Source organism: Neopelma chrysocephalum, unplaced genomic scaffold (genome assembly GCF_003984885.1).
Source record: "Neopelma chrysocephalum unplaced genomic scaffold, ASM398488v2 Primary Assembly neopelma1_23, whole genome shotgun sequence".
NCBI lineage: Eukaryota > Metazoa > Chordata > Aves > Passeriformes > Pipridae > Neopelma > Neopelma chrysocephalum.
Genome location: NW_020897691.1, coordinates 22,691,629 through 22,748,593, shown reverse-complemented (window position 1 = coordinate 22,748,593; position 56,965 = coordinate 22,691,629). Strand labels below are relative to the sequence as shown.

The window sequence follows — 56,965 nt, the reverse complement described above, 5'->3', positions numbered from 1 at the left end:
TTCTGCACTATTCACCAGCGGAAACGAAGTGCTGAGCGGTTATGGGGATAAAACACCTTAAAGGCAGGGAGGCCCTGCAGAGAGACTCCAACAAATCACAATTGGTGATTGGCAATCACCAACCATATGAAGTTCAACAGGAGTAAGTGCTGGATTCTGCACCTGGGATGGGGCAAGCCTAGATGGTTGTACAGACTGGGGAATGAGATGATGGAAAGCAGTGTAGTAGAAAAGGACCTGGGGGTCCTGGTCGATGGTGAGTTGAACATGAGTCAGCAGTGCCCTGGCAGCCAGGAGGGCCAACCGTGTCCTGGGGGGCATCAGGCAAAGCATTGCCAGCTGGTTGAGGGAGGGGATTGTCCCACTCTGCTCTGCCCTGGTGAGGCCTCACCTTGAATATTGTGTGCAGTTTTGGGCACCACAATACAAGAAAGACATTAAGCTCTTAGAGAGCATCCAAAGGAGGGCAGTGAAGATGGTGAAGGGCCTTGAGGAAAAACCGTATGAGGAGTGGTTGAGGTCACTCGATCTGTTCAGCCTGGAGGAGACCAAGGGGAGACCTCATTGCAGTCTACAACTTCCTCATGAGGGGAAGAGGAGGGGCAGGCACTGATCTTTTCTCTGTGGTGACCAGTGACAAAACCTGAGGGAATGGCCTGAAATTGTGTCAGGGGAGGTTTAGGCTGGATATTAGAAAAAGGTTCCTCACACGGAGAGTGGTTGGGTGCTGGAAGAGGCTCCCCAGGGAAGTGGTCACTGCACCAAGCCTGACAGAATTCAAGAAGTGTTTGGATGACACTCTCAGGCACATGGCGTAACTCTTGGGAATGATCCTGTGCAGGGCTAAGGGTTGGACTTGATGATCCTTGTGGGTCGCTTCCAACTCAGCATATTCTGAGATTCTGTGATTCTGTGAATACTCAGTTTGTGGCATGTAAACCTCAGTAAGCTATCTGGACTCCCATGATTACATAGCAGAAGTTTCTTGGGTGTTGTTTCTCCTTTTCTAGCCAGCACAGCAAGGAATCAAGGTGACGTGAAGTGTAATTTGTGAAGCTTGCACAAAGTGAGCAGGAGCAGAATCCCTGCAGCAGGAAAGAGGCCTGACTCAAGGCAGGGGAGATTCTTTGTTTTCTCGTCAATGTAATGCTGATATGTCAGTCTCTGTTAGTGAAATCAGAGGGGTATCATCACCAAGACGCTGAGGATGATTGGAGCAACCTCAACTCCTGAAGTAAGCATCCCTCTTAGGACTGATGACTGTGCAGAGCAATGTCCTCTTTTTACTTCCTGGCTTGGATCACCGGTGTATGCTGCATTCCAGGCAGGATAATTGAATTATTATTCAATATTATATACTGAATTATATTGCTTTCAGAGAACCAGCACCTCATTAAAAGCATTCCCAAAGGTCACTGATTGCAGTATGAGCTCTGACTGGCTGTGTTAGATAAAGATTGAACAGAATTGTCAAGGACAGTTCCCTTTCCTGTCCTACTCCAGGAAATTCAGATACGTAATTGGAAATCTCACAGCCTGGAAAATTAAGGACAGAGGGTTGTTGTCACAGAGAAAACAATCTTGTTTTGGTTTTTTCACTTGAAAAACATAATGTTATGAAAGGTATTTTAATAAGTGATATTTTTTCCCCTCAGTAAAATTCCAGTTTTTCATTAGGAATATTTATACTGTTCACATGCACTGTGAGGGCTTAAGAGAAATCAGCTGAAGCTTCTCTGCTATTCAGTTTGCCCTCCCCTGTTTGTCTTATTTCTCCAACTTATCCCATAACGTGACTGGCTATTGTTGTACCTTGAGAGGTCATGTTTCTTGCCACAGATCACCAGGTGTTGGGTTCACCAATGCTCAGCTCTTTTGTTTGGTCATATTGATGCCCTCACTCTGAAATGTTACTTTTCCTACTTCATCTGGAAGTAGCAGAATATTTTTTGTTGTAATGGTTGGTCATCATAAAATCAACAGCATAATGTTTCTTTAGATGGTTAATGGTAATATGAGTTGGTGCTTTCAGCTGTCTTTAATAGATTAGCAGGCATGAAAATTACGGAAAAAACCTTTTCCCAGCCAAAGCCATTTTGGCCAGCTTTTCTTCAATGCATCACAGATACTGTGTTTTCATACATTAAAGGATCTCACAGCTGCAGTAGATCTTGCTTGTTTGTGGCTCTGGTTCTTTTTTGAGGTCATAGCACAGCCTGTAGAGCAAGGAGGCGTATGCCTTGAACATGTAAAATAATAGATCTTCCTGTGCCTCCCAGTTGTACTTCCTAGTTGTGGGGATGTGCTGCTCAGCTCTTCTCATTGCTTATGCTTTATCCTAGCCTCTTTCATTTCAAAACTTAAGCACTCAAAGTACATTACACTTTATGTCATTGTGTGTCCTGTTATTTCTAGAAATCTATCTTTTTGTGGCAAACACCATTAAGGAGCAAACTGGTAAGAGATAATGGCCTTGTGTGCTCAGGGACAGCATAATGATGCAGCTTGTGCAGCTGAAAGGATTTCAGTTATTTAGTACTTTTGTGTACTTTTAGCATAATTTTTCATGGTATTTATGAGAGAGGAGCAATATTTCAGTGAGTGAGAAAATCAGCTTCAAGGCAGTATTCAGAATGAATGTGCCAAAAAGCAGTACCAAACTGGGATCATATTAAATTTCTGCAGTCTCTTCACATTCACTTTTCAGAGTTTCACTCATCCTACTCCATATTCCACAGGATCATTCAAATTTAAAAGTGATAAATCAAGCATAAAAGTAATCATTCAAGGCAAGGAGAAGGCCTTTGGCATTAGAAAGGCTACCGTGCCCAAGGCACTCTGCAACTCCATCGTACACATCAATGTTTTCTCATCTGTGTTTCACCTCAATAACCAGGTTTTCTCTTTGTATTTATTAATGTAACCCTACAAATCATATACACATGATAGTGTCCAGCTTATACCTGGTAAATATCCCATTAGTACATTACAGTAGTATTTCAGTAACTGGGATAGAGCTTCAGTCACCCAAGCATAGATGTTGAGTGTATAACTGTGGGATGTCCTGTCATGACTTCAGCTGCCACCCCCAGGATGTGAGGGTCTCATGCAGATCCCTCGCTGTATCTGCCAAACATGCATGGATTTCTCACTCTGGCTTTTCCTTCTCGGTAATGGCTTTTCACCCTCTGAGGTTGCTGCTGAAATGGTCTCTCTGATCAGAACGCATCAGTATTGTGTCCTTATAGGTATATCTTCTCCTTAACTCCCTTTCTGAGGCAGAAACTGCTTAATGTCTGTGTTGTTGGCCAAATCACTTTGCTCCTATTTTGAATGCTTGTTGCTCTGATGCTGCAAGTTCTCTGCTTCCCAGTCCCTCTATGTGTGCACTTTGTCTTCTTGCCTTTTCTGCCTTTCCCAGCAGTTTCTTTCCCAGGTTTGTCTCTCTGAATCTCATTCCACTCAGGGCATGATTAGTGACTTCACAGACCCTCTGAAAGTGTTTAAGTTTGATTTAACAGAGACAACCCTATTGCTTGGTTTTTTTCTGATATCTTTTAGGAGCTTTATTCTTTCAAATATAAGATTTTATATTTAGATGTTAGCCTAGAAATAAGGCCTTAGCCCAGTCCTATAACAATCATGTGCTTGTCAGCTATTAAACCCAGTGTCTCATAACAAGCAATGTTAAAGAAATACTCATCTGTTGTTAGAAAATGAAAAACTGTTTCTTGGAGATTGGTATGATTTGTATGATTTCTCACTCCCCAAAAAAGAAAAAAAAGTATCAGAATGACAGCGCCTGAAATGAATTAATGACAATTTTATTGCTCTTTTGTAGATATAGAAATTAGCACAATGGCTCTTCATTGTCATCCTGTTCCTGTGTTTAAGAGTCTAATCCTCAGAGCGTGATACCACTGGGCTGCATTTTGTCATTGTTGAGGGTATTTAGGGAACTCAGCATCAAATTCCCACTGCCTTAGAAAAGAGCACAATGTTTAAAAATTTAAAACTATCTTCAGTATTTACCTCAGATGATGGAGCTTTTTCAAGTATTTGAACTTTCCTTGGAAGCACCAAGGCTCAAGCCTCTCATTTTTCCCCATCTCAAGCCAAAATTCTGGCAGCAATGACTCCTTGAACTGGACCTTCAGCAGACTAAACACGTAAGACTTAAAATAAAACAGCCAGTTACTTCATCATTTGGGGAATTACATTTTAAAGTTTTTTTTCCTTGGAAAACTTTTATAAAAGATTCTGGAAACAAGTTGCAAAGGAGACTGTAACTTTCCTAGCAGTGAACACTGATATCTTTTCTTTCCCTCCCCTTTTCCAAAGAAGTACTCTTGTTTTGTGTCTTGTGTCCTTTGTGACAAACCAACACTCAGGAGTTTGGGGTGCTTTTTTTTTTTATCAGACAGATTTTACAGATTAATATCTTTGTAGCAAACATTGAAATCCATAGAAAACCCCACCTATTTGTGATTAATTCTCTGCAGGCTGGAATACTTGATAACATCTAATAGATCTGTGGCAAAAGCCAATGTCATTTCACAACAGAGCCCCACCCCTGGGCTGAGATCAAGTCATGCAAGTAAATAAACCCCAAGTTCACATCTGATTAAAGCAGATATATGGGAGGTGTGAACGAGACTGGCCAGATGCTACATCATATGATAAACATCAAGGATCATGGTATCATATAAAAATGGGCATTTATATGGTACAGCCGGCTATGCATAATCTTCTCCTAATTTATAAGGCTGGAGCATCTGGTCCATTGTTGTTTCTTTATCAGCTTTTCTGGAGCCCTGTTCTTGAATTTCTGGTAGCTGAATACTGCTCTTGTGAGTGCCAGCAGAATGGGAAGAGAAAGGCATTTATGGTAGGAGATAAGCACTTATTCTATCCAACAGATAAGATAATGTTCAAACACAGTCATGAAAGAAAGAAGGGTAGACCCTTGTGGGATGGGCTCCACTTCACAACAAAGTCCATAACCTCAAACTCTCAAAGACATAGTATCTATTTCTCATTAGAGGGACCCTCAGTCGTGATAGAGGGACCCGACCAGATGAGGCTATTGTGACAGGCAGACATCCCTCAGCAAAGTGGCAAGTGAGAACTTACAGAATTGCACAAGTCCTAAGTCCTTCTTTTGTTACACTGCTTGGTCTTCCCCACCCACTGGCATACCCCAAAAAGTCAGCATTTATTTATCTCTTTTCTGAAACAGAAGCTGGCACTTGGGTAGAAAATGTCTCCTCTGTAAGTGACTAAAAAATCAAGAGAAGGGTGTTTTCAGCTGGGTCTTGCAAACTTTTGGCCAGAAGAAGCCAAGGCAACGATGTGAAAGCATCCTGAACTGAATGGTGTACATGTGCATGAACCACTGCAGAGCTGTGTGCCAATCCAGGCAGTTCTGGAGATGGTCTGCTTGTGCCCATGAAGAGAAAGAGAAAGGAGGGGCAGAGCTCACTTTTCCAGGTATTTCCAAACTGACTTGCCTGCAGGAAAGTCCCAGCTGTAGTTAAGAGAACTCTTTCTCCATTCCACCCTCATGGAGTCATAAATAGCAGTGCAGCATACAGTCTAAGTCACAATAAGTTGTTTTTAAAAGTTACAGCATTGCCAACGCTATCTAGAAGCTGTGGGTTCAGATCCTTCAGCCTTTGTGGACTAAAAATACAGCACCAAGCCCTTCCCTGGTAAAATTACATGTCAGAACAGCGCTGAAAGGAAATTTGCATTTCAAATGGAAAGGGAAAATTTGCTTTTCCAGAACATCATGGGGCTGGCAATAATAAATCATGGTACTGTCAGAATGGAAGTGGGTTCCTGCAACTCTTGCGCTGCTTTCCGTAAGCCTGTGTTGTTGCTGAGGAAGTGAAATCTGGTTAGCAACACAACTGTGCAAGACTTCTTCAGATCTTTTATTGTTTTTCTCAGTATGCATGCTGCACATATTTCATAATTTAATAAAATTGAAAAACTTTCAGATTTCAAATGTCCCTGTGGCTCTGCTGCTTCTTTTTTTTTTTTTTAATGTTTTCTTTAAAAGAGTTTCACCCTCTGCATCTGACATAGGTACAGTATTCGGCATTGTCTTCTCTGACTAGTGTTAGTAGATGTTACCTTAACAACGCTTTATCTTTGTGTAACATGAGCTGCACTAAGGAAAGAAGTGAATTTCAGAAAGAACTTGAATTACTACAGATATTACTTTCAGGCTGTGATGATCCACAAATGGATGAAGTCATCACTGCTGAAATATAAGACAGGGTATTTCTTAATAGTTTGCCTGGTCAGATTTATTGTTGTTCTGGCCAGTGCAAGAGGGGCAGCAGGGCAGTGCTTGATCTGAGTCTTGTCTTGGCGCTAGGTATTGTACAGAGATTTAATAAGACTCATGTCCTAAAAAAACTTACCTAAATAAAGAAACTGTGGATATGGGTGGGGAAAGCAACTGGAAGAACTGGGAAAGGAGTGAAAAGAGGAAGTGTGGTGAAAGAAACCTGGGGTTATGGACTAGATATATGGACATGGCTAGATGTCTGCAAACTTAGTCATTCAAATATATAATGTATTAAAATCAGGTGGTGGAAATATTTATTTATGGAATGACCTCTTTCATTTTGGTAAAGGCAAGTATGACGAGCATTCACTTCCTTAAGCACAGCCTCTTCCCAAACACCTACTGCCAGCACCCTGATGCAGCTGTCAGCTGTGATGCCTCCAGCTGAGGTGTTAGTGACAGACCATGAAAAATGCTTTGGATGTGGTTTAAGAGAACTCAAGCTCAGTTACGTAAACTGAATTGATCCACCTTTGTGTATGTGATTTAAGGGAAAAGTAGATAGTGATTACGTAGCAGGGAGCTCCAGTATTCCCAGGGCTTGCTTTGCCCTTTTGTGTCTGCTCCAATCTCTCCTCCTCTCATTTCATCTGCAGTAAGAGAATGTAGTTAAGTACTAATATTGCCACTGTCCTCATGATACCTGCCTTTGAGATATTTATATGCATTGATGAGATCCCCTCTCAGTTTTCTCTTCTCTAGGCTAAACAGGCCCAGCTCCCTCAATCTCTCCTCCAAAGAGAGATGCTCCAGATCCCTAATCATCTTTATGGCCCTCCGCTGGACCATCTCCAGCAGCTCCTTGTCTTTCTTATACTGAGGAGCCCAGAACTGGACAAAGTACTCCAGATGGGGCCTCACTAGGGCTGAGTAGAGAGGGAGGATCACCTCCCTCGACCTGCTGGCCACACTTCCCGATGCACCCCAGGATACCATTAGCCCTCCTGGCCACAAGGGCACACTGCTGGCTCATGGTCAACTTCTAATCCACCAATACTCCCAGGTCCTTCTCAGTAGAGCTGATTTCTAGTAGGTCAGCCCCCAACCTCTCCTGGTACTTGGGGTTATTCCTCCCCAGGTGCAGTTCCCTACACTTGCCCTTGTTGAATCTCATTAGGTTTCTCTGTCCAATTTTCCATCCTTTCAAGGTCCCACTGAATGGCAGCACAACCCTCAGGTGTATCAACCAGTCCCCCCAGTTTTGTAACATCAGCAAACTTGCTGAGAGTCTCTTCCTTTTAATTGTCTTTCTTCGAGTGAAAGAAAGGATCTTTCCTGTTTTTGTTTAAATTAGTTCCTGGCTAATCACATACTGTTTTCACTGACAGAAATGTTATGTTGAGGGTACTACGAAGACATTGTGAGCATGGGCGTACTCCTGTACTGTACATTTCTTATTTTAAAGAGAGGACACTTTTTTCATATTCTGTTGCAACCGTGGTTCTAGAAGACATAAAATATCTGAAACTTCTATTTTATAAATTGTATTTTAATTCCAAGGTTTAAAATAGAAAAACCCTAGAAGGAATCTTAAGGATATTTCCACAAATGCTTTTTGCATGTTTTTTCTTTTATGTTACAAGACTGTTTCCTTTGAAAATGCAAATATATACCATCATAAATTGTAATATAGGACATACAAACAGTCCTTGACCTTCATGTAGCATAAAATGATTGTGAGGAATCAAATAATTTAATGCAGCAAAGGTTAGTTTAAAAAGTGTCCAAGTATGTATTCCAGACATAGACAACAGATGTTGATTTACAGCTGGATCTGTGATGGAAGGTATCTTCTGCCATTATGCCTGTAACTGGGAAGAGAAAGATAATTGCTGCTGGAGTGCGCATTTAAGCTGGGTGGTATTAAACTGAACCGACACTGAACACATGCCATTCTCCTGCATTCCTCCTGCAGCTCTGCAGGTTGTTTGGAAGTCCAGCTCTAACCTGAGCTTCCAGCTCTTTACAGTACTGGGAAAGTGAGCAAAACTGCAGGAATGTCCCCTAGAAATGGGCTCCCTCCTTAGCCTAAATCCACTGACCAAGACTCAAGAAAGACCAGTGTTATGCACCATATTATGAAGCTGAAGAAAGGAAAACTTTTATAGTTAGGGTATAACAATTAGGGTAGAACAGAAGCCCAGGTTCAAGCTCTGATGCTTTTTCAGTTTCCCCCTAGAAAGGGCCCAGATATGAGCTTGCTAAGGCCAATTCCAGTGAAGTCAACTGTGGGCTAGGTCTTTGTACACTCTGTGCCTTTGCACCTGCAAGACAGGATTGATAGTAAATCTCTTTGCTGGGCATATAATACATGAAGATAGTCTAGTGATTGAGGTAAGTAAAAAAACAAATTTTCAGATCAGCTAATGGAGCTAACTTTTGCATTTTGGCCCACAGGAACTTATGAAATTTGATAACTGATTTATTTTTACAAAAATTACACTGAAGAGTGGCTATGAAAAGGGGACAGGCATATTTTAATTAATCCATCAGATCAATTCCTGAACAGAATTGAGATGCAGAGCTTGCAGGAGAACTGCATGTTAATAAAGTTGGAGGTAACTCATTTTCCTAATTAATTTTTACTTGACAGAAAAAAAATTGAAAGTAATACTATTTATAACTGTTTAAAGAAAGGCACAGAGATAATTTTGAGGACAGCGCCAGCATGCAAATAATTTTCTATCCCATTCTTCTAATCTCCTTGGCCTTATCATTCTTACCTGGTGTGCAACTAACTGAGATTATGTAAGAATTCTAGCTAATACTGTCATATGGGATGGCAGTTTCTATGCCACACTTTATTTTCTCCTTTTGGAGAGCATCTGCCTTTGTGATCTTGACTTCCAGAGTCATCTCCAGTTTCAGCTAGTGACTTACCTGTTGTGGAGGTGGCAGCCCTGTCACTGCAGTACGGTGCATTGCCTGCTGCTGTAAGTACTGCTGCGGTCCAGCATGGGTACATATGTTTTAGCCACGATGCAGTAGCTGACTCCAGGCCTCAAATCTTTTATTTTAATAACCTTGTCTTTTCCTTCATACGCCAGGACTCTGTGTTGCTTCAGACACAGTGGAGAAAAAAGAGCCAGTCAAACACATTTCCCTAGCAAATGTGTTTGTGAGTAAAGTTTAATAACAACAGAGGGTGTAGAACAGCATGTGGACTTACACATAGTCCACAGCATTAATAATTTATTTATGATTTTAAAAGAAAATTCTGCCCCTCCCCTCAAATTCCCCTCCTGTCTCAATTTTTAATATAGATCTTAGAGTATGAAATACTAAGTTGATGATAAATAATACAGGGAGGATTTACAACTCAGCTGAAACAAATTTTATTCCTGAAAAATAAGCCTATGTTGTTTACAAATGCCTGTGCAGTCATCAATGCTCTCACAATCCCAGAAGACTACTTCAGCTGTAAAACAAGGATGGTGTGCCCACACTTTCCTGGCCTTTCAACGGTAAAGAGTTCATATTTGAATATACACTTACCTCATCTAGCAAGTTGTTAATTATGAAGACTTGATACAGCAGATCATAATAATTTGTCATTGGTATCTTGCTGCCTTTCTTCCTTTTATATGGAGAACGTGGAGCCTGGAGCTTTACTATAATGGATTTGTTGCTATGAACCACAGTTACTATTGGAGGTCCTATCATAGCTAAGGAAAAAACCCAAAGCTATAAACACAATTCTGGTTTATTAATAATATTTCATAGAACACAATTTGAATCCATTCATCAAATGGTCATATTGCCAACAATATATTATGCTGTATTTACTGTTAAAGAGTCACTTTATAAATTCTTACTTCTTGGTGGTTATTGCTTGGTTATTGCTATTTCTGGGGTGACATTTCCTGTGTTTGTAAATCTATCTTTGAACTAAACTTTTTGAAATCTCTTAGAGCTCCATGTTGCTGCGTGCTGACTGGTCAAGCAAAACGCTTTGGATTCTTTGTCCTAATTTTCTTTTTCCCTCATGTTTGTCTGTGTGCTTGGACTGCATAAAATATCTATTTGAATCATTTCAGTTATGCCAAGAATGCAGTTTCCATCATCACTTTAAAATTTTTTGCAATTTGCTTGGTTAAACACAGCTAAGGGTTCAAGGTAGTGCCTGCATACCTGTGTGTGCAGCCCCAGAAATGTGGGGAGACAGGGCAACAGCTGCCCCATACATCTCTTTAGGAGGAGGAGGTGGCACAGGACAAGATGGGCTGTGCTGCTGCAAGGTACTGCTTTATATCAAAGCTTGTGGTTTCATTTGTGCAGGAGGCTCAAGGTAGTTTGCACTGCAGAGTTGTGAAGTGACCCCACGTTGACAATTCAATTTTGCATTGACCAGTGAGGGAAAATTGGTTAATTCATGGGGAACTTTTGGATAGGTAGATTGGTACTGTTCAGTGTTTGGACAGTCCTCTATTTCTAACATCCTATGGCATTATAATGACAGAACTAACTAAAAGCTTGGCACATGTCTGTTTTATGTCCTTTGCTGCAGTGAGGAAAACACATAAATATGAGGAGGATGGTAGCCACACAGCACTCAGCTCTCTTTTTGCCCCAAGAAGGGAATGTTTCCTTTTTTTCCGTCTTGTGTCCTGTCCTTCTAGCAGCTTGAAAACTGGCTGAAAATAATTAATGTAGTTCCATGCTCTGAGGAAGAGGGCAATGTGAATTAAAGGGAGCTGGGCACTTTTGATCTCCTAACTATTGGTAGGTGCCCATTTAGCCATAATTGGTTGGCTTTCAAGTGTGGGAAAAATTATTTTATTATAACACTTCAACTGGGAGCTATTGACTCAAAACTTCTTTAGGTACAGCTTTGTAGCTAGAAAAGGATGCTTGCAAATTGTGAGCAGAAATTATGCATTTCATGCCTTGGAAGATCAAATTCCTTTCTGAGAGACCCATATGTTTGCACTTACTTTCTCGCCAGGGAGTGAATCTGCAGCTGAGGCTCCAGTTGGAAAAGACACCAGCCAATGCGGCTTTCACTCTTCCGTAGTAAGGCTCCCGGATGTCAGAGGTCTCATGTGTTAGGTCACAGACATGGCTTTGAATTCCCCAGCAGTCATCTTTGTTTTGCCACGTGGTCTGCCCATAACTATGGAGAAAGAGAAGGAAGGATGTAAACTTTAGCTATTACTGACTGGGTCCATGCAGATTGTTAGCCCTCTGTTTTACTTCGGTGTCATTGACACCGGTGGAAATTAACTGCTTTCAATTTGATGACAGGGAAGGTTGATTTCATGGGCATTTGGGAGCTACAGGTTTTTGTTTTTTCTGAAAGAAACCTAAAGCAGAGACATGGGTCACCAGCCCTGTAGGAAGCCACCTCTTACTTGCCCTGTGGAAGAGGCAGGCAAGCTTTGGCTTAGCCAGTATGTCCAACAATGAGCAGAATGCCAGATTTCACCAGGTAATTTCTCAAGGGCAATGATGATTTCAGGCACTCACCAGGTGCACCAGGGATGGGAGCAGACCCTGAGGACTAGCCCCTAGTGTTGCCTCAAGCTTGCCATCCAAGGCACCCTGAGACATTGTCATGGGCAAGGTGGGCCACTGAAATACCTTAACTGTCCTATTGCAGAAGAACTTCACCTAGCCAGACATGCTTCCGCAGGCTGTTGGACCCAGTGACCTTCAGAGGTCCCCTGCAAACTACATTTTTCTTCAACTCTGTGGTGCAGTAAGGATACAGAGCATATTGCTGGAGGTGCTTGTTCCTTGTCTGCCTCATGCTGCTTGGCTGCACCTTATGGGATATTAATTGATAAGTGCAGTGACAACTGAGAGCTGGCAGCCAAGCGGGACATGGCTGTTCCCCAGGTATGAGGAGAATATCCCATGTCACCTGAGAAATCCTTTTGATGTGGCCAGCAGGGATAGGCCCTGGCACAGTGGGAGGCTGGAGTTCCCCCGATACTTACACTTTATACTGCACAAAGTAGAGTGTGTCTCTCGCCTCTCTGGCCCACCCAGGCTGCCAATGCAAAGTGCTGTTGAAGTTTAACGAATGAAACTCTACCTTCTGCGGCTTAATCGAGTCTTGCAGGTCTTGGTTTTCCATAAGTAAAAGTGCTGCAAATAATATGGAATGATAACATAACATGTTTGTCCCAGACACCCTCCTCCATATTGAAATCATGGGGGTACTGCCACAGACCATTTGGTTTTGTGACTAGCAGACCACAGAGGGAAATTAAATCTCCTGGATCTCACGATCAAAACATTCCAAGTCATGAGATCTAGTAGTTACAGAACAAGCACATTTAGTACTATGAAAGGAACACTTTTATGTGGACTGTCTGGGTGGGGTTTTTTTGTTGGTGGGGTTTTTTTGTTTGGTTGTTTGTTTGGATTTTTTTAAATTTTTGTGTTTTTTTTTTCCTTAGTGAGTTAACTGCTGTGGAAGATGCCTCATGCACATCCCAGGAAACAAATCCTTTGGATCTATTCACAGAGTCTGCAGTAAGCAGCCCATTCAGTAGTTAAAAGTCAAATGTTCTTTCCTCTATGTTCAGCTTTAACCTCAAGAGATTATAGCTCTTGAAGAGATTATAGCTCTTTTAACTGTTGCCACAGTTGCATTTACCAGCTCTTGCCTAATAAACAATAACCTGAGATTCACTGCTTTTCCTGTCTGCACTACTGGAAAAGCTGTCTGACAGTTTTTAAGGTCATCTGTTTTCAAAGTGCAATATTACTGATAGAATCGGTTAAAAACCTCTCCGAAACATCCAAATCCTAGTATTTTTCTGCGTTTTGCAACCTAGATGACAGCAGCTTTTTCCCTGGCATATCACAAAATCAGGTAAGATTTGTACTGGCTGAACTGAAACTGGTAATACAGCCATGAATAAATCTAATGGGTAACATGCTTGTTTTATCTGCATTTCAGAACCTTGAAAGATAAAGTAACAGACTAATTTAAAAGTGACTGGACTTTTAAAACCCAGCAAAAGATCCAGAGATTCCTTGACTCATCCAGAGATTTAAAAACAGGATCTGCCCCCTCCCCCCTTCCCACATAGGAAAAGAGCAAAAAGCCCTTACTTACAAGTTATCTCATCCTGAAGCAGGTGCATCAGTAACCAGAGGAAGGAAAGCATGATCCTCCTCATGCTTCGGAGAGCAGCTCCATGACTGAAAAGCAACTCTCTTCCTCTTGGGCATGTCTTATGAGGAAGTAATTTTTAACCACTCCAGACTTCCCCTTATTCTCAGTGGTTTTCCAAATTCCCCGGTTTGGTTTAATTTAGCTGGAAAACATGAGTTGCTCTAAATTAAAAATGAGCGATTGTTCTTACTTGGCAGCTGTGGTCATGCTGAAGTTTGGAACTAATTATGAAGCAAACCATCATAAATAAGGTCCTTTTTTAAAGACACTAATTCCCAAATGATGTCTGTCAGTATTGTTTTATCCCATAAATTTATCACAGAAGCTTGCTTGCTTGCCATCCTTTTTATCTATTAAATTATTCATCAATTTATGTATTTATTTATATTTCAGCTCACTAGTTGCTCAGAGCTGAAGAACACAAGAAATTTTGCTGCAAACATATAAAAGACCTACCCAAGGGTTGTCCTCTGGTTTGATGGACTGTCTCTGGGTCAAATGCAAGAGACGGAGTTTGCAGGTGTGTTCACAGCAGGACATCATCTAGGAGTGTATCACTGGAAGAATGAGGGGCTGTGAAACTGCTGCTGGCTGTTGGGCAGCATGTTCACACCACACAGGCTGCTGGAGAGATGATGGGAGGCTGCAAGACTACCAGCCCATTAACAGGGAATGAGAAGGTAAGCCCAGCCCACTGGGCCAAAGAGCCTCTCTGGGCTGGACTTTCAGACTGCCAGTCATATGCCCCAACTGGTGCAGGTGTGCTGCAACACTGCCTGCACAAATATTGGGATTTGTCAGTGCTGTCATCTGAATCCTGTCTTCCCAATATGTGCATCCCTACAAGCTTGACCCCAGGGCTGGAGATGCCAGGGCTCCCAGGCAAAAAAAAAATCTCACTTTGTGTTTACTAGTGCTTTAATGCCACGTGCATTCCTGCCTGGTGGGAGAGGAGTTTTGTGCTCCTGGGACGCATGGAAAACTCAGCCAAGCCAGTTGCTGGTGGTGGAGGTGGTGCTACTGGAGGCAGCTGGGAGCTTGCTGGCCCTCCTGCCTGGCCTTGCCCCTCACGCTTCCCTCTCAGAAAACTCCCTGATGCTGACACCCACCGGCTTCGCTGCTCATGCACTACTACAACTAGGCAAAAGTCAGGATTCATTCTCTTTTTGCGAACTCATGATGACAAGCAAGAGGAGAAAAATGCAAATTTTGTAAGACTTAACGAAGCACTATGTAACAACTCCCACCAAAGGAGTAATGGATGTGAAGACCATCTGTCTGCAGACAAAAAGAATTTGTCAGAGAATCATCTTTGCTTTGGGAAAAGGTGGAGGCAAAACACTTGTCAGGTTGAAAAAGTGCAAGTTCTGGTTCAAATGAAGATATTCTTCTATTTAAAAGCAACCAGTTATATTCAGCAAACTGGACAACATCTAATCAAGAAGCTGACCTTGGTCAGACAGATGGGCACAGGCTCTCAGTTCAGCTGATCACCTATACCTAATTATACAAGCATTAAATCTGCAGCAGATATACTAAAATGCTAACTGTGTAGCTTTGAATAATTAATTAGACAAACCAATTAAGGGAATTAAAGAATTGAGAAGAAATGAAGTGAAAAAACACCTACCAAAATGAAGGCAGAAAGTCTACCCTGGCTGTAAATTTTTTATCTATCCATTTCCCAAACGCATTTTCAAAATTCAGTGACCTTTAAGTAGTTCCCCACACCAAATGCAATTAGTATTTCATCATGTTATATGAGCTCAAGTGCGGGAATAGGGAACTTTTACAAACCAATCACTAGACTGAAAGGTTATCAAAGTTTAGTCACAGTTCACGTATTTGTTTACTCGAATAGTACCAACACACCTTCTCATACCCCACGTAACAGCTCATTGCCAGGAGCTGAAGTGTGGACCTTTGCCAAAATTGCTTTTGATGGTGGTTCCTCCTATGAATGCAGAACTGAGGGCCAGCCTGCCACGTGGTGAAACGGGGCAAGAAACACCTGTCACATGGAAAAACTCATGGTTTCATGTGTATTGCACTCTGATAGTGTTTTATCTGCAATTGAGCTCAGCCTTCTGCATTAATTGGTAACTCTTCATATAAATTTGGTTGTTATTGTTATAGCAGGTTATCAGCATCTGTAATGTTATGCTACTCATCAGCTTTGGTCATGCTGCTTCAGGGCTTTCTGTGATAAAAATTGCTGCAGTCAAAGAAGGACCAGCTACACACACACCTATAGATATGTACATACACATATGTCTCGAGTTTCATAGAATATGTATATAGTACATTTTTAAAAAAATTGAGGAACACTACAGGATGATGTGCACTGCAATGGCGTTTAAAATATAAGAATTTTTAAAAACAATATTAAGGGTGCTCTGAACTTTATGAAGAAATGAAAAGTCAATATATATTACTTTCTCCAGCAGAATCCACATAAGTAGTTATGCTATTAGCTCATCCTAGCTTACACACTGAAGCATCTTTTTCATACAAACTGCTGTGAAACAGCAGAACTGATGTTTTTGTGAACCAATATAGAACTCTGGGCATGAGGGTTCAATTCCATTCCTGGAATTGAAACCTATCAGAATGCTGGGAAAACAGCTTTTTTTTCTCTTGAGGACAAACTATTGCTACACAGAGGTAAAACTCAAGTACATTCTTGCTGAAAGTTGCCTGATTCATCCTACTTGATGGCACCATCTCCCTGGTTATTCCTTTTCTTTCTTTTTCCCTTGAATGAGTTATTTTCCATACATAAGAGGAGACAATTTAACCCTGAAACTGTTACTGTAGCATGACCTTTGGCTGTGAGTCTGATATTTGCAGTGGATATGAGGGTGGGTTTTGCTTACATACCTGAATGAGTGTGCGGGAGGATGAAGAAAGGGGAGAAATTCCCAAAGCATACAGAAAATACTTGTAGTAACTGGCAGAGGCCAGGCAAGTCTCTCTCATGTGTGGCATTTCACACAAAAATTAAAAAAATTAGTAGTTCACATTACTCTGGACCTAAAGACTATTCACAATTGGAGCTAGAGTTTTCAGTCTTTTCTAAACAGCCAGTGTGGACTCACAGGGAAACCTATCTTAGGAGGGGACTCGAGGTCTTCCAGTCCAGCCTAATGCTCAGCACAGGGCTAATGGCAAATTTATCCTATACTTAATCACTTTCAGTGTGCGTTTCCTCTTGCATATCCTAGTGGGATTCCCCTGCTGCAATTTATGACAGCTGGTTTTTGTGTTTTTACTGAGGGCCTCGGAGAAAAATCCCTCATTTCTGCAAATGTTCCTTACAGTTGGCTACTGCAGTTAGATCTCTCCTGAGTGCCACCTCTCCTGGCTGAAGGGATCCAGCTCCCTCAGCCTCTTCTGGTGTGGCAGGTGCAGCAGGGCTTCACCAGCTCAGTGGGGACAGGGATAATGAATCTCTACACTACACACAAGAAAAAAAAAGAAAGTAAACACCCACAGTCAGGCAGGAGGGACTTTTCACATTTTTCTTCCTTGCTCTTTAAGGAAGAGGCATTGCATCACATGAGTTCTCACAGAGAAGTTTCTGAGGAAGTGAGGTAGACTTTCACTGCACAGTGCGTGCTTTCCCTGCTTTCTGCCACAGGTACAACCTGTTCAGCTCTCACTGTTAAAGGGCTTGGGTCAACATCTTAAAGACTACAGTTAGAAATTCCCATTCTGTAGCTGCACCTAGATAGTAAGACATTTGAACATATCAAAGATGAAGATCTGCTGAAGGCTTGCAAATAGCAAGTCATTATTTGCACATGAAGTATTTATTTAAGAATGTGGAACACACTGAATTGCACCAGGAAGTTAGTAACCAACACCAACATTTATTAGGAACTGAAATTAATACAAAACCCCACAATAGCTCAAAACATTTTATTTAAATAAGAGGTTCCCTTAAAAAATTGTCAGTTTTTTCTCATTTGCAAAGCCATATGATTATACTTTTTCTACCCCTATGGAGTGCTGTAGTTTGTTTAAGACCATTGAGAAAAGACCCACTTTTCTTTACATTGTGGATCCCTCACCAAATTATCTGCAGACAAAAAAACTACTAACTTGGAGACATGTGGAATTAATATTCCACAATTTGTTGGGTTTGCTTAAGTAACCTTAATAGTATAGGAAAGGTACCAGGTGCTCAGTCAGCCAATAGAAACCCCAGATAAGCCTGGAGAGGTACAACACAAACATTGCTCATGCTTTCTTGGTCCACCTACTAAAGAAAGGAAGGCTCAAAGCCTGGTAGTGCAAATTCTCGCTCTCTCTGGCAAACTGCCACCAGAGGCAGCTGAGGCAACTCCTGAAACATTAGTAGCGTGGGTAGGATACACATTCATCTTGTAGGCAGTGGCTGGAAATCTCTGTACCTGATCACCGAAGTCCTGTCTAGTCCACAGACTGCACCAGGCTGACTCACCACACAGCACAAGGCCAAGAGGCTGGAAGGCATGCATTCAGAGAAAAAGACCGGAAGAAGTGGAATGCCTGTCTCCACATCTGTAATCAAAACTTCTGGTAGCTACTCTGGGCAATAAACCCTGGAAAGATCCAAGCTCCAGGGGTTTCCCTGGCCAAGGGAAAAAACCACCAGAAATAAAAAAAACCCCCTGCCTTTCACTCATCTCTTCTGCAGGTAGAAGTTGTTAAGCATCACACGTTCTAGCCTGTGGCTCAGTTCTGTGGTTGTCTCAGTACCATCTCTCAGTACCATCTCTCTATCATCCAAGGAGCACAAACTCTAGACCAGAACTCTATTTTAACAAGTCTTTACCACCACTATCTCCAAATTACTACTGAATATACACACTGTAGTTTTACAAGCCTTTTTTTTTTTTTTTAATAAATACAATGTTTCAGATCTTGAGTAGATATAGTTCCTGAGCATTCAGGAATCAGCGTGCTAAGGTTTTCAGGACAGTACACTCCATACTTAGCGGAATTGGTTTTCACACTTCTCAGAGGTGTTAGTTTCGAGTCTACTGCAATGTAACCATTTAACCAGAAAATTTTGATCACCGTGTGATTCTTAATGACAAAAAGCTTTGTTCCATATTCTTCTTAGAGGAAATGAAGTTTTGTGTATGTCAAATAAAATTGCTAGTTTTGCCGTGCACCCTGAAGCAACAGATAAAGTAATTCTTTGTACTTTCACAACCCAAATTCACAGTGTTCTATGGCAACTTCTATTCAGATTTCGGGGACAGGCAGGAACTGGTACTATACTAAAAGCTGATATAAGGCCAGACTGGTACCTGGGATATATCCACAGGGAAAAAGGGACTGAGGAATGGCAAAGGTGCTCTCTACCTCCTTGCTACCACTGCCCTCTAGCCATTCAGGCAAGCTTTTGCAACCCTTCCTTACTTGTTATAATTTATCTCACATTTAATCACATTTGCAGCAGGTCATCATAGGCCTCAACTCTACCAAACCTGGTAACAGAAAGCACAGAACACTACTTATGGTTCCTGTCTTCTGGAATAGGACTGCACGCACCCTCCACCCTTCCTATAATTAAATGAGCTGCTATTAATTTGCAAAATACACCGCAAAACACTCATAACGTAACACAAAATAGTCATACCCAGAAAGAAAATACAGTGTATTTATTTTTAGTTTTTTCACTCTGTATTTTTAATCTGAAAGGATTGTATTTACTCTCCATGGAAGGGTATTTTTGAAGGGCTGTAAGTTGTTTAAGCAGCCTTTCTGAGTCTGTCTTATTCAAATGATGTCAGCACAGGAAAAAGCCAGATCAGACCTGACATTCTACTGTGCACATTGCAAATATTTGACAACTGCAGAACACATAGCGAGCTGGCTGGCAGAACCACCTGGTTTGCCTGCTCATCATCTGTTTGTAATGCTTTTTCTCTTTCAAGGTGTGGCTGGACAGTAGAAATAAAAACATGACACAAATAAGACTTCTGTGATAATTTAAATTTCTATTAGTAAGAGTTTCAAGGAAGGCAAGCTTTCCTTACTCTGCAGCAACTAATCCATTCAAATGGTGCAACCATTTAATCATAATCCTTGTCCATAATTTTTAAATAGAACATAAGGAGAGTCTCCAGGCTCAAGCAACAGAACTGAAGTTACTGCAGGCTGCATCCACACTGTCAAAGGGCAAAAAAGAAATTGCAAAGCTGATGATGTAGCTGGTGAATAGAATACAGTATTAGGCTACATCTAATTAGGCACACACATTTGCCACACACATCTCCCTCAAACAGTGTTTTGATTTTCAATAATGCTCAAGCATACATTACATAGGTAACATGAACTCACCCATCTTCAAAAGCAGGTTTAGCCTTCAGAACAAAAGCTAACAGTAATAAAGAGGCAACGACACACATTCTTCTTCTGAGATTATATTTTCATATAAAAACATTTCAAATGTACAGTATTTACAACGTTTCAATTACACACTTCAGCCCAATGGTTGCATCCATTTAGAGAACATAGAGTGTTAATAAACAAGGGCTTCATAGTTAGAGGACTGAATTATAAAAAGAACACTGAAGAAATCTATGCAAGTCATTTATTTCAACAGATGAAAGGTGCTTTGTATTTGGTTCGTTGTTTTGGTTGCGTGTTTTTGATTTTTGGGTTTTTTTTTAGGCATGCTGAAACTATTAATTTGAACCAAGTACAACATCTTTTACTTATTAATACTCAACTGTTTAGATGGCACCACTTCAGAGCAACTGGTTACTCCTATCCCTGAGAAAAACAGGTCTTCTCACGCAATTTTCTTTTCCTGCAATCTTCTAATGAAGCATTACATACAAATATGCATGTCTCTTCTAGGCAACCAGGACCCTCCATGGTGTCTTGTTTCCACAGATGTCAGTAGATTTGACAAAAATTATTTTTTTTAAACTACATTGCTGATTCAGGTGGAAAACTATATAAAAGCAGAAGATTTGATGCTTCTGTGCCAGCACGCAGTACTGCCACATTACTTCACTGTTAACTGCAGATCTAATGATAAAAAATTACAATGTCCACTCGAGAACAAGAACTGAAGAAGTTCTTAGAAATGCTGTCAAGCATTAGGCCAAATTTTTGTAATGCAATTTCCTTTACATAGGATATGATATTTTGGAGTCCTATATTACATGGTTTCCCAAATCGCCTTTAGGAGAGAGGAAGGGAGGAATGCTGAGCAGTCAGGACAAGAGTAAAAATCACCTGAAAAAGTCTGAAGTAGTGAAACTTTCTAAGTGTGTCATACCGAATAGCTGATAGGTCTATAAAAGGCATGAATATTAAGTTATTTTGAATGTGTAAATGTTAGGCACTTTCATATCCTATGTCAAGGTGCTCTGCACAAATATCCAGAAGCTCAAGCAAACTACTTCTTCATCACAAGAATATTAATTTCTTAAAATAAACTAACTTAATTAGGTGAAAATGCACAGATAAAATATTCCCTGACAGCTTCCCAACTACATGCACATTGCTCAGGTACTTGGTATTACAGAACTGCAAAAGCAAAGCTCACTAGCTGTAGCTAGAAAGACCTTCCAATTTCCTTGTCCCAAGAAGTCCTCACCCTGCAAGCTGCTAGATTGTATTCTAACAGAGATACTATGAGGCACTTGCCCTGTTTTTAGGCTCTCAATACCACTACTGCCAATTGCTGAAAACAAGACTGGGAGAAAGAGAGCTTAATGACCTGGAAAGACATCCTTGACCCACTGTAGTCTCACATTTTCAGGTAGTCACAGCTAATAAAAGAATCCCATGCTTTATGCACCCTTGAACTTTATTTCACAATTATAAAACCTGTAAGCTGGTCTGAACAATTCAAACATCTAAACTATTCTTGTGCTATTGGCTACTTGTTAAGTACATAGTACACAGAAGACAGACCTGCAGGGATGGTGCTAATTCAGTGGCTTTTGTAATTAGAGGTCACAAATTTTCATTAAAAAATACATTTAACCTTGTGATATTACAAGAGGATGTCAGTTGTGTGCATATGTGTGTGGATATATATATATATATGTGGTACAGTAAAAAGCACTCATGTCACTGTTCTTGATTTTCAGCTTACAAAATAACAGTGCCTTTCCATTACACGTGACTATCTGCCATGCCAAATTCTTCCCATATGTTTATGATTTATTTCTGTGTCATTTCTTATTCATCTTATTGATCTTAACACTTGTTCTTAATTATGTCCTAGCTCTTGGCTGGGTCGTTTTACTCACACACGACTACATATGACTTGAAAGATTCAGAACAATGTACAGTGTAGCTGTATTGCAGGGGGAAGAGAAGAATCTGAGACAGTCACTTGGTTTTAAAATGCATCTATCTGCATTCCTCTTCCAGTGTGGCAGCAAAGGAGAACCTTCCAGAATGTAAAACACTTAGTGATCTCTTATGTTCACACAAATCTAAGATGCTGAGTCTTAGCTCCTAACAGCACCAGGGTTTCCACATGCACTGCTAAGAATGTAAATTTAATTTTCCAAGAAATTCTGACAGGAATGCTTCTGACAGGATCTTGGCTTTGAGGCAGAGATATCAAATGGAACTACAGCTAACTCCTGCCCTTCTTGGAGAACATCCATATATTTTTTTGGGGGCAAGACTGACAGAAGGAAAACAAACTACTAATTGCAAGTAGATATAATACTCTGAGCAGTTGCAAAGAAGATACTCAGCAAACTGTCTGATCAGAAACTTCTTCCCAAAACCAAGGTAACTTCACAGTTTCTATTTATCCCTTCTGAGCAAAGTTTAGCTTAAACAGTTACCTGACATTTATAAAGTCCTGAGGTATTTATTACAGTTCATATTTGTCAACAAACCTCCAAACCCAGAAAGAAATTACATCAACTCCAAGCTCTGCATAAGATGCAGCTGCTCATCTCCTTAGCAGATAGACAGCTAGAAGCTTCAGATATGAACCACATCACTAACTGAAAAAGGTCAGTTCAGTTGTAGTTTCAAATGCAAATTAAAGCTGACTTTCAAAAAGCCTTCTTGTAACACCAAGAGAGTTATTTTCTGCACTTCTGCCATGGAGATGCCTACACATTAATGGATCCCAAGCAGTAAGTCACTTTGAAACAGTTGCTAGGCAGTCTCACTATGTTTGAATATAATGCAGAAACAAATCACAGCCAGCTAACAAATACCGAAGTCTTTTGAGTCGGGTTTTCCATTACAGCATAACTACAAAATTCACGTGCTCGATTTGGCTTTTCCTATAATTATCAAAATCCTGATAAGCAATCTGTTACCTTCCTGTGGGTAGTGATGTGAAAAATAGCTATTGTTTTTAAATCTTTTGTACCATTGTGGTCAATATCTGATATATGCAGGAATGGAAGCAGCCCATAAACTGCTGTGTAGGCTAACTTCATCTTAAGAATACTCATATCACTGAGAAATATAAGGACAGAAGTACTACGACACTGGTTTTCCTTCAAAACCATCTGCTCTAACATGCTAACACTTCTGATAATCCTATAAAAATATCTTTTAAAACAAAGATACAATTTTGTACGAACGGACCAACTTGTGTCTGTAAAGCATCCTTTTGTTCTGAACTAAGCTACATTAATAATTACTGTAAACATATCCTACAAATAGAAAATACCTACCAAATCTTGACTAAGGGTAAATAAATGGATTGCATGGATTTTAATTATTAAAAAAATATAAAAAGATAAGATCCTTATCCCTCAGTTTTCAAAACTACAATCTCTATACTACAGAATTCAGAAGGCTGTCAGATGACAATAGCTTATGAACTACAACTTACCACATTATTTTTCTGTTGTCTTGAGATGTATTTTTAGAGGGAGGTGATTTTGTGTAGTTCCCAAGTTACATCATAAAAAGGGGAAACATGGTAGTAATTTTCAACCTGCTAGAAAACATGTTTGGAAGAAGTCCTGATGCCTTAAGCCCATAATGATTTTCTTATTTTTCTACCTTATAAGTTTTATAGGTAATAGAAGTAGATTTTAGAAACCCTTTCTCCCTCATCCCCATAGTACCCTTTAGTTTATACATTCCTTAATCATCTCACCCCATTCCATACCCCCATATCACCCTACCCCCATATCCAGTAGAAAATGTTTTGTCTCTTGTCAAGGCAACCCTATCTTGTTTGGAGAACGCTTGTATCTTGACCTAAACTGCAGGACAGAGCCAAAGAACTGGGTCACCCTGCTCTCTGTACGCTGAAGATGATGAAGAGGGGGTCCCAAAAAGCACCCCAGACCCAATTCCAAGAGGCGGGCCAGGGGGTGGACCAGAGCAAAAGCCACAGGGAGGACACACTTGGGATTGGCCAAATATTGTTATAAATGTAACATCTCGGGCACAGCCCAGCGCGCGCACATCATAACATCTCTTGCCTTGGCATAATTAAACCCTTTCTTATCTCACCCCAGCTTACGGCTCCTGAATTTTTTTCGTAGCACCAGCTCAGCAGGCATCATCCGATTGATTTCTATTTAAGGATTATATTGTTCTAAGAATCACGATAAAAATGCCCCAGAAGAAACAGGCTTTTGAATTTTGAAAACATTTTCTTAAGAATTTGTGCAACTACCCATTAGACACTTTTTTCAATAATGATCAGCCAGCATGCTAATACATTCCAGAGTTATCCAGAATGTGACATGGTTACGCAAGGTATCTAGGTGATCCAAATGGATGTAGCCATACTCAAAGTTTTAAAAACAGATAGGTTTTTTTTTAGTCACAGGACTTGAGCTACAAAGGATACTGTCTCTTGCTAATTAACTGAAATCTATGAAGCGATGATCCTGAAAGAGTGCAAAGGAGGGCTACAAAGATGGTGAAGGGCCTTGAGGGGAAGGCGTATAAAGAGCAGCTGAGGGCATTTGGTCTGTTCAGCCTGGAGTAGACTGAGGGGAGACCTCATCACAGTTACAACTTCCTCATGAGGGGAAGAGGAGGGGCAGGCACTGATCTCTTCTCTGTGCTGACCAGTGACAGGACCCCGAGGGAATGGCATGATACTGTTTCAGGCAGGTTTAAGTTGGATATTAGGAAAGGGTTCTTCACCCAGAGGGTGAAGTGGTTGGGCACTGAAATAGGCTCCTCAGAGAAGTTGGTCACAGCACCAAGCCTGACAGAGTTCAAGAAGTATTTGGATGATGCTCTAAGGCACATGATGTGATTCTTGGGGCTGTCCTGTACAGGGCCAGGAGTTAGGATTCGACGATCCTTATGGGTCCCTTCCAACTCAGGATATTCTATGATTCTAATAACATATTCCTAGTCACAGGAAAAACTACAAGTAACTGGTTCTTTCCTATAATCATGAAATCCAGTTGGAAGGTACCTCTGGAGATCATCCAGTCCAACCCCCCTGCCAAGGCAGGGTCGCCTAGAGCAGGTGACACAGAACACGTCCAGGTGGGTTTTGAATGTCTCCAGAGAGGGAGACTCCACGACCTTCCTGGGCAGTCTGCTCCAGTGCTCTGCCACCCTCAGTGTAAGAAAGTTCTTCCCCATGTTGAGGTGCAACTTTGTGCGTTTTTAGTTTATGGCCATTACTCCCTACTTCTTTAACATGGAACCAAATTCTTAAATTATACAGGAAGAGCGTATAATCATACTCGTCCTTAAAAGAAATATTAGCATTTAATACAAAAATACTCAAGAGAAGAAGACAATCAAGAGGGCACCTCCAATAATGGCAAAAAGTCTCAAACGTTTCTTGTACATCTCTATCATAATCAAATAAAGGACTTCTTAAGCACTACGTTCATCGACTTAATTTTGAAAAGGATCTGAAATAGAAGTGACTAATGGTATGTTTCCTGTAGAGTATTGTTAAAAAGCACAGAATACTATTTCAAATAGGAAATACTAAATTATATCATATACAAAAACACTTCTAAAAGTGATTATTATGAAATTTCCCCACATTTTTATGCAATTTTCAGGCACTACTTTCACTTGTGTACTGGTTACTTTGGTTGGATCAGAACAAGTACAACTCGCAGATGTTCACAATTTAACCCAGATTTTCCATAATCTTCAGTAATGCTGCTTTTCCTGAGCTAAACCTCTGGTTAAACACTTTGGTTATCCTGGTTACTCAGTTGGCCTGTAAGTATTCACAGGCTGTTCTTCACCAACATCTATCATTAACATATCTAATGGAACATGAGGCTTGTCATAGCCAGAAAACTTGAAACAGCTGCTTGGAATGACTTTTTGCTGTGTTTCTGTGGGAGAAACCTCTGTACCTGAAGAGTTACTGCATATATCCATTTGGCTACTGTCAGAAATGAAATAACTCTCTTTTACTTTGTAATTCTGTCCATCAGCATCAAAAGATACCTCCTCTGTGCTTTCCTGCAGAGACTCCTCTTCTGCTTTGGCTGGTGCCTCTGGGGTAGAAACAGAAGATTCTCCTTCGCCGGAATTCTTAGGACTAACAGTTTCTTCTTCTGGCTCTATCTCCAGCAATGTTACTTCACCATTCACTGGCAATGCTGACTGGCCTGACGTGAAGTTTATTACAGATATATACTTTCCCTCTGATTTTGGCCTTATAAGTAAGGTGTCTTTATTTAGGTTTCTCATCACATTGACCTTAAATGAAAAAAAAAATCCCTTTCAGTTCAGAGGTTAAAAAAAGATACAAGTTGATAATATAATTTAAGGTCATTATAACCAATCCCAAAACAAATTTGCAAAATTAGAATCGGGCACAGTCATTAGCCTATATCCATGTTTTCCAACTGTTTCATTGAAACTTTTATGCAATTTTTCAAAAATGCTTTCTCTGTGCAAACACATTTGCAAGGACCAAATCCATTTCATGTCACCCACTGTATTTTAAATCAGTTGAAGTTTTCAATGTAAAGGAAAATAGCAAAAGAAGAAAAGACATAATACTCTTCAACTCGCTAGGAAAAGCTTTCATACTCCATAGTTAATGAGTGCAACTTACAATGCCTGTAACAATGTCTGACAACTGTCTCAACTGGGAGGGGAGCGAACTTTAGAAAGAGACTTAAAATGGCACAAGAACCTTTATGTATACCTGATGTCAAGCCCCTCAAGATTTGAATCAAACTTTAGTTGTTAATCAGTAGTTGTAGCTGGACAGGTATGATTAAGCAATTGCACGGTGAATATTGTATGCTTAGCTAATCTTTTGTTTTAAGGAAAAGGGAAGACAATACCGAGATGAATGGGCTGTCTGGATGAGAGCCACCAGGAGTGAAGTCAGCAGAGCTGAGCAGTAACTGGGGGAAAGGTAATTCTGGCAGTAGAGACTGTGACCACCAACTCACTGACTCAAAACGGACCCCAGACTCAAACGGAGGGAAGAACTGCACATGCAGAGTAATCAGCATGAGAAGGGAGAGAGATAACTAGCAAACAGGGGGTGAAGTACTAATTTATAAAAAGTATAAACCAATGACTGCTGATGCCTTTTTTTGTTAAAACCTATAAATACTGTAAATTTTTGATGATCGGTGAGCCAGCCTTTTGTGGGTTACTACCTAGCTCATTACTTTGCATAAATTAGAATAAAAAACTGAAATACCTCACCTCAGTGCATTAATTGGTGCTGCACACCAGGTAATGAGCCTGTGTTCAGGACAACATACCCAGTAATCGTATCTATGACAAAGTTTTCCTAGTTATTTCGCGGTGTCACTAAGCACTCCCTCAAATGCTGCAACAAACTTTAATCTTTCACTTTGAAGTCCCTCCACAGGGTGATCATATGAATTCCTTCAATGGCCAGGCTCCAGCTTGTTTTAAGCAATTATGATACGCCTTCAGGTTGTTTAGACCATCCTATTTTTTTTTTTAATGAGTTCTCAAGAATACAAACATATGAAAAACAAAGTAGGGTAAATTTTCAGCTGTTTGATGGTGTTCCCTAAAGATAACAGAATGCCTAGGGAGAAAGAGTTAATTAATAGTGCCCTTTTCCAAATTTTGTAATTCCCTATATAGATGTGTCACAGACTATCAAGTATTATAGATATGCACATTTATTAATAAAATACACAATCACTGTTTTTTAGATACTTTGTAAAAAATAATCTCATTGAAATTTCAGATTGAGGCAAATTAGGAAGAAAGGGATGTAGGTAGGAAGAGGAATGGGGAAGAAAAATAATGTTAAGAAAAGTTACCAACAGGCATAAAGAATCTCCCAGTCTGTATTAGTCTAAGAACTGAGAGGGCCATCAAAACCAAATGATCAAATCTAACTGTGCTATTCAAGAGTCTTCCCTGATCAAAAGGTTGTGAGACTTAAGCTTCACATTCATACCTTCACAGTGTGCTAACTTCATTAGAACTTGCCTTTACCTCTCACTTCAGCTCTGTTATCCTTTCCCTCAGTAGCCCTGATATCTGTTCATGCTACTGTGGTTTAGGCTGGATTGATGAAACCACTGCAATTTAGAAAAAACAAGCAAACAAACAACCACCACCAGAAACCAAACAAACACTCCCTGGAGAGCAGTTATTTGTAATCTAAGTGAGTTTTACAAACAGCTGTGTGAGCACCACCAAGGTGAGACAACCCCTCCGGAATCAAGGGCTGCCACTGAAAAACTTGTAAAAAGTGCCTTAAGGTGGCTCCTGACACACTACAACCTAGCTGCCATTCAGCCATCAGTATATCTGGATCTTTATTTTCTGTTATGTGGAGACAGTCAGAATACTATATAAAGAATATTCAGAGTAATTTTCATGAGAATTCATGGAAACCACTAATTCATAAGATGCAGATGCTTAAAAGTTAGTTGCAAAAACCAGAATCCAATCAATAATGGGTAGATACTGAAAATGCTAAGAACAGCTGGTAGGATAATTGTACTTTTTTTAAAACCTCTTTATACAGATATTTGAAAAAATATTGGATATTCATGCTTACAACACTGACCTTGAAGGGACCAGCATTTATATTTTTTCAGGCGGGGGGGTAGTAAAAATCTAGCAAAAATCACAGCAAGTGACAAGAGAAGATAATTCTCTGTGTAAGATGGAATACTTGAGGAATGTGAATTAAAACAAAATATTACAGGAACTATTGCTAAAATCTTCCTTTACAACTTTCCATGTTAAATCAATGAGTACTTGTTTCTGTCCCTTTAGGATTTTCACACGGCTCTAAAAATCACAGTCCTAAAATATGTTAAGGGATCGCCTTGTACTCTTACACAGGTCCTGCATTTCACAGTGAATATACTTAGAGACTTTGAGAATAAAATACCTATTCCCTGTACAACTACATCCAAGACTTCTCAAAAAGGAAACCCATTTTTCTCTTGGCAAGTTCCTGACCAACACAAGATGGTGCAAAGGCACTCCCATTCCTATCCCTGAAAGAAGGAAGCGATCAGAAAAAACTCCTGGGGATTTCCCAGTACCAAAGGTTTTCTAAGAGTCACTGAGTCATGACTACAAGACAACTTAGAAATTCATACAGTTGTTTCTAGCTTCAAAGATAAGAATCACATCTCATTACACTAACTGAAATGCCATTCAAAGTATCTCAAGCAACAAGCATAATTAAGATATGGTTGCTATTGGAAGAAAAGTATTTGCCATAGGTAAGTTAATGTTTTTTCTTTTTTTCACGTTATCTAATACTGGCAGACTGACAGCCAGTGAGCTTAAGATGGATGTCAGCAGTATTTCCTGGCATATGCAGGTGCTCACACAGCTTCCTGTCTCCAATGAGAGCACCTGAGCTTTCAGGACTTTCACTGTCTCAAGAGATGAGGGAGATATACTGCTGAAAGCCTGGCTCAAGAATACAGATAAATAACATCTCCCAAGCAAACCATAACAGTTAGTGTAATTAACAGATTCTTTCTTAACTTTCTTTTCTAAGGACTTGTCCATGTATGAATTCCCAGTAATTTTCAGGTGCACGTTTTCTGGAGGAGAGTTTGAAAAGTCCCTTTCAAATCTTATTAGGACAGTGACAAAAATCTGCATGGTCTTTGCATGATTTCACAACACATTAATGATGTGTAAATTTACAAATAGAAGACTATGTTACTGCCCTATAGATGCTCATAGGAAAAAAAAACATTTTCGCAAAAGATAACGAAGCAGCTTCTCTCTTGTAAGATGACAATTACTTGAGGCAAGTATAAGTCAAAATTTACAGGAACAATTACAGTTTCTCCAGATGAAAAATATATGTTGTATAACTAAAAAAACCAGAGCTGCAAAGAAAATTCTCAAATGTTTCCTGAATATCTGTAAGCATTCTACAAAGAGAGAATACAGCCTTGTCACTCCTGTCAGAATCAGAGAAAGCATCAGCAGATAGCAGAAAAGTTGACTTAAGTATGAGTCTGAAGTGAAAGTTGAGTCCTTCTCTTATGGAATGGATGTTTTCTATCCACTAAAATATCTGCCATCATTTTAAAGATAAAAGGTACTGAAGAAAAAGATAGTAAAGTTAAAGCAGAGACAGATGCCCACAGCGTATCAGCAAATTAATACCAGGTTCCTTTTAAAGTGGATAAGCCCTTATCACAAATCTTTGAACAAAAATCTAGTACAGGAATAACCACATTCAGGACCAATTGCAATGACTGAAGACGGTGGGTGGAAAGAGACAGCCTCCTGTAACACTTTTTGTGACATAAAAGAAAGTTTTAACTACAGCTGGGCTGCTGAAACACGAGATTCCTGTGATCCAGCCAGAAGACTAATGCGATGAAGGCTGTCCCATTTCACTATATGCATATTCCTGGTAGGGTCCCACTATTTATAATGATGTTTAAAACATTTAAACAAACATGTTCTCTAATGAAGACAACCATTCAATGCCCATACTGAATGACAGTTGCACTGGGAGTAGGACCAATACATGACTGACGTGCAATTCCTGGGAGTCACAAAAAGGATAGAAAAGACAATATAAAAGCTCTTGAGATCTAATTGGCAATGGATTTTTTTTTTCTTTTCTCTGGGTATATGAGACTCACAAAGGCAACTGCTTGATGGTTATTCTTTTTTTTTTTTCTTCTGTTGGAGAATTCCAACTTGCTAAAAATCATTTGAATGATGTTTTAGCATCTACTTAAAGCTGTCAGGAAGCAGATCGCTGGAAGGCAATAGTCCTAAGTTAGGAAATCTTGTCTAGCCTTTTAACAGATGGAAAAACTCCCCAAATATTTTATTTTCAGATAAGCTCAGGTAAAGCACAATGGTCATAACCTGTACAGAAACAAATGCCTAGTACATACTCAAATGTCGGTGACAGGCTCTCAGCTCCAAGAAGTCTATAATGTCATATAATTAAACTTATCATTCATATTAATTAAATACATTATTTACTCACCACTTTAAATTACTAACCATAAAAGTAATTATTCATGAGTTTCTAACTGTTCGTTTTACATTCCCACATTATTCGTATCACCTGTATTGAAACTATCCTCATGAGTTCTGCAATTTATTTTTGTCACTAGAGACTTCAATGGAAATGGAGTCACAGAATATCCTGATTTGGAAGGGACCCACAAGGATCAGAGTCCAACTCCTGACTCCACTGAGAGCAATCTGGAAGTTAAACCATACATCTAAGAGAATGGTCCAAATGTTTCTTGAACAATGATGGGCTTCGGGTAGTGACCATTCCCCTGGGAGACCTGTCTCAGTGCCTGACCACCCAGGTAACAATATCTATAAATAGTTATAGGTCTCCCTCAGCTCCTTAGCGATAAAGCACGATGTAGAACGTGAACTACACTGTGGTACACTGGAACCTGGGAATCGCAAGATAACATACAGCCCAGTAAAATGAGCATATGGGCACACAAATGAGTTTCTACAAAGTGAGCTCAAACGTGAACTTGGGAGCACACATCAGAAAGCTCACAGGCATCAAGGAGCACACATTCTACTTGTGCATTTTTCCCGATCCTTTAGATGTGATATCGCAGTGGTACTGGGAAGCCAAAATAACTATGGATCCATTGAGCACGTCGTTCTGACTGAGCCATCTTTTGCCATAATGAACCTCACAAAAAATTAGTGATCTGTGCACGTACATAACTGTATGTATTCAGACAATTACATACTGATGTGAAGATGACAAAAAGTCTGCAGTGTCTCTACAGGCCTGTGTGTTTTGATATTGGGGCCTAGCTGCAGATTCCATTGTAGAGGTTTCTCTCATCTGATTTTTTGAAGTCTGCAGTGTGAACAGCTATGACCAAACCAAACTAGTCTCATGGCTCCATCACAGTCCATGGAAAGAAAAAGGAATTTTAGAGTGCATTTTGTCTGACCAGAAGTGAATATTATTTTAGAACAAGACGAATCATCTTGTGCTGCACAGGTTGATGGACTAGATTACTGCTTTATTACAAAGGGACTTTGCTGTGGCTTGGATACCTCCATTTAGTCAGAGTAATCTCCTCCTAATGTTCTATTCCAAAGAAAGCAGGGTCCAGGGGGATCTTAGGCATTGAGCCAGCCCTGCACTATGGAGGGGTCATTTTAAAGGGTTTTGAAATTGAAGAACATGGAATCAAAGATCATGGGCTACTCGCTCTATAAGCTCCACTCTCGCCTGATGTGAAACCAAGGAGTGCTTCTGCTCTTTAAAGAACATCCACTCTGTTTCCTAAGGACAGCTACAAGGAGCTTTTAACATAGAGCAGCTGCTGACCTCTCTTGCCTGTGACTGCTCAGTGAGAGAAAAGACCTCCCCTAGTCGTTCTTCCCTCTTCCTACAGCTCTATTACTCCCTCCCTGCTCTGCATAACTCTAAGAACATTGTAGCAGTTAGCAGTATTGCAATATTACCATTAAATGAAAAGAATCTCACAGCTGTCCAGTGACAGGAAAAAAGGAAATGAGCACAAACTGAAACACATGGAATTTTATTTGAATGTAAGAAAAACTGTGAGGATGGTTAAACAGGTTGCTCAGGTTGCCCAGGGCAGCTGTGGAGCCTCCTTCCTTGCAGGTATTCAAAAGTCATCTGGATATGATCCTGGGTAACCTGCTCTTGCTGAGCCTGCTTGAGCAAAAGGGTTGGACTAGACAATCTCAAAAGTCTCTTCTAATCTCAGTGATTTTGTGGTTCTGTGTCTCTGCTACTAGGATGAACACAAACCTGCCTAGGTACACACACACTCAGTTTTTAAGAACTAAATTCTCAAACTAGACCAACTACTGCTACTTCAGTTAAAAACAGACTGAAATCTATCTCTAAAAAAAATAAAAGGCATCTGGTTGCAGATGCTATCAGAATGTTAGACTGGCATAAATTCTAAACATCTATTACACCATGGTAAAAAAAAACCAAATTCCCAAACAAACAAAGAAAGAGATAGGCATAAAGATGTGGTAGTTATACAAGTTAAACAGTTGGATATTAAAAACCTGATGCAGATAAGAAGTCTGAACTTACCAAAGACTTGGGCAGCTTTATGTTCTTTTTCTTTAGTCTCTTGCAGCCACAATATACCATCAGGATTACGCTCAGGCTCCCAATAACACACACAATGATGACACATAGTACACCTAAGAAGTTAAAGCAAAATCTACTAGGAAGTTTGGAAAAACAAGCCCCTGCTGTATCATTTAGAATAACTTCAGAAATTGTAGTAGCTCAGAATGCTTAGCTGTAATGTGTGAATGTGTCAATTTACTACCTTTTCTTACTCAAGAAAACTTCACTGATTAAACTTTTACTGAGTAAATAAAAACTAGCATGACAGAAGATTTTCAATTTAGATAAATATAATCACATTTTTATAGAAATAAAGGAATTCTATAACTAATTTTTTGTTCCTTAAGATATGACAGATGGGGATTAAGAGATCTGTACATTTTCCCTGTGACAGCATATTAACTAATTACACATAGTTTATGTACAATAAAAGTAAAATGCAAAATCTTCCAAAACATAGAATTCTTAACTTTTACCAGTAAGATTCCACTAGTCTGACTCTCCTTAATGTCCTCCCCCCTCACTCATACTGCACCTCTTGTGTGTACAAAAAAAGCACATCTGTTTCTATCAATTTTATCTCTTTTCTCTACTGAAATTTCAGGCCATAATAAAGTAACATTAAAAACTTTGTAAGAGGTTATCAGAGATACAAAGTTGGGTCACTAGCTGCCTTTTGTTCTTTTAAGAGACAAATTTCATGACCACAAGTTTATAGTTGTTTCAAACTCAAAAGTCTGCATACAGTGATGAGACTGAGCAAAAAGTGAGTTGTTAGAAGAGACAAATCTGCCCCCGACATAACTCAGAGAATGATTCATTTGTTATTTGTTTATTACACCAATGATCAGGTGCAATGGAAACAGGTTTTGTGACACCAATGAAGCAGAAGAAGCAACCAAAAAATGTCAGGGTTACTTGAAAATTGTACGTGATCTTTAAAGGTCTTTAGAACTGTCAAAGTGCATTTGGAAAAGAATGATCATACTTTCCCTGTTTTTCTATTCTCCCATAGGCATCCCATGGCTATATCAGAGCTCAAATACTTGCTAGATCAGATCTCTGGTCAGACTTAGTATTTTCTTACTATAGTTTTAAAATCCTCTTACTCAATTTCTGCTTGACAGGAATAAGAATACAGCTTTCCTCTGATGGGGTGCCAATCATCAGTTCCTCAAAAATTCCCTTTGCTGAAACACAGTAAGTAGAACCTTCATCAGGAACTGCGATATTGAGGCTACACTTATCCATTGTACAGTTGTCTGCATAGAACTCTTCAATCTGCAAAAAAACAGAAGACACATGATTTGACTCAACAGAACAATGTTACAGCACCTTCCAACACTTCCAAAAACATTAAAACACTATTAGATGTGTTTCCTATATAACCTATATCCCTTGCAAAAGCTGTGTGAACTTCAGCTATCAGCTTACTGGCTACCTTAAGATGTTATATTTGATCAGAACATGCTATTTTCCATCTAAAATTTGTGCTGTTCATAGTCTAGATTCACATTCCTAATTCGCTTATAAAACTTGAACCAGGATGCATATGAAAAAGGTAACTGTAAGTAAACATACCTACCATAATTTTTCTCAAGTTCACCCTCCATGATTGCTAAATAAACTGTTATCAATACCTTGAAAGGTAATTTTCTTAAATGAAAGGTCTCTCTAGACAAGTGAAAGGGGTCTAAGTAAAGTTACCAGTATTTTAGCATGTATGTAGAAACAATAGTGTGGAATCAAGTAACTCTATCTTGTGTACAGCTAATGCAATAATCTAATTTTTTTTAAAAACCATTCATTTGGACAACTAAAATCCAGACCTTCCAGTCACATATCTCACAGTAATGCACTCAACATTTTAGGATTTCAACTTTTTTCTTGGTATCTGTTTGCTCCATTTGTCATAGGAGTAAATCTCTTGTTTAGGCATTTAAGATAAACAAGTGTTTTCAACTTGAGGTTTTATTTTCGGAACTTACCTCATTTTTACTTTTCTGAAAAGTCACCAGGTACTCGAGCTTTAAATAAATGTCTTCAATACAAGAATGAGGGAATAAAAGATGGTAAATATCAACCACGATTTTATCACCATGCCTTGAGAGATTCAGTTTTGGTGGTCCTATTTTTCCTGCAAGACATTGCACCATAGCACCATTAGGACAAAGCTTTTAACATAAAGTATGTTATTTATAGTTAGCTTTCCAAACTTCATCAGAGATTTGAGAAGAATTACGTGTTTATTTCATTGCTGTTAAACTGCATAGCTGTGCTCAGACCTGTCTGTTGCTTAGAAGTAATGAAGGCATTTGGATACATTAATGAATTGGCTTCTAAAATGAAACAGATTGTCCATGAAGAATTCCACTGTTAAGCAATTCAACTCTCCTACACATATAAGGCCATAAAAATTCAGCTGACAATAGAAAAGACTAACAGCAATTTGACATACACATGAACAAGAACCAAACATGATACTGCTGACTAGATCTCACCATAAATCACCTCAGCTAAAAACAATATTGTACTGAAACAAAGACTACACAAAAAGCCAAACACATCTCACCTTGAGCAACAGTACTTTGGAAACCTGATTTCCCATCGCAATGGCCTCTGTGAATTTTTGGTGTCTAATGATCTGACCGAACATGAGTTTCTTGTTCATTGGGAAAAGGATTTTTTCACTTTTCTCCATACGCAGCTACCAAGTTTCTGCAAACTGTCAAACCCAGCATTATTACCATGACTTCTGTCCCTTAGTCAAACACTAGAAACCAGCCCCTATTTCAAGTCATAGGACTTCTGGGTGGGGAAGGAATCATAGCAGAAAACAAAGAGGGACTCCACTCCTTCAGCTCCAGCATTGCAGAAATCAAGCTCTATCTAAGGCATAGCACTAGCCAGAGAGAATTTCGTGGGCCACGTTCTGCCTGAAAGGTGTATGTTGAGAATGGAGCAAGTATGAGAGGAATTCTCTTGGTCTTTCCTCACTCTGTTGCATTTCCTTTGCACTGTCCATGCAATGCCAGGGCCTGCCACATGGTACTGCAATGGCCTGGATTCTAGACACAAAATTTACTTTTACAGTATTGATGTAAAGACTGATTTCTCCCAAAGCAGCCCAAAGGATTTACATGAAGAATCGGTAACTTAGTTATCCAGCTACAGTTATTCTATCTATAGTTATTCTACAGTTATTCTATCTACAGTTATTCTATCTATCTATAGTTATTCTATCCCATTGCTTCTAGATAGTACCTAGTACCAAAGTTGTCAGTACATGGCATTATAGTGTCAAGCAAGGCATAACTACTTCAGTCATGCCTAAAGGTCCATAGTGTACGGTGACAGTTTCCTGCCCTAAATTGGTGTCTGGGACAGCAGGGAAGAATATGGAAAGGATTCACAGAGTGCATCACCAGCATCACCTTCTTGCCTTTAGATGTTTTGAAATAAATATTCAGATACCACAGCATCAAGGCTAACAAGTACTATGGAATCCTACTAAACAATCATCAAGCTTCGTTTCATCCCGGCTTTAAGATATTTCCAAAAGAGACATAATAATACAACAAAAAAGGATAATTATTAACTTTCTAAATTTTGGGAAAAAATTCTAAGGTTTAGGTTATGATGCAACTTACCATGCCTTTGCAAAATAAATTCGTTTGTCTCAACATATTCAGACTGTTGTGACCCAATAATAGCTTTAAGTCGAAGCCAGTGAGACGAATAAGGCTCACATATTTCCCCTGAGAGATCACAAAAATGAGCTGAAGTGTTCACACAAGTTGAGATGTTCTTATAGTCACCAAAACTGCAAAAGAGATCAAGTAATAGTTAATACAATTTCAATTGCACAATACTGTACAATATAGTTCCTATAACAAAAAACTGTGAGCGTGGCCAGGTACTGGCAGATTGCCCAAGCAGGTTGTGCAGTCTCCTCCCCTGGGGACATTCAAAAGCTGACTGGACATGGTCTTGGATGACCTGCTTGGGCAAAGGGGTTGGAACAGATGACTTCAAGAGGTCCCTGCCAACCTCAACCATCCTGTTACAACACAGACACAAAACTGACTGAAATGTAATGACTGACTACTTTTATGTGCTTCCAGAGAATATAAGGTACAGGAAATGACAAAATAGTAAGAACTTACTTGTAAGGCTTGATTTGCACAATAAAATGAGGAGTTTCAGACACAGGAGGATACTGCCAATGCAAAAGAGTTTTGAAATTTTCAGATCTTACTACAATCTCTGTTGGTGAAGGCACTAGAAGAAAGAGAACAATTGCACTTTGATAAACAGACCTATTCAAGTACAAGAACAGTCAAATGCACTCCTAAATTATTTGGAAAAGGCAACATAATAGGCATTAAATCACAAATACTTCCCCCTCGATGAACTACTTTGTCACCAGTACAAACACATATGAGCCGTGTAAGCTGATTTATTATTCTCTCTCCTACGGAGACAGCTTTCATCCTGTTTGCAACCCAGAACGTCAAATAACCCATGCCCATTGAAAGCAAGTCCATTAGATAGCCCATATCAGGTTCATAAGCAGTGATGATTACACCCCTATGTTGGTATTTTACAGATGTATCAGCAAGACAGATAGTATGAATTTACTCAAGTTAGAGGAGATTAGCCCAGCTCCTGAAGGTTTCTCTTTCTGTTCAGAAACTCAGTTGGAGCGAGTGGAGGGTGAGGTGGGAGATACCAAAGCTGGACTATCAAGGCCAAAAGACAACAGGCCTGCTGGGAAAAGCCTGGATTTAACATGAATTTCTAATAATGACTTCTACCACTCCAGCAGTATTTTCAGTAACATGTCATGAGAAAAATAAATTACAAACGTTTGTAAGGAATTTGAACCCTGAAGCTATAATGCAGTTCCATACACAAGAAAGCATTCAAAGTACACTTAGTAAACAGCATCTGAGGTAATGTAGTAAAACAGCACAAAAATAAAAAGCAGCATTGACAGTTTTCCTTGTGCAGTAAGTATCTCTTCTAAACACAAACAGTGACACAGGGATATCAAAGGAGCAGCTGCAGGGGAAGGAAAATTACAGGATCCTGTAACTATTGAAGGCTGTCACATGACAGGAAGAGAAAAGAAATGAAGGTCACTCAACCAATTTTAACTGTTGCTTCTCAGCTTCTCAATGCCTAGTTTGGCATCTTTAGTAATCTCAATATAGCTTTTATGAAATGTTGACAGGTAACTCATATTTGATCTGCTCTAGGCTGCTGCTTGTTCACAAAGCAAGTGCTGCAACTTCACTCTGTGATATTTTGAGGGAAAGTAAACAATTTTCACATCTTGAGAGCAAGACCACAAATATAACACATTACTGAAAGTAATACACAGAGGCTGAGATATGCTATCAACCACCAAGGTTTGATACATGTAACACAGATACTCTGTAAATGGTTCTGTGGTTTATGCTTTAGTACGTACAAAAGTGGTATTTCAGCTATTGGAAAAAAAGAAACACAATCATCAAATTCACAACCACATGAAGAAAAAGGTGACAAGTTGACAGAAGAGGTGTCAAGCACACAAATGTTACTTCAGATATGCAGTTTTAAGGTACTGCAGTGTAGTTAGCCTTACTAAATTTAACTTTTGTGTACTACTATACAAATAAAACTGCTTAACAAAAGGGGTTGACCCCAGAGCACTGAAGGTGGTAGCAGATGTTACAGTAGGACCCCTCCATCATCTGCCAAAGGTTTGGGAAGGTCACTGCTGACTGGACACTAGCCACTATTTCAATTTACAAGAAGGGCATGAGGAAAGACCCAGGAAACTACAGACAACAATCAGGAACAGTCAACAGGGGTTCACAAAGTGAAAGTATGTTTAACTGATTTATTATCCTTCTACAATAAAGTCATCTGCCTAGTGGATGAAGGGAAAGCAGTAGATGTACTTTTTCCAGACTTTAGTAAGGCTTTTGATGGTGTCCCTCACCACGTCCTGAACAAGTTGTGGCACATGCAGGTTCACAGTGCACTGAGTGAAGAACTGGCCGAAGGGCAGAGCTCCAAGGCCTGCAGTGAATGGAGCTGTATCTGGCTCGTGACCAGCAGTGTTCCTTGGGGCTCAATCCTAGGGCCTGTTCTGTTCACTATTTTTACCAATGATATGGATGCAGGAGTTGAATGCACCTTTGGCAAATTTGCCAGTGATACTGTAATGGGAGGTGTCGTTGACCTTCGCAAGGTATGTGAGGCCTTGCAGAGGGATCTAAACAAATGCTCTTTATTGTCCAGTTCACAGCCTCTTTACTCAGACTGGCTGACTTCTAATGGTTTCTCTTCCAGCCAGTCCAGAGATTGAGCCTTGGGACACCCCAGCCTCATTTCATTCAGGCATCAAGAGTCTAGACCACAGAGGACATTGTGGATTTTCAAAGTTCTAATGTCTAATCTTTCTAGTGCTATTTCTGCCTATTGCCAATTAAAATGCATAATACTTTACATGAACACTGTTTTACTTAACCCATGATGAAGAATTCTTTTTTTTTTAAACATTACACCATGTTCTATGTTGTTCAGCAGGCAAAACTGGAAGATGATGACATCAGCTAGTGCCACAAAGGTCACTTTTAAACACAAAACTCCTTTTAATTTATAATAAAGATAAATGCAGCAACACTCAAGGTGCAAACTCCAACAGTGAGAAAGTAAGTGTGGAAAAAGTGAGAAGAAAACTGATCAGCAATTCATGTTGTGATGCATTATACAGAACACTCAACAAGTTCTAATTTGCCTCCAGTTCAAATGAAGTGATTTCCATCCCCACTTCACCTTGCCTTGTAAGACAGCAATACTGGTTGATGAGAAGCCAACAGATGTGGCAGCAAGAACAACTTTTTCACAGAAATTGAGATGTGTATGTGCATTGTAAAACAATATAAAAGAACTCCAGACAGCAACTCTACATCCAGAGAATAAAGGAATAAAAGGCGAGTCAGTTACAAGCAAACTAAAAGAAATTTTAGTTTTTAAGCAAACTAAAAGGAATTAAAATGTGCTTGGATTTTGAGGATAAAGAACTGGAATGCTGGAAAGCAAAGGTAGAAGTAAGAGAGGGGTAAAAGCAAAGACAAGCATGGTCACAGGGTGACCTAGAAGTTGAACATTTAACAGAAAACAGACGTGGGAATGCAACTGCACAGTTTATCTTAGCAAACTCACACCTGCATCAATTTGTAACTTGGACAGAAATGTTTTTATTTGCCCATATATAAACAATCCAGATTACTGCTGCCATATGCCATGGCAAAGACCCTGCAGGTGTGACTACTGTGGGATGTCTGTATACCAATAATTAAACATCTTCTCAATATGCAATTATCTTAACTAATGTATTTAAGATTAAGTACACATTCACATCTTTAGCAAACTTGCACAGCAGACATTAAGGAAATAGATGTGGGAGGAAATAAAATGCCAAACTCCACCGGAAGACATTTTTTACTGCAAGTATCTGCGGCTGCTTGATTTCACGTTGCTAAGAAATAAGGGGGATGTTGGGTTGGGTTTTTGTTCAAAGTAACAGAAACAAGTGTAGCTCGCGGTATCTTCTAAGACTAAGACACTAGTTAGAACTAATCCACTACTTGCACACAATAAATGATGCAGTTCTGCTTCAGAAGCATCCATCGCAAAGTCAGAAAATGCTTGCTTTTATCTACAAGTGTAACTTGTGAAGAACAAGTCTAACTTGTCTTCTTTAATACATTCACTTCCCCAAGTCAAGAACACCACACTGCACATCTCTCACAAATCTCAGCTGGGTCAGACATATGCAGACCATACAGACATAAAGAAAGACTTCTATAGTAGTTTGAAACCTGACTATCTTTTTCACTTCTGAATAATACTACCTATGGAAAGTACTTATGAAATACAAGTTTGAAGCAGCTATATATCCAATAAAATCTATTCTTAAAGCATATGCAGAAGGACTTAATGTTTTTAATATATGTAGATGTTCTAGCTGTTCATTGAGCTTCAGCAATTCATTGCCCAACAGCAAAAATTAGTTCAATGAACTTGACAATTCAGAGGCATAAAAATGAGAAAGTCTTTCAGCTTATGTTTATACCTTGTGCAACTCCAAAGTTCCTTCTCTCATTCTGGCAGAGGCCACGAGGCATTACTGTATACTCAGAGGCTTTCATCACCACTGTTCACAAAAGTGGAATTTAACTGGAAGTGCAATAATGCACATAACAGAATAGGGCCTGATGAATCCAAATGCAGACTTTACTGTACGGCTATCTGAGACAACAGTGACCCTAAGAGCCAGAGAGCTGATTTACGTTGTATGTGCCTTTTAAACATCATTTAGACACTGAAATACAGATAAAAAGCACAAATTCAAAGCTTAAAAAGACTGTGAAAAAAACCTAAGTAAAAACATAATTTGAAAGCTCGCTCCTTGTTTTAGATTTCCATTAAAAACAAACAAATCCTTATAATCTGCAAGTGAGATATCATACGAAACCAGTTTTAAGCCACTTCAATAGGCCAAGAGGGACAACAGCTTGAACTTTGCTGTGGATTCATGCCAAGTGGGTAACTCATCATTTAAAGACAGCCAGCTTTAACGCTAACAGATCAGTCCCTTTTGGGCCCCTGACTGGGAAAACAGTGTGCGTCCCTTGTGCCAGGCCTGCGCTCTACCTGAGCTCACACATCCACTTTAACTCCACTCAGAAAGGGTAGTAGTTTCAATGACTTCACAAACATAAAAAAGTCCTTCTCCTTAGCTTTCACCTCCACTGAAAATGAAGACAAGGGAAAAAAGATCAGAGAAATTTGTACTACCCAGAATGCTTCTGCAGGACTCTGCAGCCATACACAGTGAAGAAAAAAAAATGGAAAAAAAAGGTGACAAAAAGGCAGCCAATACTCTGAAAAGTGGATTCAGAAGGCAGCAAGTCAATGCTAAGGATGAAAAATAGCACATAAAAAGAATTTAGTCTGACTCTGAAGGCTGCATTTCCTTTGGTTTTTTTGGTGCCCAATATGGGACTTGAAGGGTTTGAGATAGTGACATATTTGATTGGGATGTACTAGATTGAATTTATAGCTGTTAGTGCTGTTTAGCTAGTAATGAGCGGGCCCCTGTGCTTGCCATGGGGCTTGCTTTCCTGACAGTATAGCAGAGTCTAGTGCTCGTTGCTGTGATCCCGTGCTGGAGCAGGTTTGCTGGCAGGACCTGTGACCCCACCAGAGACACATGCTGGAGCAGTTTGTGAAGAACCGCAGCCCGTGGGAAGGACCCACACTGGAGAAGTTCAAAGAGGACTGTCGGTGGAAGACCACGCTGGAGCAGGGGAAGCAAAGATTCCCTTGCAGACCATGGTGAAGACTGTGGTGAAGCAGGCTGTCCCATGAAGCCCATGGAGGACCATGATGTGGATTACACTAATGGTGGGCTCTAGCAGGAACCCCTTTTTGCAGTCAGGCTCTGGACAAGGGGAGGAGTTCATTGCAATGTTAAACCCAATAACCTGGCACAAAAGGACCAGGGGTGAAGATTGTAATGAATGTCCCTTTAAATTGTTGTAAGCCAAGATTTGTGTTACAGGAATTACTATAACAGGAACCACCAGAAACAATGGAGAAGCCTTAAAAGAAACAGTTGCAATGCAGCAGTGCCCTGACCTGGCTTTGGTGCTCACTAATTCTAAGTAACACATCACCCCTCCTGACCCAAGAGAACATCACAACAGAGCCCAAAAGTCATGGAGTAAATGAGTTCAACAGACGTTTTATGGACATTTTGCAGGGGTGGTCCATAGGCTAAGGGAACGATACCTGTGCATTATATCAAAGAATGGGAAGGGTGCTGGTGGTTAATGAAGCTATACTAATAGTGTGGGACCTGGGCATGAGGTAAATGGTATGGTAAATTGTGCTGGTTTTAGCTGGGGTATAGTTAAAATTCTTCACAGTGGTGGCATGAGGCTGTGTTTTGGATTTGTGCTGGACACAGTAATGATAATATAGTGATGTTTTTGTTATTGCTCAGCAGTGCTCACAAAGAGCCAAGGCCTTTTCTGCTTCTCATACTGCCACACTGGCAAGAAAGTTGGGGGTCCATGGGAGGTTGGGAGGAGACACAGCCGGGACAGCTGACCCCAACTGACCAAAGGGATATTCCATACCATATGACATCATGCTCAGTATATAAAGTAGGGGGAAGAAGGAGGAAGTGGGAGGGACATGTTTGGAGTGATAGTGTTTGTCTTCCCAAGTAAACATAACATGTGATTGAGCCCTGCTCTCCCTGAGATGGCTGAACACCTGCCTGCCCATGGGAAGCAGTGAATTAATTCCTTGTTCTGAACAGCTTTTGCTTTCTCTAATAAACTGACTTCATCTCAATCCATGAGTTTTCTCACTTTCACCCTTCTGATTCTCTCTCCATTCCCTCTGGTGGGGGAGTGAGCAAGCAGCTGTTTGGGGCTTGGTGGCTGGCTGGGCTTAATACCATGACAAATAGTCCACTAATCATTTAGATCCTCATTTCAGTCTGTTCTGAATCAAACAAAATTGGCCTGTACTAAAGCAGAGCACAGCCATCTGGGGGCTAGAAGAGAGCTAGGAACACTGCCCAGAACCATAGGACAGAATCTGAGCAGGAAGGGGTCAGACCTCAGCACAGGCTACAGGAGCACAAAGCACCTGCCATGGCAAGAAGTGGAAAATGGCTGTCAGAGAAGGGGCTGTGCCCTCTGCCATGTTCTCCTTCGACGCAGCACACCTGGGTTAGCATGCACCCACCCCTTCTATATGCACTTCTGGCAGGCCAGGCACTAAACAGCCCATTCCTGGTCCTGTCAGACTGCTGGAAGGGAGACTGCCTGTCAGCTGGCTTTGGTGGGGAGCTTGGCACACACCAAGCAGCAAAGTGCTGAAGAAATTTTGTGCCTTGCCCAGCCTTCTCCTAAGTGGCAGAAGCCACACAGTGTATGTGGAAATGCTTGCAATGTGCTCGCCTTCACTCGCTTTCATTTATCCCTCCAAAAGAAACATGGGACATACATTACTCTTGTAATGACACTCCTGTACCTTGATGGTACTTACTTGACAAAGTTACTACAAACAAGCTTAAATTAATGCATGTAACAGCAATTCTATGCAGAAGGTTCTACCAGAATTTCTCAAAAGATCTTAAATTCAAAAAATAATTAATTTACAAATGAAGGGAGTACAATGACCGGGGTAAAATTTAAAGCTTTTTTTTTTTTTTTTTAATATTTAGTGAAACGAACATGAATGATTTCATAAGAATCAGGAATAATCACTATACATAGTATTTAGAGCATTTTTACATTTATGACAGGATTTTATTTTCTTAGGGCTCAAAGGTTTGACACTGTTCTGTGGAGCTTTTAAAAGCATTGTTTATGATAAAAATCTCCACAAGATGGTAAGTTGTATGGAGAGGAGAGGCAGACTCAGATCACCATCTTAAAAAACCACAGCACGTTGGACAGAATGGACATTAAAAAAAATGATGTAAGAGTAGAAGCTAAATATTGTTTCATCTATTTTACGACTATTCTTCACTTTTATTATAGATGAGAAGTCATTATAATAGATGATATCTAAACATATAACTTTCTACCATCTAATTTGTTTTTGTTTTCAGCTGGACAGAGAATTACTATGACTGCCAGTAACCTGAACCATAAAAGAACAAATCAAGACCACCATGATTATCACATATAACAGGAAGTCAGCTGCACAAATGAACTACACATGTCCCTGGAAATCTGGCTTTCAATGTGCAAAAAGCACCTGAACTGCTACCACAGCATCAAATCTTCTTCTAATACTGTAATCTTGACCAGAGACCTCCACTTGCAGGATACTAAAATAGAGACTGAGAGTTCCCATCAACAAGTCCCTAGCTCCACTGAGGAGTCACAGGACTATCAATGCAAACACATTAGACGCTCAGCTGTAGGAAATGCAGGAGGTGTTGCAATACCTCCTAGGTTGTCTGGCTTTTCTAAGGAAAATGGTGTCCTACAACAGAATGTGAGGATGACTGGGCATTTCCCCATTACATACTCAGCCTTGAGATAAGTATTACACTACTGGCATATGGAAAGCCCTACTAAGACTTAAAAAAAAATCATATAACTTTTGCCAATGAAATTCTGGATTCCCCAGTTCAAGAGAGACATGGAGTTTCTGGAGTGGGTCCAGCAGAGGGTTCAAAGTTGTTCAAGGGACTGGGGCATCTCTCATATGAGTAAAGCTTGAGGGGACTGGGTCTTTTGAGCCTCAAGAGGAGAGGACTGAGAGGAAATCTCATCCATGTTTACAAGTATCTGAAGGGAGGGTGTCAAGAGGATGGAGCCAGGATCTTCTCAGTGGTGCTCAGCAATAGGACAAAAGGCAATGGGCAGAACCTGATGCACAGGAAGTTCCATATGAACATGAGGAAGAACTTCTTTACTGTGCTAATGACCATGCACTGGAATAGACTGCCCAGAAAGGCTGTGGAGTCTCCTTCATCGGAGATATTCAAGAACCATCTAGACACAATCCTGTGCCACAGTCCTGTGCCACAGTCCTGTGCCACGTGCTCTAGGATGACCATGCTTGAGCAGGGAGGTTGGACCAGATAATCCACTGTGGTCCCTTCCAATCTGACCCATTCTGTGATTCTGTGTGTGAATGCATCATAAACATCCTTCAGACTTCCCCTTGTACTTCAGCTCTTCCACTGTAATCAGCAAATCTGCTTGCATCAATATAATCATGATGTAAGAACATTGTATTAGTCATTACACATATAACCAGCATTTTCATTCAACTAATATACAGCAATAACAATTAGAATTCACTTCATGATGTTTTTATTCACTGAAAACCTACGTTTTTACTTAAATGATGAAGTCTCTGAAGGGCATGGTTATAACTGGCTGAGACCAATCCGAGTGCAAGTCACCAGGAAAATGCTGCTTGTTTTCAAAACCTAACTCAGAAGCATATTCTGCTCCTTTGAGCAGAGGGTCTGCTACACTTATGGGCAGAAAGATGAGATTTTTGCTTCTAGGAAGCTTGCTACCACCTACACCACAGCACTGCCTGTACTCTTACACAGAGATAACTGTTCATGTGTTGTGCTGGATTATAGCAGGTTTTTTTACAAGTGATTTACTGGTATTGTGGTTTTTACCTTGAAAATGCTTAATACAATGTAAAAGTGGCATATTTTACTAGCAATAAAAGCACACCCTTAAAAGAAGTTAAGTCAGATCATGGAAGACAGTATTTAACATACCAAGTTACCCTACCACTCAAATGTGGAAAAGAGGGGAGTTTCCCCTGCAAGATTTACAGGTTAGCAATCAGCCACCAACTCATACAAACTGGATAGTCAAGATGTAAACTATCAAGGGACAAGAAAGCAGGCAGATTACCATTTTTAGTACTCCTAGTCCACATAAGACAAATTTAAGTAGACTTCTATATGGTGTGGCCCATCCCCAAGGGCAAGCAAGTTCAGTCACTTCACCTGGGTATGGCTCTAAACTACAGGACATCTCCATTTGCAGAATCCAAGGAGCCTGGGCACACAGCCAGCATTTCTGTGACCTACTGCTTGTAGCATTTTAGGTAAATGGATCTTGCTTTGTTTGTGAACCTCAGGAGAACACTGCTGCATTTAACTACCGTGTGGGCATGCTTCCTATTATCGAGTCCTTTCATGAAGGGCATGATGTGCAACACCTGTATACAGCTCTCAATACTGCTAAAAATTAAATCCATGTTCTCGTTTGACTTTGGATAGCAATTCCTGGTTTTAATGAGCTGTTCCAGTTTGAATGTAAACTTGAAACCTGACTATTTCTCTCATAATTTACTTGCCGCATCTCTGCACAAACAGCCCTCCGCTGGCCAGCCGCCCCTCCTCCCCGCCAGCATTTGGCCGAAAGGTTCCCCCACACGCGTGGTCCAGGTCACGAGCCCGATGCCTTATCTGCGCTCCCCAGTCCCGTGCTCCCCATTTTCGCACTGAAATTCCCAGCTTCTCTGCCTCTTTGGATATGTGAAGTTATAAAGCACAGCGGAGCACGCCAGTTCGACGCACACCCTGCTCTGGCTTTGCGGAACAAGACGCCCAGACACCCGAAAAAAGGGCTGATGCCAGCACCGCACGGCTGACGGTGCCGCGCTCCCACAGCCGGTGCGGGCGCTACGAGATGGCCTCTCCGGTAAGGCTGCACTGCCGCGGGGAACGGGAGGGCGACGCTCAGCAAAGTGGGGTGCGGCTCCCCCTCGCCGCCGCCCGGCTGCTCGCACTCCCCCGCGCCCGCAGAGGGCGGCGGCAAGACACGGGCCGGCGGCCCCACCGGCAGCGCTCAGTCACGGAGCACTCCGGGACGGGGTGCGGCACCGCCGGTCCCGCCGCCCCTCAGGAGATCCGTGTTGACCAGAGACAGATCGGTCGGCCTGCCCCTTCCGTCCCGTCCCGTCCCATCCCATTCCGTCCCCACCCGCCCGTTACCTGCGGGCGGCTGCTCCCGGCGGGAAGCCGCGCTCCGGTGGGGCGCCAGCAGCGCTGTGAGCGCCAGGAGCAGCGGCGGCACCCGCATGGCGCCCGGCAGCGCCCAGGGGGGACCGAGCGGAGACCGCCCCAGCTCCTCCTGCCCCACCGCGGCCCATTCGCCTCCGCCCCGCCCCGCCACGCTGCGGCGCCTGCGCCCAGCCGGGAAGGGGGGGGATGCCGGGAGTGAAGGGGCGGTGTGGAGGTCACTGCCGGGCGGTGCCTGAGGGGCGCCGCGGGAAGGGGTGGAGGCGGCGGTTGCGGAGCCACGGAGGCGGTGAGGGTTGTGGTTTGGAATTGGTCCCGGGCCGAAGTGATAAACGCGGATGTCGGCCTCTGCGATGCCTGCTCCGACTTTGTTAATGCTATGTTTTAAGTGCTGTGTCATATCTGTCAGCCCCAGCCGCTGGAAAAGCCTCGTCCTCCTCCTCGTCATGTTGGGACTTGCGCTCTCTCCCCATTTTTTAGAAAGACACAAAGTGTTTACCGTGTGGAGTGTTTCAGAAACAGTACTCTGAATTAATACATGTAGAGGAATCCTAATTTATGGTGAGAGGCTTTATGCTATTCTTGCAAATGTGTATGCACTTCAAAAAATTGAAGTGCTGCAAAAGCAGGATGGAGACTTCAACTTTTTCCACCCTCCTGTTTCTATGTCTCCTATCCAGTGTCCCAATGCCAGGTAGTTCTGCACCTTAACTTTTCAGACTCGAGGCCACCCTGGGCCAGATGAGTAGATGAACACAGAAGAAACCTCTTCTGCTGTGCACCACCCCAGCTGTGAGGAGGATGTAGCAACTTTTTAAGCCCCTGTCAGACATTCTGCAAATGACACATTTTCTAGACCTAAAATGGAGGCACCTTGAGGGATCCTTGACACCCGCACATCTCAGGCTTTCAAGGAGACAGAAAGGAGGAAACAGAGCCATTATGCTTACACTTTCTCATACCTTTCTTGGAAAAAGTTCAGCTGTTCCCTTTCCCCTATTTCCTGTCCCAGACTTTGTCTCACTTCCTGGGGAAAGGTGTGAAGAAATTGATTTTCTTGCCACCTACCGTCCATATTTGCAAAACTGAGGAGACTTCACAATTTGCTGTGTGGGGAGGAATGAGTAGCAAGGGGAGGGGAGATCACAAGCCAGCACTAGATACTAAAGAAAACACCTCACTGTTACAGCCTCAGAAATAATGGTGTTCCCACAGGTGGTGCTGTGGGGTGTAGGAACAGCATGGGATAGAGAGCTAAACCAGCTGTGCTAAGGCTGAAGAAAATGGATTGTGAAACTACACTGATATTATGTAGTCACACTACACTCAGACTGACCTTTGTGCTTAATACAAGTGCAATAACAAACTTAATGTGAGTACGACAAGCACTTAACTGTCTTGATTGAAGTATTGACCACTCACTTGCATGTGAATTTTAACTTCCTGCATGGTGACATGCTTGCCTGATATTTTCTAACACAAAATGTATTTTCTGGCACATAATGACAGGACGAGAGGAAATGGCCTCAAATTGCATCAGAGGATGTTTAGGTTGGATGTTAGGAAAAAATTCTACACTGAAGGGGTTACCAAACATTAGAACAGGCTTCCCAGGGAAATGGTTGAACCACCATCCCTGGAGATACATAAAAGAAGTGCAGATGTGGCGCTTAGGGACATGGTTTAGTGGTGGACTTGGTACTGTTTCATTTGCTCTTAAGGGTCTTTTTCAACCTACATGATTCTGTGACTCTATGATTATATTTTACACAAAACTAAGTAGAAACAAGGAATCACTAGCCCTGGATAGAGGTTAGGTGTTCTAACAGTCATATAAAAGGCTAACAGCGTGCCTAAGGTAGTTGTCACATAAACAGAGCTTAATAAGGTTGTGGGTTTTTTACGATAATACTGCACAGACTTGACAAAACATGAAAGGTGAAAGCAATGAATAAAAATTAAACTGGGTTTGTATGGAAGAAGTAAATGTAATTCCAGTTGTGAGAGCTGTTCCTGGCACACCTGCTGCCTGTGCCACCAGAACCCCTGTGCAGTCAGTGGAGTTCATCCCCACCAAAACATTGCAAACTTGATAAAGTTTTTACTTGTCTTGAGTTGTTACACACTGGAAAAGAAAAAAAATTGCCATTATGTAAAGCATTTTGTAACTTCCTCCTTTGCACTTCTTCCCATGCTCAGCTCAAGTGGTGGTCATGTGCCTTTCTGTCAGAAAAGGTCCTGACGAGATAAACAACTTCACACATTGTGGAACAAGTTTCCACAGCCTTTTGCTTGCTTGTTTCCTTGCTTGCTTTTCGCTATCACATAGTTGTGTGACACTAATTGTGCCTTCACATGCACGTGCAGCAGCGTTTTTGCTATCCTTGCAGAGGTAGGTACAGGATTTTCACTTCACTTAGTCTGAAATGCCTGCTCCTTTGATTCACTGTGACAGTCTTTGCACCGCCTTTTCCTTAAATGTCATCATAAATAGAAATCACAGACACGAAGAAGTTATCGCTAACCAGAACTTTCCCCCATGATTAAAAGCACTACCTGTGTTCACCTTCAAAAGGCAAAAGCAATCAGACACCACCTCTCCCTGCAAAAGAAATGAAATAAAAAAGTGCTCATTAGTAAACATTTTGTTTCTATACATCCCACTGATCTTTCAGGAAGTTCACTGATCTTCTCATATAGACTTATGGCAAAAATATGCATTTTGATCTTCCAGGAGTGTCATTCCTAACTCTCTAACAGTCATTTCAAATTTATACCCATTTTTATTCTCCTCAGCTACCCATTCTGTCCAAATTCACAGTTCTAGGAGCCACAGAACTGAGTCAATGAGCCTTGAAGCAGTCTAAGCTGTGCTCTTATCAGAGACTTCTGTCATTCGCTCCAGAAGGGAAAGAAAATGTCCCACTACTCGGGAAATTATCTCTATCCTAGGATTAGAGCTCTTTTAAATGCCCATGCTGCATATCCTGTAATTAACCTTGCACTGAATCCTAAAGGAAGAAGATAAATAAAGCACTGTGAAACTTGTGGTATCACCAATTGCTATTACTAGTCTGGTGGCAGCCAACTAAGGTGGCCGCCTCTCCAGCAACAGTGAACTCTACTTATAAGTCAAACATCAAATCAAAGACAACAGGCTTAAATGAGGCTGAGGAAGGTAGCTGCTAGAATCGTAAAGGGAAAGAAAACAAAGAAAGGCAGCATGGATAGATTAGAAAGATGGGGTTCTGTGCTGATGAGAAAGTCTCTAAAAAGCTGCAGTGTTTTCAGCATGACAGCTGCTCGGCTGTAGCTGCTGCACTGGCAGATGACCTCTCATGCTCTCTTACTCGTGTTTGTCTAATGCATGGCTGATCTGATATGCACCCTGAGACAAAATTAGCATAATGGGCAGTAATGCAGACCAGCTTTTGCATGGCAGCCAGACTGCTCTCAGACTGGGACAGGTATGCCCTGATGGTTTGGGATAGAAAAAAAGTAATTAACATTCATCAATAAAAGGAGAGGGAGTAAATTTAGTTGAATCTGTGAATAAGGTAAAAGAAGAAAAAACAGGAGCTTCTCGCTTTCTTAACTATATTTGAGTATTCTGAGACCCTTAAGAAAAGAGAAAACTTAGAGACAGTAACTTAGAGACAGTTACTGCATTTGGGAGGTGGATGTTTATTGATTTGTTTTACTTTTTTTCTCCTTATACTTTGTGCTTTTTATGTGAATTTTAAGCACAAACCTTCCTTTGTGTTAGTATGGTTGCTAGTCATATCCCCAGATACAAGTCTGAGTAAAAGGCTAACCACCTTGCTTGGCAAAAATAGCATTGTTACAGGAATGAGACTAATCTACCTTTTTGGTTAAGAGGTGAGTTGGGTTTGTGTGGCAAGGTTTTGGTAGCAAGGGTACTACAGGGATGTCTTCTGTGAGAAGCTGCTGGAAGCTTCCTCTGGGTCTGATAGAGCCAATGCCAGTTGGCTTGAAGATGGACCTGCCACTGGCCAAGGCCAAGTCCATCAGTGATGGTGGTAACACCTCTGGGATAACAGATTAAAGAAGTGGCAAAGTTATTGTGCAGGGGCAATTGCAGCCAGAAAAGAGAGGAGTGAGAACATATGAGAGAAACAACAGTGCAGACACCAAGGCCAGTGAAGAAGGAGGGGGAGGAGGTGCTCTATGCTTCAGAGCAGAGATTCCCCTGCAGCCTGTGGTGAAGACCTGGGTGAAGCAGGCTGTCCCCCTGCAGCCTACGGAGGTCCATGGTGGAGCTGTCCCACTGCAGCCTATGGAGAGATGCCTGAAGGTGGCTGGGACTCCATGGGAAGCCTGTGCTGGAGCAGGTTTGCTGGCAGGACTTGTGACCCCACAGAGGACCCACACTGGAGCAGTCTGTTCCTGAAGGACTGCACCCCATGGAAGGGACTCATGCTGGAACAGTTCGTGAAGAACTTCAGCCCATAGGAAGGACCCATGTTGGACAAGGTTCATGGAAGACTATCTCCCATGGGATGGACCCTATGCCAGAGCAGGGAAAGAGTATGAGGAGTCCTCCCTTAAGGAGGAAGGAGCTGCAGACACTATGGGTGATGAACTGATTACAAGCCCCTTTCCCCATCCCCCTGTGATGCTGCCAATAAATTAATTTTCCCCAAGTCAAGTCTGTTTTGCCTGTGATGGTAACTGGTGAGTGATCTCTCCTTGCCCTTACCTTGACCACAAGCCTTCCTTTGTATTTTTTCTCCCCGTTGACCTGAGGAGGGGAGTTACAAAGTTACTTTGGTGGGCATCTGGCATCCAGCCAAGGTCAACCCACCACAAGAGATAGGGAAGGGATATCTATGTATGTCCTTCCCTGAACATAGAAGGAATTTTCTGCAAAAAGGTGCCACTAAGCTAGGTGCAAAAATGTCTTCTAATAAGGAGTCCCACTTCCTCAAACAGGCTGGCACCATGATTTGCCTCAGAAGAAAAGATGTTCTGTCCTTTGTTCTCTTTCACTAATCCAGTGTCTCTGTGTGATGTGGAAAGTCCCATGCAAAATAATCTCCAAATATCAGTTATGTTTTAGAGATACTGCATACAGTGCCTTAAGGATACCTAATTATTCCATTATGCAAATAAATCTTATACAGATCTCACTGTTGTAAGACTACTGGGGACAAACTAAAGAATGCCTGTTTTGATGAATGTTATGAATTTCTAAAAAGCATTTTCATAGCATTAGCAAAGTATCACAATGGGAGATACTGTAATTCTGCATGGTACACAATGATTAAAAATTCATAGCAGAACCATCATGTATAGTCAGGATAAGCATTAATCCATTCATGCCAAATTAAGTATTGTTTCTTGTAAATCTGTGTAGGTACTATTCAAAAATAGAATGGAATTATAAATAATGAGGAAGTCTGAGAATGGGCACAGATACTTTTGACAATGCACATTTTACAGAATAAGATATTTTATGCAAAAAAAGGTGAGCACCATAAGATATTTTTCAATCCTTCTGACTGGGTGAATTCAAACAAATTTATGTACGCTCGTAATATTTGTTGTGATTTTACTGATATTCTTACTTCATCGAAGGCCCCTTTATTTTAATTTAAAAGTAATCTAAGAAACATTTTCCAGTCAGAGCAAGGTGTACAATATATTCTCTTTGGCAACAACCACAAGAACGTGTTATCTGACTGACTGTGGAGTGCTGAGCCAAGCAGTAGGTGTGTAACTCACATCAGCCATTTGAAGTGCTGGTTTTGCGTAGTGAGGGTATTGTAGGAGGAAAGATGTAAGAATGAGACTTGGGAATCAGCAACATAAATCCATAGGAAACCAGGCTTCGTTAATTCTGCAGGTCAAAAAATTTTGTTATATGAATATGTGTTTGCTAAAGCAAGCTCAATTATCTGAAAAGGGAGGAGGCCAAATAAACTGTAACTGAAAAGAGTAACAGAGGAAGAAGGTGGAGTCAAATAGAAACATCAATATATTAAAATGCCAATGTGTATACTGGTACTAGCCAAGCTTTTGTTTCTTTTTCACAAATATCTAAAGAGAATTAAACAACTATTGCAATAGATGTTGTACAGTTGATCAGCAACAAGAAGAGCAAAATGAGGATTTTCAGATACTCATTTGTGCACAATGTTATGATTTTACCCTTAGATGAAGTTGAGATGGGATATGCCTCAGTTCAGGATCCACATGGAAAAGGGGTATTCCTGAGCCCAGATACTGTTGGGCTTGTCTATGGACATGTGTTGCTGATAGATAGTCTCAAAGAAATCTCAAATGACAGAGACTAGTTTTCAATTAATTTTTTTAATATCTTTTACATATGCACCTACCTTTCCAAATTTATCAACAATTTTTTTGTTACCTTAACCTTTTGTTAGGTATAATTTGTTGGGCTTATGCTTCTGTTGTTTAAAAATAACTACTAATATTTGATAAATTAGAGGTGGGTTAGGAAACTGGCACATCGACTGAAGCCACAGTGAGTACATGGTCTTTATTCTATGCAATAATTTCTTTTGTTGGGAAACTTGCTGTTACTGAGCTGTGTGCTAATTAATAAGACTGTGGGCAATGGTATCAGATGGTTTTTACCAGCTATCAGGCTAATAAACTGTAAATGTATTTAATCCAGTAGAAAGAGGGAAATAGCAATTCCAGGACTTGAGGAAGCAGATAGATACCTTCTGCAGCATTGCACTGGGCTGCTCATGTCTCCCAAAAGGACAATGCAGTCAGGAACAGGGGCTGAAAGGAGCTATTCTGATCAACAGTTGAAAGTGATATCCTCTCATCTGAGGAGAGGCTAAAAGTGCTTGTCTTGTCCAGTCTGATAAAAGAAAAGGCTGAAAGAAAAGGCTCCTCTCTGTAAATATACTCATGGTTTTTAAACAAAAAAATGAAATTTACACAAAATCAAGAAATAGAAAATGTTCCTGCCAGAATTAAGGCAGAAGAAGGTTTCTGATATTCACAAGATAAGAGCTTGGAACAGTTTCCAGTTAACAGTAATGGGAATTAAAATGTGGTTAGTTATAATAAAGGTTATTTATGTTACAAATAATTACTTAACAACACTACCTGCTCTAGTAGTGAAAAGTGTTCTGGAAGAATGTATATAAATATTAGCTGCTAAGAATATTGTATTTTAGAACTTGTTTTTCTTGTAAAGTGTATAATTGCTATTCTTCAAACTTTTTTTTAAAAAAGTTTTGTAGGAAAAAAATCAAACTACACCCCCATAAGAGAAAAAAAATCTTCTGACAATTCTTTGAAATAGTAGTGCCAAAAGAGAAATAAAACCTGATGAAAGGAGAAAAAACCCACTGGATTTAATAAGGAGTCTTTCTGATTTCTACTGGCCATGGGTTTAATTTTTGAGTGCACTGAAACAAAATGCTCAGCAGAGCTGCACACGGATTAGACAGTTCAAAGACCTGGCACAATTCTGACATAGCAAGATGAATAAATGAATGTATACATACACTGTATCAATTAAGAAATTAGTTGTAAAAAAAAAAGATGTCAAGAATGGTTTAGATTTTGTAAGACAATTAATTGTGCATGAGACTGATCTGTAACAAACTTACACAGCATACTGTAGGATGTAAGTAAAACATATTGCTATTCAACAAACAGGCAACTAACCAACCAATTAGTAGTTTGTGTGATTTTGTTTTCCTGAATTTTTCCTGACAATAAACTTTTCTACAGTCCTTCATGTTTTCCCTGAAGAACAGCATGAAACTTGTGGCGGTTTTCTGTTACTGGAAGGAAAACAGATAAAGCCAAGGAGTTCAACATCATGCATATGTCAAGAAAGAGGGAGTGATGTTAGAAAAATAAATCACTTGGCAGTAGAATTTCCTTGTTAAGGTTTAGGGCTGGATGTGCTTCAATGATCTCAGACCTAGCAGGAAGTTAACAAAGCCTGGGAAGAAGGATGTACTACTGATAGCGGACACAAAGAATACCAAATTTACAGGAAATAAGGACATTTGGCAGAAATCCTTCTCCTTAAGGGTGGGTTATCACAAATTCCCAAGGCAAGAAAGAAACTAACAAAGCCAGTTCAGAAACTGTGCTGAAATCAGCTCCAACTGGATAAAAGGTAATTCTGATGGGGAGATCATGACCTCCAACTCACAGCCCACCAGCTCAAGAAACCCACAGATTCAAAAGAAGGGAAAGACTGAGCATGTACACTAATTAGCATAAGAAGAGGAAATAATTCAACCAATAGAAGGTAGAACACTAATTAATAAGAGAACTAGGTAACTTGTAGCCAATGAATATTAACACCTTTGTTTGCTAAAATGTATAAATAGTGAAAAGTTTTGATAGTCATTGTGATGACTTTGTGGATTTGCCATCTAGCACCTCTTTCTACATAGAACTGTAAATAAATCAAATGCCTCGGCTCTTTGTGGGGATCAGCCCCTTGCACACCATGTGAACGAATCTATTTTCAGACAACAGGAGGATCTCAGAAATTATGTGTAAAGATAAAACCACTCCTCTAAAAAGTGTAAAGCTGCCAGGACCAGACACGTATGGTTTGTCCAGACTATACAGGTAGAGTTTCTTATTGCTTTTTCTCTAAACTACTGATGTTCATTTGCAGAGCTAATAATCACTTTTCCAGGAGAGGCAGTGGGAGCCAGAGGTCACAAAGGGCTATGTGTACTGTAGATGTAACACCATCGGAGTGTGATAAGTGAAACAACAGCTTTTGCATTCCAGTGCATTTTATTTGGTGGAGCAACTTTCTATAAACTGCAAAACTTCACTGCAGCTGGCAGACACAACTGCAGTTGTGCACCAAGCATATGCACACCTTTTATAGCTGAAACAGTCAGAGCTGCTGCTCAAACACAGGCCACTATACAAGTAAGAAGCTGAGCTTTGTGAACGTGGTAGTAAGGGACACGTGGCAGAAAACAATACTCAGAAGCACATGGAGAACAGGAAGGAAAAGTAGAAAAAAACCTCCAAACTATGTACGGAAGAAATAATAGGGAATAAAAAAAGAGCAGTGCTTTGGAAAGAGCTTGTCTGTAATAGAAAATACCTTTGTTCTTCTTGTTTGCGTCTTAAAATGTTCAGGTTCTGTTAGAAAAGAAACCATGGCTCAATCTTCATTTTTTGCTCCTAGAGGAAACCAAAATCACTGTAAGTTTTTACAAGAATCAAAAGGAGTAACAGTGTGTTCAGTAAATAACAGCAGGTATGAGATAAACAATGAAGACCCAAGACAGCACTTCCAACACTGTGGATCTCGTTAACATAAAGTAAATGTGAACTTTGTTTTTGTGTTACAGATCAAGGATGAAGTCT

The 56,965-nt window shown here is 40.6% G+C and overlaps 2 protein-coding genes across 4 annotated transcripts; both read right to left on the bottom strand.

The window, feature by feature from the left end:
- Positions 1–7,731: 7,731 nt before the first annotated feature.
- IL22RA2 (interleukin 22 receptor subunit alpha 2) lies at positions 7,732–13,543 on the bottom strand. The gene is given in 7 exon segments (XM_027690109.1): positions 7,732–8,163; positions 9,239–9,417; positions 9,854–10,023; positions 11,293–11,471; positions 12,298–12,448; positions 13,428–13,503; positions 13,505–13,543. Coding segments are annotated over 6 exon segments (771 nt in total). The 3' UTR covers positions 7,732–8,163; positions 9,239–9,261.
- IFNGR1 (interferon gamma receptor 1) lies at positions 13,535–47,665 on the bottom strand. Of its 3 annotated transcripts, XM_027690099.1 has the most exons (8): positions 47,576–47,665; positions 37,174–37,287; positions 36,657–36,842; positions 34,995–35,143; positions 34,116–34,287; positions 32,965–33,077; positions 25,884–26,138; positions 13,535–13,629 (listed from the first exon to the last, which is right to left on the bottom strand). In XM_027690099.1, exons 1-8 carry the CDS (start codon positions 47,661–47,663, stop codon positions 13,621–13,623), a joined length of 1,086 nt encoding a protein of 361 aa, XP_027545900.1. In that variant the 5' UTR covers positions 47,664–47,665; the 3' UTR covers positions 13,535–13,620. The 3 variants fall into 3 exon arrangements, with proteins under 3 accessions (XP_027545900.1, XP_027545891.1, XP_027545883.1); XM_027690090.1 differs by lacking the exon at positions 13,535–13,629 and having other exon boundaries at positions 24,949–26,138; positions 36,657–36,829; positions 37,173–37,287; XM_027690082.1 differs by lacking the exon at positions 13,535–13,629 and having other exon boundaries at positions 24,949–26,138.
- Positions 47,666–56,965: the final 9,300 nt, after the last annotated feature.

Bases quoted from the DNA above. Each gene is read 5' to 3' on its own strand.
- IFNGR1 (XM_027690082.1), bottom strand. From the start codon at position 47,663: ATGCGGGTGCCGCCGCTGCTCCTGGCGCTCACAGCGCTGCTGGCGCCC. The intron at 37,288-47,575 runs GTAACGGGCGGG...TCTTTCTTCTAG, and splicing joins CCGGGAGCAGCCGCCCGCAG to TGCCTTCACCAACAGAGATT. The intron at 34,288-34,994 runs GTAAGTTCCGAA...GTTTTTTTGCAG, and splicing joins TTCAGAAAAGTAAAAATGAG to ATTGAAGAGTTCTATGCAGA.